Source organism: Apium graveolens, chromosome 8 (assembly GCF_009905375.1).
Source record: "Apium graveolens cultivar Ventura chromosome 8, ASM990537v1, whole genome shotgun sequence".
In the NCBI taxonomy this organism is placed as follows: Eukaryota; Viridiplantae; Streptophyta; class Magnoliopsida; order Apiales; family Apiaceae; genus Apium; species Apium graveolens.
The window spans coordinates 262507152-262579240 of NC_133654.1; the positions used below are offsets into that span (position 1 = coordinate 262507152).

The 72089-nt window shown below is 33.6% G+C and overlaps 5 protein-coding genes across 8 annotated transcripts; 4 read left to right on the forward strand and 1 right to left on the reverse strand.

Moving 5' to 3' along the window:
- The first annotated feature begins 11952 nt into the window (after positions 1 to 11952).
- On the forward strand, positions 11953 to 12585 carry LOC141680835 (uncharacterized). Its single transcript, XM_074486945.1, has one exon. The coding sequence runs from the start codon at positions 11953 to 11955 to the stop codon at positions 12583 to 12585; it is 633 nt and encodes a 210-aa protein (XP_074343046.1).
- Positions 12586 to 27564: 14979 nt separating this feature from the next.
- LOC141678562 (transcription factor BIM2) lies at positions 27565 to 33554 on the forward strand. 2 transcript variants are annotated; one of them, XM_074484907.1, is made up of 8 exons: positions 27565 to 27804; positions 27930 to 28042; positions 28176 to 28260; positions 29493 to 29562; positions 29655 to 29746; positions 30224 to 30631; positions 32339 to 32468; positions 33201 to 33554. In XM_074484907.1, exons 2-8 carry the CDS (start codon positions 27952 to 27954, stop codon positions 33297 to 33299), a joined length of 975 nt encoding a protein of 324 aa, XP_074341008.1. In that variant the 5' UTR covers positions 27565 to 27804; positions 27930 to 27951; the 3' UTR covers positions 33300 to 33554. The 2 variants fall into 2 exon arrangements, with proteins under 2 accessions (XP_074341008.1, XP_074341007.1); XM_074484906.1 differs by having other exon boundaries at positions 27567 to 27804; positions 29655 to 29750; positions 30216 to 30631.
- Positions 33555 to 35257: 1703 nt separating this feature from the next.
- On the reverse strand, positions 35258 to 36368 carry LOC141676810 (uncharacterized). Of its 2 annotated transcripts, none has more exons than XM_074482526.1 (4): positions 36279 to 36368; positions 36062 to 36153; positions 35873 to 35930; positions 35258 to 35709 (listed from the first exon to the last, which is right to left on the reverse strand). In XM_074482526.1, exons 1-4 carry the CDS (start codon positions 36355 to 36357, stop codon positions 35543 to 35545), a joined length of 396 nt encoding a protein of 131 aa, XP_074338627.1. In that variant the 5' UTR covers positions 36358 to 36368; the 3' UTR covers positions 35258 to 35542. The 2 variants fall into 2 exon arrangements, with proteins under 2 accessions (XP_074338627.1, XP_074338626.1); XM_074482525.1 differs by having other exon boundaries at positions 35258 to 35712.
- Positions 36369 to 39792: 3424 nt separating this feature from the next.
- On the forward strand, positions 39793 to 45001 carry LOC141679002 (sister chromatid cohesion protein PDS5 homolog C-like). 2 transcript variants are annotated; one of them, XM_074485476.1, is made up of 5 exons: positions 39793 to 39974; positions 40894 to 41020; positions 41477 to 41671; positions 43495 to 43687; positions 44820 to 45001. In XM_074485476.1, the coding sequence occupies exons 1-5, from the start codon at positions 39823 to 39825 to the stop codon at positions 44870 to 44872; spliced, it is 720 nt and encodes a 239-aa protein (XP_074341577.1). In that variant the 5' UTR covers positions 39793 to 39822; the 3' UTR covers positions 44873 to 45001. The 2 variants fall into 2 exon arrangements, with proteins under 2 accessions (XP_074341577.1, XP_074341576.1); XM_074485475.1 differs by having other exon boundaries at positions 43495 to 44923.
- A 672-nt stretch (positions 45002 to 45673) lies between these two features.
- Positions 45674 to 48472, forward strand: LOC141679001 (cytochrome P450 CYP749A22-like). Its single transcript, XM_074485474.1, has 5 exons — positions 45674 to 46451; positions 46678 to 46901; positions 47010 to 47242; positions 47375 to 47753; positions 47855 to 48472. Exons 1-5 carry the CDS (start codon positions 46172 to 46174, stop codon positions 48281 to 48283), a joined length of 1545 nt encoding a protein of 514 aa, XP_074341575.1. The 5' UTR covers positions 45674 to 46171; the 3' UTR covers positions 48284 to 48472.
- The last annotated feature ends 23617 nt before the right edge of the window (positions 48473 to 72089 follow it).

Sequence of the window (72089 nt, forward strand, 5' to 3'; positions counted from 1 at the left end):
CATATATAAAATATAGTCATTGGGTATTTGGTATTTTGTGGTATTGATGCTCAGCTTGTTAGGATATTGAAGAAAATTAATTACTATTAATTTAGATTAACGACGGTTGTTACCTAATTAATGTGTATAACATATTGTGTTTAACCGATCGGCAATATCCAATTTTCGATCCAATTTTCGAGTCCTTTAAATTTTATTAAATTTAATAAATTTTTTTCCAAGATGACAAATTATTTAATACGGATGCGTGATAGTATTTAATTTAGGACAATTTTTTAATTAATCTAACTCATTGCTCTAAATCCACATTTAAAAAGTAATATATATTCGAAAAATTAAACGCAGTGCTGGTCTCGCATGCCGAGGACTTGGACTCCAAATAAAATTTTGCTCAGGTAGTTTTTTTTTTTGCGTGGTTAAACTCATAGTTAAATGAGAAAGATAATTGAAGGAGATTTGCACATTCCCGACATCATATATATGGATGAAACTATATATATTGTAGAGGGTATTGAGCTCAAAGATATGAAAGGAAATTAATACTAGATTTACACTATAAAAAGTGGTATTTCAGAGCTGTCCAATTACATTTCTTGTCGATCTATTTATTTCTAATAAGTTATATTTGTGTTTTATTTTTCTAATAAGAGATAAATTAAGGTAGTGGCATTTTTTGAAAATTTAATTGACTTGTACATTTGTCATAAAATATATTATTATATCAATAATCTTTGATAAATCAATATTTTGGTTTTATAATTTATAACAAATGGTGGCATAGTAATATATTACTATATTATAATAATATATTACTATATTACATCGCTGGTGACATGGTCAAACTCATATGGTAACCACAATTAATTTAACCAATTTTTTTCGTATATAGCAACGTTCTTACATTTATAGCAACGAATAATAGCATTAGGCTCCTATGGCAACATTGTTTTGTAACCTTTTTTTGTGATAATTATTGAATTACATGCACTTATGCAACATATTTTAAGTTAATTGCAACATATTTTAGTTACAAATTTGAAGTATATGGCAACCATTTTACCCTCTACTGCAACACAAATTTTTTAAAAAATTGGGCATGACCTTTAGATTTCATTAACAGCCACCAAATTTAATTGGTATATCCATTACACAATCCAACTATTAATCCAGAAAAAGAAGTTTAGTACTATTGGTAATGTTAAAACATCAACATACAAACCGAGTCTAACAAAAATACAAAAATCTCATGCGAAAACAAAAAAGTTAAAATTTACACACGATCTTAAGTTAATTTTACATAGATCAAAATATTCTTAATTAATCATATTTAAACATCAGGTCTTGTAGCTTCTTCCTTTTCATATACGGCAGTCTTGTCTCCATTTACATCAACGTCATCACCTTTTTTTCTGCATCACCCTGGACAAACATCATAAATAGAATTTGTAAACATCAGTCTAAAGCTATTTGATAGACAAAATTTTAGCTTCAATATGAATAGAGATAAAGAATAAGATGGACATGGTATACCATGTGTGTATTAGACAATCATAAATAGTTTGAATTTTATAATTTAACAAGTTAATTGGCAATTAAAGAGGCATCACGTTTAATAAGTACTTGCGTGTGTATTGTCCGCTAGCCGCCGCCGCCTCCCCCCTCTCTCCCCTCTCATAGGGTTTGTTCATTTTGAAGTAAATCGAGGGGCTTTCACTGGTTTTCTCCAGTGGAAAGCCCCGATCCCTTCATTTTCTTTTATTCTGATTGATTTCTTTTCAATAAAACCCATTTTTTTTGGGTATTTGTGTGTCTCTACTCTTGGAGTGTGTGTTTGTCTCTCCTTTTGGAGTGTTTGTTATGTTTTTGTTTTGTCATACTTGGGTTAATCTGGTATTGGATCTGTTGAGGACGAAGTTGCTAATATTTTTGGTAATCTGTGAAACCTGTATCGAATCTGAGACGGTGATGATTATTGCAAGAGCTCACCTTTCACAAACAAAGATTGTTCATCTTTTACGGGTTTACACTTTCGGCATGTCTATAACTGGTATCCGGCATGTAGATAGCTGGGGTGCTTTCAGCATGTCTATAGCTGGTGTCCAGCATGTAGATAGCTGGGGTGCCGCTTCTCCAATCTCATTTTATGTGATTGCTGTTTCTGAACATTGGGCTAACCATAGTTTTTACGTGATATGGTCAATTACGATGTTGCTATCTTCAGAGATGCTGATGCAATTTGGATCGCTTGGGATGCCTTTGATTTCGTTTTTAGCTTCAAGAATTATTAAATTCTATGTGTTAAACGACCAGGAAACAAATCATCTAATTGATTTTAGTATGTTATTTGTTTTATCACCTGATTGTATCGACAGTTGGGGGTTTGTCCCGGCTGTATTATATTTAATTTAATGAAATTTTCTGCATTTGTCAAAAAAAAAGAAAGAGGCATCACGTTTACTAATTATGAACTTCAAATAAAAAATCATAAAATATAATTATTAATACCTAACAAAAACTAAAAAGGCACAATAGAACATTCTTTCTCCATAGCTATGTGTACAAATGCCCTTCCGGGCTTGAGGAAAACTACATATAATTGAGAAAAAAACACAAGTCAAATAATAGAAAAAATTAAAGAATACTGTATCGGTTCATATAAAAAAAAGATGTATGAAACAATAAATTAGAACTAGTGTTATATAAATAAAGATGAAACAAAATACAATCAAAATGCTTTAGTTCTTTTGAAGAAATTTTACTAGTCTGGACCGGACAGGATTTAGGTGAAACCTTCTTTTTAGAGGTAAAAACTAAAGATAAAGCAGCTATTGCGGCTGCTCTTTGTGATCCTCGACCTACTCATATTGATTTTAAACAAGCTTAATGTTTAGGCCCTGGAGAGTGACTAAATGCAAGGTTCAAAACACTCAAAGCTAAAACTCTTCAAGTTGATTATAAGAAACAAAGTAGACGGATATAAATAAAGAGAGATATGCAACTATTACGACAATACTCTTGTGAACACAAAGTTTTTATATATATAAATACATCCTAAATGATAAGATTTCGTCATACATCTTACAAATATACACACAGATATATATATATATAACACTAAATAATACTTCACAGAGAATATTTAAGTTTTTATTCTTATCAAAACCAAATGATAAAACTAAATGCCGTCCACTATAAATATAACTCCATGGGTTCAAATAAATTAAGGACCATATTAAAAATATAATACAATAAACACATAAAAAATCAAGCTATAAACACAAATCCCTAAAAATTAAAAAAAATCCTATATTAATTTGTTGTTTTAGAAAGCAGGAAAAATAATTATAAAGTCCCGTTCAAAAGTTTTCACCGGCCTGCCTAATTTTTGGGCACAAAGCTTTGATGTACGGCAAAGGACTGCTAATATATTGCAATAGCAAGCATTTTGCAACACCGTCCAAATTTTGTTGATTTAATTGGAATGTTTTTAAAATTTGTTGCACATGAACTCGGCTTTCAATAACAACATTTTTTAGAATTTTTTTAAAAATCTGGTTGCGAAAGTCAATCTATGGTATAGTGACATTACAAGAATTTATTTTTTATTTTGATGTTCGTTAAAATTTAATTTATTAAGTTAGAAAATTCATTTACAAGATATTGTTTGAATTCAATACTATAGATTGAGGATTAAATCGGTCAATATATAACTCACTCTAAACCTAAAAAAAGACGTGGTAAAAGAAAATAAATATGTCCATGACCAGTAGCTTCTCAAGAAAAAAAAGAGAGTACTTATATTCCTATTTGTAGGAGGAGGAATGAGATTTGGTGTGACTGTTCTGTCTACCGGTGCAAACTTCCTTGTTATATCATTTCTCAACCTATTTCTATAACAAGAATATTTTCCTGGAATTTAGTTACAAGAAATGCTCAAATTGGTAGGAGCTTTGGACTTTATTTAGTGTTCATTTGATAAATTTTAAAATAAATAATTTATGAATTAAAATGAATAAATAACTTATAATTTATAAGGATATCAATGCTTATAAATTATTCAAGTATTTGGATAATTTACTTGTAAGCCAAAATTTTCTTTTATTTAAATGAATTAAAATAAATAATTTTTAAATATAATAATCTTAACTCATAAATTTTAAGTTAGATTGACATTAAAAAATATATATATATATAAACGAAAGTTAATAAAAAAGAAAAAAATCAAAATAAGTTGATAAAAAATTATTCAACTTATGAATTAGGCAGACAAATCGTGAATAAATTATTACGGATTTATAAGTAATTAACTTGTGAAAGTTCTAAAAGTATAGGGAAACTCATGCTAATCCAATGAGCCATGAATTAGGCAATAAGCTATTCATGGCATGTAAAATGCCCTTTGTGAATCATGAATATCTCCTCCACATACATATATAAAAAATGTGGTTAGAGGGTATTTTGTGGTATTGAAACTCAGGCTACTAACTAGGATATCGAAGAAAATTAATTATTAATTTAGATCAAGTTGAAATCGATAATTACCTAATTATTGTTTATAACAGAGCAACAAGACAATTCTGAGTGGCTCATTTTTTATTAAATTTGGTAAATCATAAGAAGATGGCTTTTTATTGCCAATGATTTTATTAAATTCAATAAATTATACGAAGATAACTATTTATTCTATACACATAATATTTTTAATCTAAGATGAATGTTTATTTAATCTAACTCATTACTCGATAATCCATTTTCAATAACATGATATTGTATATTCAAGAAATTTAATGCAACGAAAAGTGTTGATATAAAAACGTGTGTAAGTGTATAGATATGTTTCTGAGAGAATGAAGTACTTCTCATTAATCAAAACAGTAACCAATACATACATAAAAATAAGGCATACACCGTAGAGGTGGTGGCATACACCGTAGAGGTGGTGCGAATAAAACAGGAACAAACTAACTGCTATCCTGGACTACTTCAAACACTACCCCTTATTCCACTACATCCTAAAAACTCTCATCACCTACGTGGACTCAGCCACATACTACAACTGCAACAAATTCTAATAAAAACATTTATTTAAAAACAGTTTAGATTAAACAAATAAATCCAACAATCTCTCCCTTGATCTAAACTGTTTTGCCAAGATTCTTCACACCCAGCAACCTACGCATTTCCTCGAACTTTGCAGATGACATTGGCTTTGTCAGAATATCAGCCTTCTGATCGTTTGTGTGTATGTACTTCATAACAATCTCTCCACATTCCACACAATCTCGTATGAAGTGATATTGCACATCTATGTGCTTGCTTCTGCCATGAAAGACCGGATTCTTCGTTAAATTTATTGCCGACCTGTTATCCACATATATAGTAACTGGCCCAGAGCACACATATGTTATCTGCCTCAACAAGTTCTTCAACCATATGCCCTGAAATGCAGCTGCCGTAGTTGCCATAAACTCAGCTTCACACGAGGATAACGCCACACATCTTTGCTTTTGAGACACCCAAGTTATGAGGTTCTCATTTAAGTAAAATGCCATTTCTCCAGTGCTATGTCTGTCATCCAAGCTACCAGCTAAGTCGCTATCTGCATAACCAGCTAATATGTAATTTCCCATGCCTTGTGCATATGTCAAACCATACTCGATTGTACCCCGCACATATCTTAAAATCCTTTTCACAGCATTAAAATGTAGGATAGTCGGTTTTTCCATATAAAGACTTACAACTCCAACCGAATACGCGAGATCTGGGCGAGTGTGCACCAGGTATCGAAAGCCTCCAATTATACTCCTGAACAATGTTGCATCCACAGGCGTACCAGTTTCATCCTTATGCAGCATGATTTTTGTTTCCATGGGATACCTAACTGACTTGCAGTCTCGCATACCAGCTTTTTCAAGCATCTTCTTGGCGTATGCAGTTTGCCTTAGATGAGTGAACTCCCTTCCTTGGTTTACCTCTATACCGAGATAGTAAGACAGCTTACCCAAGTCTGTCATCTCAAACTCGTTGTGCATCTGCTTCTTGAACCGGTTGATGCTTTCAATACTTGTCCCTGTTATAATTAAATCGTCCACATAGACCCCAATTATCAAGGACTCATCTCCTTCGCGTCTGGTATATACAGCATGCTCGTAAGGACATTTTGAAAAACCCAACTCCTTCAAATACCTGTTCAACCTTGTATACCAGGCCTGTGGCACCTAACGTAATCCATATAAAGCCTTTTTAAGTTTGTAAACCATTTTCTCCTTCTTTTTTTTCACAAAACCTTCTGGTTGAACTACATATACTTCCTTGAGTAGTTCTCCATTTAAAAATGCGGACTTTACGTCCATGTGGTGGACCTCCCAACCTTGTTTTGCTACTAAAGCCAATAACAACCGTACTGTTTCTAGCCTGGTGACTGGTGAAAAAACCTCCTCAAAATCAATACCTTTTTTCTGAACGTACCCTTTTGTAACTAATCGAGCCTTGTATTTTACTACGTTGCCTTCTGTGTCCTTTTTCAGCTTGTATACCCACTTCAGTTGTATTGCTTTCCTCCCTTCTGGTAATTCTGTTAGAATCCATGTCTTATTTTTTTCTATGGCGTCTACTTCAGCCTGCATTGCCGCTTTCCAAGATTCATCGTTCTCTGCCTGTTTATACGTAGCTGGTTCATCAACACCAGCGTACAGCAACTCATCCATCATATCTGTTTCATATGTTTCATTATATATATCTGCCAGAAGTTTGAACTTGCGTGGCTGACTACTCTCGCTCGATGCAGTGCCTGTTGTAGTCCCTGTTGCTACACTAGAGGTATAATCAGCCGTGGTTGACCCTGGAGTCCAGCTACCATCAGTTTCAGCGTCTATCGATGCATTTGTTTGCATGGGTGTCACCACACTGGATTCACCCATCTCTTCTTGGTTATACTGTGTAGCTTGAGCACCAACAACTACAAACGAGTTTTGTGTTTCGCCTTTTCCTCCCGTATTTGTCACCCAGTGCCAACCCCTGTTTTCTTCAAATTCTACATCTCTGCTTACATGAAGCTGTCCAGTTTTTGGATCGTACAGGCGATGCGCCTTTGTGCCGGGCTCCTTGCCTAGATAAACCACCATCTTGTTGCGATCATCAAGTTTTCGAGTATGCACCTTTGGGATCTTCATATGAGCAACACAGCCAAACACACGAATATGATCCAAGTGAGGTTTCTTTCATGTCCAGGCTTCATATGTAGTTTCGCCATCCAGTGCTCGTGTAGGTAGTCTATTCAAGATATAAACCGCATGTCTAACTGCCTCTCCCCAATATATTTGAGGTATCTCCTTGTCTTTCAACAGACTCCTTATCATTGCAACTATGGTGCGATTTCGCCTTTCTACGACACCATTTTGCTGTGGGCAATATGGTGCTGTTAGATGTCTCACTATACCTGCACTATTAAAAAAGTCCTCGAAATCTTTTGAGGTGAACTCACCACCCCGATCAGTTCTTAACACTTTAATAGTCTTGTTAGCCTCATTTTCAACAAGTGACTTAAACTTAGCAAATGCACACAAAGCCTCATCTTTGGATTTTAGTAAATAGACCCACATTGCTCTACTGTAATCATCAACCAGCAGGAAGAAATACCTGTTTCCAGCCGGTGTGGGTGGTGTGATTGGTCCACACAAGTCCGCGTGGATGAGCTCCAACCTCTCTTTTGCTGAAAAACTCGATTGAGAAGGGAATGGGTTCTGTGTCTGTTTAGATAACAGACATCCTTTACATGTCTCCTTTGGCTGCACCAGATTTGGCATCCCGTACGCCATCTCCTTGGTTGACAAAAGTTTCATTACTTGGAAATTTGCATGTCCAAGCTTAGAATGTCACTTCCACGTCTCTGCTTCTGCTTTAGACATCATACACATAGACGTCTTATCTTCTAGCATCACCTTATATAATCTGTTTGATGATCGTTTCACCTTCAAGAGTAACCTTCCGTCTGGCTCATAAACCCACAAATGCTCTCCTTGTAATATTACCTTATTCCCTGTTTCAGATAACTGTCCGAGACTTATTATATTATTATGCAAAGTGGGAATGAAATACACCTCATGCAACAACCTCTGTTCTCCATTCTTGCATTCAAAAGTAACCGACCCTTTTCCTTCTATATCCACTGTCGACCCATCTCCAAACTTCACCTTGTCAGTCATACTAGTGTCCAACTTTGTGAACTTTGAATGTTGGCCAGTCATGTGGTTACTGGCCCCGTTATCTAAGTACCACAACTTCGAACTTGGATTACCTTCACAATTTGACGTCATTGCCGCTATTACACTTTCTTCATTCAATAACACAATGTTGGACTGTTTACCTCCAGACTCTGAGAGCAGTAAAGTAGGTTCATCATCTATCGTCTGCGTCAAGTTTGATTCCTGTGGCTTTTCTTTATCACGCTCATTTTCACGTTTTGGTTTCCGGCACTCAGCTGCGTAATGGCCATACCCACTACAGTTGAAACACTTCACACGGCTCTTGTCTCGAGTCCCGCCACCTCTGGAATAATATTTTAAAAATTTTCATATTTGATAACCTTATCGAGCAAGTTTAATTATTTGACAGTTTCAACGCGATTTTTTTCCCGATAAAATGTGAAAGTGTTTAGGACCAACATATTTTATCAAACTCTACATTTTTTTTATTTTAATCGAAAATCCTAAATTTTAAATGTTTCTAAATAACATTCTTAAAATTCGACACACCTCTGATAGTAAACATTATTCCCGGTAATAATTTAAATGCTTATTTAATATCAATATTAATTTTAAATATAACTAAATAACATTTTTAAAGACGACACCCTCTTGTAATATAATGAAATAAAAAAAATATATAAATTTTTAATTAATTTATTCGAAAGGTCCATTATCTTTATTAGCATGGTATCTTTATGAAAATGGTAAATATCATGACTTTCTCATTTTCAACTAATTTTTTGTTTAAATGAATAAAAAATCAGTTCAAAAAAATTTTGAAAAAATAAAGTATCACACGGTAAAATTTGAAACTTCAAATATATCCAAATAGTTGGTTAATAAAAAAATTCAAGTATAATAAGTACGTGATTATTAGCCGACTCCTCTCTTTATGACGGTGAAATTTTTTTAGGTGTTTCTCAAAACAAAGATTAAATTTGTAAAATGTTAGGCTTTTCAAGTAAAAGTGACAATTCGTTCATAATCATTGATAAAATATTTTTTAAAATTTATGATCGTGTAACTCCTTGATCTTGAATTGATTACAAGATGATACACAATAAAGAAATTTACGTTATCAATTTACCTAAATATAATTTTTTATTTGATAATTAATATTTCTTATTAAAATAATAATTGTAATGCTAAAAAATGTTCACTTAACTTCCATATAAATAAATTAAAATAAGATTTAAAATATAATTAATAGGTGTAATTAGTGACCATAATTATGTTATTAAATCCTAGAAAAATATTTAATAACAAATTCAAAAAAATGAGAATTCAAGAAGAATAACTTGAAATATTTTGAAGACTCTCCACTCTTCTGCTATTATAATATATTAGCTTAAATCCCGTGCGATACACGGGTTCATTAATATTCAAATAATTTTAAATTTTGTTTATCCAACTATATAATAACTTTAATATATTTATATAAATATATAACAACTATAGATTTTGTAATAAAAATAATAAAAGAATTATGAAGAAACTGTAATCGTAATTTTGTAGAATAAGTTTGGATCGTAATTTAACAAGATAAGGAGAATATTTTAACAATTTAATAATTTAACATATATATTAATATTTATTTTTATTTTTAATAATTAAAATGGGAGATATTAGTTAAAGCAAAATTTAATTTATTCCGGTTATTATATATAGATACGTGAATAGTCAAGTAATAATTTATTTAGAAATAAATACAATTTTTACCCTCAAACAAAGTTGAAAAAACAATTTTGTACAAGAACTTTCGGAAATACAACTTGCACTCCTCAACTTCAACTTACTAATTCACTATGCACCTTTTTGCAGATTATAATTAAAATAATAAGGGGTAAAAAAGGAACTTTATTTTAAAATGTAAATAAATTTTAGTTGGAATTTCAAAAATAAGTTAAAATATTTATAAAAATGATTTCTTGTATATTAAATATTAATATTGATCAGAATATTTTCATTAAATGCACTTTAAAATCATAACGACGTCAAAGACTTTAAAATGAAATAATTACATTAAATTAAATATATATATAATATATATAAAAAAATTATTTTGAATTTAATTTTGGTAGAATTATATAATTTTTGGCATTAATAATATTACTAAAATTCAAAACTCAACTATATAATATTATTCAAAAAATTTAAAGATATTATTTTATAGCTATAATAATAAATTCAATTTTTAATATAATCTGAAAAATAAAAAAATTAGTTTAGTTAATATTTTACTGAAATTCCCATTCTACCCCTTACTTTTTTAATAATAACCGTCGAAGAGGTGCTTTCTGAATTGGCAGGTTGAAGTTGAGGGATGCAAACTGAGTTTCCAATATTATTAATACACATTTATTTTTGAAACAAAATAAGAGGGTGTAAAGTATAATTTTCTCATTTATTTAAAACAACCTAGAATACATAACTAGGGTAGCGGTCCATCACTAGGAGACCTACTATCAACCACGATCTTGCGCTTAATAACTTTTATAACAAAAGATCAATTACATTACCTTCGGCGGAATTAGAAAAATGTATAACACAGAAATAAGTAAATGGTAGAGCATGATATAAGGACGGCAGTTATGTACATTGAACTTACCTGTACGTGAACATGAATAAAATTACCTTAGCCACTTTCATCAAAAGTTTGACATCCTTTTCTTGTTATCCATATTTCTGTAACTACTTAGTTTTGATCGTCAAAATACAGTACATGTTGTTATTTTAAAATGTTTGCAGAATATAACAGCTTAATGTCATTGTCGTTTAAGTATCATGACAGCAAATTGTCATAAAACAGTGATCTATTTTAGCAAATTATGATCAAAATTTTCAGAATAACAGCAAGCTAAGATGCACAGTCCAGATTCAACAAGGAAGTCGAATTTCATGAAGATATTATAAGAACTTCTTATATATCAGTTATAAGGACTTCTCTAATAAATATACGTGCATCATATATATAGAGTTCAAGTATAATTCGTTTTAACCTATTCAAATTGATTTCCTAAATTATAGGAGTTTGTTTTTCTATCAAACTCTATCTTCTTCTATCTATTAAAACGTTTTGTACCCTACTATATAGAAGAGATGTTTTCTGATCGTTGAACATCTTTGTTTCTCTTCTATCTAACGTATACATGAACGTTGGAAACCATCCCAACGATTTTATACGGTAGAATTGGATTCTAGCCGTTGTAATTTGTTGAGGTTGTTTCAAACGTTAATATGTGTTTATATATGAGGTTTCTTGCAGTTTTTATGACTGACCAATGGCAAGTAAGAACACTCACAACTCCTGAACTTTATTTTTTCGAAAATACTCTCGAGCTCTTAATTATATACACGTATTTTATTTAAGAGAGTCTATAGTTTGAGTTATAATCACTTTATCATTTGATTTGTATTGTTCAAATTGTATTGATTAGTTGCAGGATAAGTTGGCTAAGGGAAACAAGGGTTTAGTGGTACTTACTAGAGGAGTTTGTACTACGGGGTAGTATAGTACTTAGAGAGCAGGTTCTTAAACATGGTTTCAGCAAGCCATTATCAGCAGCTGGGATAAAGGGAGATATATTGTTGTATCTTGTAGTTGTAACTTTCATTGATCAATAATATATTCTCTTACCAATCTTTCAGTTGGTATCAGAGCTTTGGTATACTAATCTTTCTGTAACAAGAATAGTATTCGATCAAAATGGCTGACAAATATCCCGAAGAAACCTCGGATTACCGAGCACCTCTTTTGCTTGGTACAGAAAACTATAATTGGTGGAAAGGTCGCATGGAAGTGTATCTATCCAGGGAGCCACTAGCTTTGAGAGTTGTTCAGAAGGGTCCATTTGAATTCAAGGACAAAGAAGGCAAAGTGAAAGTCATTGATGATCTCACGGAGGCTGAACTACTTAAATACAGTTTCAATGGAAAGGCTAGGAATTCTCTCATGAATGGATTATGTCCTAGTGAATGTGATAAAGTCTCTTCATGCAAATCAGCTAAAGAGATATGGGATACTCTCGAATTGTATCACGAAGGATCCAAGAGCTTAAAGAAGGTGAAATTGAGCAAACTAATGAATGAGTTCGGAAATTTCAAGCTTCGAGATGGAGAAACGATTCGAGAAAGTCAAGCTAGATTCCAGACAAATCTGAATGCCTTAAAGCAACTTGGAAAACATATCCCTCAAGAGGAAATTAACATAAAAATACTTAGTGTTGTGCCATTTATCTATGAACCAAAGGTAACCGCTTTGGAATCCTCTTCAACTATAAATACTATGGCTCAATTTGTTGTTTTTGCAGAATTAGAACAATTTGAAAGCAAAATTTAGGAAAGCCAATCAAGTTCTATGCAAGCTCCAGTTGCTCAAATGAAGCAGTTAGCTCTTCAGACTAATGACATCTTACTGGAATCTAAAGATGAATCAGATGAAGAACTAGCTTTAATATCCAGGAAGATCAGAAAGATGATTAAGAAGAAGAACAAGCTCAAAAGAGACAAAGGCAGATTTTCTAATAACAAAAAGGTCAATAAGGTAACTAAAGATCAGACATGCTTTGAATGTGGAAAGCCAGGCCATTATAAGCGGGACTGCTACAAATTGAAGTCAAAACAACAAAATGTCTTCAAGGATAAGAAGAAAGCTAAAGCTCTAATGACTTGGAGTGATGATGACTCAGTTTCTAGTGATGATTCAAGTGGAGACATGGTTAATCTTGCCCTAGTTGGACTTGATGATGATTCTGTTCGAGAAAATTCAGAAAGTGGCTACCTAGAAAGTAATTCAGAAGAAGATTAGAGTGAGGTAAACTCTTGTAAATATAATTTATCTTCTGAAAATATTATTTTGGAACCACTAACCATACAGGAATTTGAGAATGTATCTATGGGAGAATATTATTCTCTTAAAGCTGAAAATAACAAGCTAAAAGAGAAGAATAATTATCTCAAGTCCATGGTTTAATATTTGATGAGCAAGGTGGATACTTGGATTGACAAGAAGGTACCTACACAAGCTGACAAAGAGGCTGAAATCAAGGATCTTCAAGCTAAAGTCAGTCATGTGGAAAACATCAACAAAATTCTCCTCAAAAGAAACAAGACTCAATTAATGGAGATTACAGAGCTAAAGAAGGAGATTAAAGCAAGGGATGAATGTTTGGAGTTGTTCAAATTCAGAGAATCAATCAATGCAGAACCTACAAATCAAGCAGAAGAACCATCTCAGCAAGCTGAAATCATAAGTCAGCAAGCTGAAAAGATTGATCTGCTCACAAAGGAAGTTGAGGATCTGAAAAGGGGCATGAGATCTTTTGTTCAAGGAGAAGAAAGTCTCAAATCAATGATGAACAACACAAATATTCCATTGGTCAGAGAAGGAATTGGAATGAATGCCAACAAGAAGGACAAAGCTCTAAGATATGAAGGAAAACATAGCATACCCTATGATTATGCTATGCCTTGGACGATATGTAACAGATGTGGAAAGAAAGGACATCTTGAAAAACATTGCAGAGTTCAGAATGGACAGAAATCATATCATGGAGGAAACAAACAGAAAACAACTTATTATGGTGAAAATGGCAGAACAAAGACAACTTACTATCATCAGGCTGGCATAGTTAAATCACCTAGATTTATCCAAAAATGGATAAAAAAAATCTGATTTACATGTTTTATATGTTTTATCTGCTAACCATGTCGGACCCAACAAACTTTGGGTACCAAAAGGTTGAGTTGTTTTTATTTGTTTTGTAGATGTGTCTTGCCGCTCGAGTCAAATCAACTCAATGGATCTTAGATAGCGGATGTACTAGACATATGAGTGGAGACAAAACACAATTCTTGAGTCTCCAGATGAAAAAGGGTGGAAGAGTGACTATTGGTGATAGAAAAACTCTTCAAATCCTTGGAAAAGGTAAAATAGGTAATAAACACATTTCAATTGATAAAGTTCAATATGTTAAAGGCCTAAAATATAATCTGCTTAGTATAAATCAGTTATATGATGATGGTCATAAGGTTGATTTTGGTATTGAGAAGTGTATTATTACTATTGGTACTAACAAAGTCCCCCTAGTTGCTAGAAGGGAAGGTTTTGGACTTTGAGTTGCAGAAAACAACTTATTGTCTTGCTGCAATAGACACAGATCCTTATGTTTGGCATAGAAGATTGGGTCATGCTCACATGGACTTGCTTCACAAGCTTTCAAAGAAGAAGTTAGTGAGAGGTTTACCCAAAATCAAGTATGTCAAGACTGAGGTGTGTACGACATGCCAATTAGGTAAGCAAATTAGAAGTACTCACAAAACAAAGAAGATGGTATCTAATTCTAAACCCTTAGAACTTTTGCATTTAGACTTATTTGGTCCAGAAGCTTATAAAAGTATTGGAGGTAAGCAATATGGTTTTGTAATTGTTCATGATTATTCTCGTTTTATATGGGTATTATTTCTTAGAACTAAAGATGCTGCTTTTAATGAGTTTGAGAAACTAATTAAATTACTTGAGAATACGCTCAATACAAAGCTTGTAGGTATAAGGAGTGATCGAGGTGGTGAATTCCAAAAAGACTTTGTTACTTATTGTGAAGAAAGAGGAATATCACATGAATTCTCGGCTTCAAGGACTCCACAACAAAATAGTGTGGTGGAATGCAAGAATAGATCGTTGCAAGAGACATTAAGGACATTGTTGCAAGAAAGCAAGCTACCTAAAAGTTTTTGGGCAGAAGCAGTCAACACAGCATGCTATGTTCTGAAAAGAGTCTTGATAAGGCCTATTTTGGACAAGACTCCATATGAATTGCTCAAGAAAAAGAAGCCCAACATCAGTTACTTTCGAATCTTTGGCTCAAAGTGTTTTGTGCTCAAGATAATTGGTAATGATGGTTAATTCGATGCTAAATCTTATGAAGCTATTTTTTTTGTTATTCTATGAATAGTAAAACCTATAGAGTTTATAATTTGTCTAAGCATATTGTTGAAGAATCTATGGATGTTACTTTTCAAGAACCTAACAATGATCTTCCAAGAGACGAGGAAGATGATGCAGGTGAAGCTGGACAACAGCAAGCTGAAACAGAGAAGGCTACTCCAAAACAACAAGCTGAAACAGAAACTGATTCTGGAAAACATCAAGCTGAAATTGAAACTGCCTCTGGAAATCAGCAAGCAGAAACTTCTACTCCCGTTGATGGTGCAATTGTAAAGATGGCAAAGATGACTCTTGATGGTCCTAGAGGAAATAGAGCAAATGATAAAATGTCAATCTATGATGGTGAAGACTTAGCTTCTCCATCTAAGAAAAGGAAGACCTCACATGAAGATATTTCAAAGCATTCATTACCCAAAGCTACACGGACAGTGAATAATCACCCTCCAGAACAAGTTATTGGTGATATTTCTGATGGACTCAAGACAAGAAAAGGCACATCAAATTTTTGCGCTTATGCTGCATTTCTAGCACAAGAGGAACCCAAGAATGTCAAAGAAGCACTCGAAGATGAAAATTGGATCACGGCTATGCAAGAAGAACTCAATCAATTCGAACGATATGATGTTTGGGAACTTGTCAAGCCACCAAAGAATTCTTCAGTCATTGGTACAAAATGGATTTTCAAGAATAAAGTGGATGAATTTGGTACTGTTACTCGAAATAAAGCAAGGCTCGTGACACAAGGGTACAACCAACAAGAAGGCATTGACTTTGATCAAACTTATGCTCCAGTAGCTAGATTAGAATCCATTAGGATGCTTCTTGCTTATGCATGTTGGAAGAAGATCAAGCTACATCAAATGGACGTTAAAAGTCATTTTCTTTATGGATTTCTGGAAGAGGAAGTTTATATCAAGCAACCCCCTGGTTTTGAACATGAAAAACATCCGGACTATGTTACAAGCTCAAGAAGGCATTATATGGCTTAAAGCAAGCACCAAGGGCTTGGTACAAGAGGCTTAGTAAGTTTTTGATCAAAAATGGCTTCATTCGAGGTAAAATCGATCCTACTTTTTTTACTAGGCAAAATGGTAATGATATTTTGATTGTCCAGATATATGTAGATGATATAATTTTTGGATCCACTGATAATTCTATGTGTGAGTGGTTTTCTAAGTGTATGAGTAGTGAATTTGACATGAGCATGATGGGTGAGCTCAATTATTTCCTGGGATTCCAAATCAAGCAATCAAAGGATAGCATCTATGTTCATCAGTCAAAATTATGCAGGTTGTCAAACTGATAGAAAGAGCACAAGTGGTGTGTGTACATACTTAGGATAAAGTCTCGTATCTTGGCAAAATAAGAAACAAACTTCTGTTGCATTATCCATAACAGAAGGTGAGTATTTGGCAGTTGGTAGCTGTTGCTCTTAAATTTTGTGGATGATTCAGACTCTAGGAGATTTTGGAATCAAGTGTAGCAAAGTTCCAATCTATTGTGACAATACTAGCACCATCAACATATCAAAGAATCCGGTGAATCACTCAAGAACAAATCATATTGATGTTCGTCACCATTTCTTGAGAGATAATGCTGCCAAAGGTAAAATTGAATTAGTTTTTGTACCTACTGAATATCAAATGGAAGATATTTTTACAAAACTCCTTGGCGAAGCAAGATTTTCTACCATTCGAAGGGAACTGGGCATGTGCAGTGTATAATGACAAGTTATCATTAGAAATTTGGTAATATTGGCTTACTATCATTTTTCATGTTAGCTTACTATGACGGGTTATTAAAATGGCATTTTTGTGTTTAATTTAATTTTTTAATTATGATATGTCATTATCTGCTTTTGATGATATAAGGGGGAGAACTTAGGAGAATTTAGTTTCTTTAAGTTTCTAGTTTCTAGTTTCTGAACTTGACTTGTTTTTTGTTTAAGTATCTGTGGTTGCATCTAGTACTTGATTTTATGTTTATCTGTTTATGTGGTTTGGTTAAAACTTGTTGTTGATGCTATGAAATGCTATTGGTATTTGGAATCTGTTAAGTTATTTTTGCATTTTGCAGTTTATTATGCTGATTGTGATAACTTAAGTTTTAGTTTATATTTTGAGATATGCATAGATGTAGGGAGAGTTTTTTAATTCTCCTAAATGTGTGTAATCATAAAAAATGGGGAGATTGTAACTCCTTAGTTTTGATGATCACAACACAGCAAGCCAACATGTTATTTGAAAATATTTGCAGGATATAACAGCTTAATGCCATTGCTGTTTAAGTATCATGACAGCAAGCTGTCATAAGACAGTGATCTATTTCAGCAAGTTATGATCAAAATTTTCAGAATAATAGCAAGCTAAGATGCACAGTCCAGATTCAACAAGGAAGTCGAATTTCATGAAGATATTATAGGAACTTCTTATATATCAGTTATAAGGACTTTTCTAATAAATATACGTGCATCATATATATAGAGCTCAAGTATAATTCGTTTTAACTTATTCAAATTGATTTCCTAAATTATAGGAGTTTGTTTTTCTATCAAACTCTATCTTCTTCTATCTATTAAAACGTTTTATACTCTACTATATAGAAGGGATGTTTTCTGATCGTTGAACATCTTTGTTTCTCTTCTATCTAACGTATACATGAACATTGAAAACCATCCCAACGATTTTATACGGTAGAATTGGATTCTAGCCGCTGTAATTTATTGAGGTTGTTTCAAACGTTAATGTGTGTTTATATATGAGGTTTCTTGCAGTTTTTTTGACTGACGAATGGCAAGCAAGAACACTCACAACTTCTGGACTTTATTGTTTCAAAAATACTCTCGAGCTCTTAATTATACGTATTTTATTTACGAGAGTCTATGGTTTGAGTTGTAATCACTTTATCATTTGATTTGTATTGTTCAAATTGTATTGATTAGTTGTTGGATAAGTTGGTTAAGGGAAACAAGGGTTTAGTGTTACTTGCTAGAGGAGTTTGTACTACGAGGTAGTATAGTACTTAGAGAGCAGGTTTTTAAACAGGGTTTCAGCAAGCCATTATCAGCAGCTAGGATAAAGGGAGATATACTGTTATATCTTGTAGTTGTAACTTTCATTGATCAATAATATATTCTTTTATCAAGTTGGTAAGGGACCAGGACGTAGATCATAGGGGCTTAAGAGTCGAACCTGGCTAAAATTCTTGTGTGTTTTATTTATTTTTCTGCACATTAATTTCTGCATTGCATTTAGTCATCTCAGCTTACGATTATTGTCAAATTATAGTTCTGTTGGTAAAATCTCGGTAAGCTATAATCCTAATTAGTCATAATCACCTATTCACCCTCTAGGTGTATTTTCAATTTCAATCTTAAACTTTTATTTATAAATGAACTTCAAGAAATATTAATTTGCTGGAAGCCATGAATATCATCAATTTTGAATGACCAAATCAAGAGCGGTAAAAATAGATTGTAAGATGGATAGATGAAAGTAATAATCACTTCAAAAATTGAATGGTCATTAGTATAAAAACGGATATGTGATTATTTGTTGCTAATAAAAAATTAAATATTGAAATTCAATTGAGTTAAAATTAGGTATAATTGCTTTTAACCAGTTTTAGATATGGATAATCTATGAATATCTTGATTAATGTATTGAGATTAGTCCAATTTGCTAAACGGGTTGACCTATTGATTATTTTATAATAAGTGACATATGTGATTAATGTTCATTATTCATATATATATTGATAACTTCTTTTTCTTCGATTTCCGTTGACACATTTTTGACATTATAATTTCTTTTTCTTCGATGTTGATAATACAATATCTTTGATAGCTTACAAAACATTATTTAAGACTATCCACATTACCAAGTACTGTATGTTAAAAATTCACATTGTTTTAAAAAATTATTTAGATAATTGCAAAAAAAAATTGATTGCATTTGCCGGTAATTCACTCTTTCGAAATCATTAGAAACAATATGACCATTTAATAACATTTCTTCTCTGCTTATTTTAATTTTTGTTTTCCTTGATAATTTTGTTATGGGCAAACAATTTAGTAATACCTTTTTTACATATAATTAAAACCATGCTCCAATGAGCTCTTGCTATTTACTAGTCTTGTGTACTTGATGCATGTCCTATTTTAACACATCTCCGTACATTATTTCAATCCCGTAAGCATTTAAATTTAGATTTCAACCTACTTCTTAGGTTCTTCTTTGTAACATAGTTCATATATATGTTAGAGTATCTCCAATCATGATAACTAAAATGATTAATCAAATAAGAATTACCTAAAATTTTATTAAACATGTAAGGCTTTGCACTCCAGTGGTATTAGCTATAATCATTAGTTATATTCAAAAATATTATTTTATTCCTATTTTTCAGATTTATATGTATAAATATAAACTTTAAATAATAAAATAAATTTAGTTAATATTTAATTCAATACATGAAAAAATATATAATTATAAGTTAATAATTATTATAACTGAAAATATAATAACATATAAATATAACAAAAATATTTTTAATAAAAAGTTACTAATATATATTGTATTGTTTATTTATATTTATATATATATATATATGATTTGTTAAAAATAATTAAAAAATTTTGTTAATAAGAGAACAATATTTTCACACTTAATATTATATAAATAAAAAAATATTATATATAAAATAATAATTTTAATATTTATGTACTAAATATTATATAAATATATGTATGTATTAATGTGTATATGTATTTATTAATGTGTAGATTTAGGTTTAACATGTGATGTGATTTGGAGTGGTGTGTTTTTACCTAATATCTATATTGAGTGCCACATAAGATTTTAAGCTTACATGAGATGGTTGGAGATGCTCTTAACCTTTGACTTTTATATTTGAAGGAATCAAACTCTAAAAATTTTCATATAATATTTATGAGTTGATTTGATTTTTTTATCAAATTCCCTTTATATGCAAGATTACATAGAAGGGTGTTCTCAAGTCTTAATTTGTAATAATTTTATTCTTAAATAAATAAAAATGATAAATAGGATCATCAGCTAAATAATTAAAAAAAAAATCAAACTAAAGAAATAATCCACCATAAATTATGGATGCATGAAAAGTTAAAATTTGGTCGACTATATACATGTGTATAACACATGAGTAACACATCTATAACACATGAGTAACACTTAATTGTTCATACAAACACAAACCACTTTTAATGATTTTATTATTCATTTAAGTCATAAATATGAGTACTAACGGTTTACATGGTTAATTTTTATGACAGTGTGTGCTTTACATCATCTCAAACACATTATTGTAGTTTATAATTTATTTTTATTTGTGACAATCATTAGCTCTGCTAATATTCTTGTATATATATTTTTATTATATAAGTAATTAAGATATTGAAGGATATTAAAACTAAGTTTAAATTATACAGGTTAGAACTTTTTCCAAGAACCCAGTTGATCTCTAACTTGAAATGTGATTGTTCAGTAGGGTTTCCTTTTGACAACAAAAATTTTGTGCAATTTTGGGATTATCAATTCGAGGATGAGGATACTTAGAAAAACTATCCACATTAGATGTCTAGGAAAGATTTTAAATCTTATAATAAAGTTTTTTGTCCATGAAATTATTATCATATTTGTATAATTAATTGTTATAAACTCTTTGTATATAGTTCATTTTTTCTAGAAGAAAAATAAAGTAGATGGGAAACACAAACTTGTAGAGCAAACAAATCAATTTATTTGTCTCATTTAATACTTTAACTAATTCTTAACTCTAGGGTAACACACTTGCTGGATAATAAATATAAAGATGATATTTTTTCATCATAATTTTGTTAATAAGAGAACAATATTTTCACACTTAATATTATATAAATAAAAAAATATTATATATAAAATAATAATTTTAATATTTATGTATTAAATATTATATAAATATATGTATGTATTAATATGTATGTGTATTTATTAATGTGTAGATTTAGATTTAATATGTGATATGATTTAGTGTGGTGTGTTTTTACCTAATATCTATATCTGAGTGTCATATAAGATTTTTAGATTATAGGAGATAGTTGGAGATGCTCTTAGACTTTGACTTTTATATTTGAAGGAATCAAACTCTAAAAATTTTCATATAATATTTATGCGTTGATTTGATTTTTTTATCAAATTCCCTTTATATGCAAGATTACATAGAAGGGTGTTCTCAAGTCTTAATCTGTAATAATTTTATTTTTAAATAAATAAAAATGATAAATAGGATCATCAGCTAAATAATTAAAGAAACATCAAACTAAAGAAATAATCCACCATAAATTATGCATGCATGAAAAGTTAAAATTTCGTGGACTATATACATGTGTATAACACATGAGTAACACATGTATAACACATGAATAACACTTAATTGTTCGTACAAACACAAACCAGTTCTAATGATATTATTATTCATTTAAGTCATAAATATGAGTGCTAACGATTTACATGGTTAATTTTTATGACAGTGTGTGCTTTACATTATCTCAAATACATTATTGTAGTGTATAGTTTATTTTTATTTGTTCTTGTATATATTTTTATTATATAAGTAATTAAGATATTGAAGGATATTAAAATTAAGTTTATATTATACTGGTTAGATCTCAAACTTGAAATTTGATTGTTCAGTAGGATTCACTTTTGACAACATAAATTTTGTGGAATTTTGGGGATTATCAATTCGAGGATGAGGATGCCTAGAAAAACTATCATTTTAATTTTCAGAGATGTAGCTTTAGATTTTAAATCTTCTAATAAGGTTTTTTGTCGGTGAAATTATTATCAAATTTGTATAACTAATTGTTATAAACTCTTTGTATAACAATCTACTTAATGTAGTTCATTTTTTTTAGAAGAAAAATAAAATAGAATAGAAACACAAACTTGTAGAGCAAATAAATCAATTTATTTGTCTCAATACCTTAACTAATTCTTAACTCCAGGGTAACACACTTGCTGGATAACAAATATAAAGATGATATTTTTTCATCATAATAATAAAGATGATATTATTTTATAATTTTTGTACTGTTTAGGTTGCAGGTTTTGATTAACTTGATTCGTATTAATAATATTAGGTCCCTTATATTCAAAACATATTCACCGATTAAAATTAACCAACTTATAACATAATATTTCATTATTTTTTTGCTTGGAATACTAATTGATCGAAGAGCACTACATCTTAGTGTAATGTATCGGTCCATTTTGAAAAGTAAGAAAACAAACCAACTAAAAATGTAACTCCCTTCTCCATATTCAAACCAAGTTGCATTGTCCTTATTCAAGCCAACTTGCATTGCCAAAGGGTGTGCTCCATGTATACGACAATGGGTGTAATTTTTTTTAATCGTAGTGAACCTGCGGCTTCTACTCTTTGGGTGCGAACTGAATAAATCTCACGTGCTCATGTAATTAGAGTAGAGATGCACAAAAAACCCGGGCCCGAAAATCTGGCCCGGACCGATCCGGTCAAAACCCGGCCCGGGCTTCGGGCCCTGCATTTTTAGGCAAAGCCCGGCCCGGTTAAAAGCCCGGGCTTCGGCCCGGCCCGATTAAAAGCCCAAAAAAACCCGGTTATAATCTGATTATTCTAATATATTTTATTATATATTTATAAATTCACATTTACTATAAATATAAATAATACTTTAAACACATATATATTTACATATTTGTGATTAATAATATTATTTATATACTTCTTTGCATAAATAATGGAAGAAGATATAATAAGTACACTATATGTATTTGGATATCATTGTTATCATAACAATGATTAAACATATTATTTTATAAACATGTTTATTTTTTGCCGAACTTAAATGTTTTCAAAGAAGTAATGTTTTCTTAAAATATTCCATATAAACTAATACATTTTTACGATTATCTAGTTGCTAACATATGTATTCCTCGGAATCTTTAATAATACTCGATTCGATTTAAATTAGGAAAAAGCTAGGCCCGATCCGATCCGGCCCGAAAAAAATCCCGGTTAGGCCCGCCTCGAGGGCCCAAACGGGCTCTGAAAAGCCCGAAAAGCCCGAAAAGCCCGGTCCGGTCAAAGTCCGGGCTTTTTTAAGCCCGGTCAAAATCCGGCCCGGTGAACCTTTTGTGCATCTCTAAATTAGAGTCAAGTCGAGTTTGTATTTATTAAATTTGAATTTGAGTTTTTTTAATCGAGTCGAGATTATCCGTCCAAAATTATCCACTCTAAAATTGGTGTTCGAACTTGTGTCATTTACTATACGAGTTGAGTTCGAGCATTTATTGAGTTTTCAAAATTATCGAGTTTTAAACGAGTTTTCGAATTATATAACAAGTTTTCGAGCTTCCGTGTTTTTATTAAGTATTTAACTTTATCGGGTTATTAACGAGTTTTCGATTTTATTAGTTTCTTATAGAGTTCTCGAGGTTTGACTTCGATACTCAGCTTTTCCAATCAATTAAACCATTGTTTGACCTCATCTTTCAGACATATTTACATATTAAACTTTATCTTCTGTCACAAATTATAACAATGGCATAATTTATTTTTTCATCTTACTGATTTCTTCTCACTTTTCAAAATTTAATTTTCTTAATATAAACTTTACATGTATATTTTGAATTTTTCAATTTTTTAAATAAAAAGAGCTAATAATTGAAATAAAATAAAATTTATTTTTAAATTTTATACTAAATATAATTCAATTAATTGATCGTAAGAAAGCATAATTAATTATATCAAAATATCAAATTTTAACTAACTTAATTTAAAGATTTTATAAAATATATTAATATATGATACACATAATATATAACAAGCATATGAATATATTTTTAAAAAACTTAGAAAAAAGAGTCAAGTTTAATTAGGTCGAGTTCAAGTTTAATTATATTTACCGAATTGAGCCAAACTCTTTCCGAACTTGACTTTTCTACCTGAAAATATATATTTTAGAATTTGAGTTTGATAATGAGTTCGAGTCGGGTCAATTAAAATTACACCCCTATGAAATATTGGTTTAGTTTGTGAGATAACTTTCTTCGATAGTGAGTTTATACACTCACTCAAGATTCCATATAAGCGAAGGACCGACACTCGGAAGTGATTTGAAAACAACTTACTCGTGCGTGGCAACATATTTACCCTTTTACAGATTTATAGTTTGTGTTGTATATTCTACACGAGGACATAAACAAAAAATTGCATTTATCAACTTTGTTCTAGTATCACTTTAGCCACAGACACATGACTTGTTGGTTTCTACAATCGATTTGCAAATCTTATTCCTCTCTTAAGGAGGGATTGGAAAGAAGGAATTATATAGAATTTTTGTTTATTCCAGAGATCATAAGTGAGGCTCAAGAACTATCATCGGTAGTGAGAAGAAATCCAAAGTCATCATCAAATTTAACGTATAACTTGCGGACAATTATTGTGCACAACTGATGTTAAAAAGAACGTAGATTTCAGTACAAATGCTCTGTTTGAGATTGCTGTTAAAAATTGCTGTGCTATTAGAAAAAGTGCTGCTGAAAAAAGTGCTGTTGTAAAAATCAGATAACTGTTTGGTAATTTTTTTGATACGTATATGTGTTGATGCAAAAAATTAAAAATAATGATGTTTTTGGTAAGGTTTGATGGTAAAATCAGCATCTGCTTCCCGCAACAGCTGAAAAGGAGCTTTTTCTAAAAGCATGAGGGGACTTGCTTTCTCTAACAACAGCTTTTAGGCCAAAAACACTTTTCCGAAAAGCAGCTTTTAAATTTTACCAAACAGTTTTTTAACTGCTTTTCAGCAAAAAGCTGCTGTTGCTGTCTGCAACAGCAATACCAAATATACCCAAATATAAGTCTTATGAGAATAAAAGAGTTAATTGCACTTTGTAACCCCTACCTTTTATTGAATAACAAAACTATATACTTATTTTCAAAAATACAATTTGCAATCCCTAATTTTAGACATCAAATACAATATACATCCCTTTAACCATATTGTTAAAAATATTTATATTGTGGAGGGTAAAATTGAAATTCAGCAAAATATTTAAATAATAATTTTAATTTTTTTTAAATTAAACTAAAATTTAGAATTTCAAATTATAAAAATAATATTAATGTCAATTATTTTATTACTCAGTATAATTTTTAAAATTTTAAAATATAGATATATTTAGAAACTTTATGATTATATATATAAACATATATTTTACTTAATAAATATATTTTAAGTATTTAGCATTATGATTAATTTAGAGTATTAATAATTGAAAATAGCTATAATTTTTTTCATGTAAAAAATGCATTAAAATAAATATTTTAATTAAATTAATCATAATGCTAAATACTTAAAATATATTTATTAAGTAAAATATATGTTTATATATATAATCATAAAGTTTCTAAATATATCTATATTTTAAAATTTTAAAAATTATACTGAGTAATAAAATAATTGAAAATAACTATAATTTTTTTCATGTAAAAAATGCATTAAAATAAATATTTTAATTAATTTAAAATTTTAGTTATTAATATTAACAACTCAATTGCAATTTTATAACCGCAAGGGATCCATGTTGTAGTTGATATTGAAAATTAAAGGTTGCTAACTGCATTTTGCAAAATAGGTATACTATTTTGATTTTAAATAAAAGGTGGGGGTTGCAAAGTGCAATTAACTCGTGAATAAAATTATGGATCACAGTATTGTCTTGCTTATTTTGCAAATTATATGATCAAATATATGTTACTTAAGTTTTACGTATTTTTATGTAGTGTGCTCTTCCTTAGCTACAGCTACAGATGACTGATTAAACCACCCAACGCAATGTATCATTTACATTAAAGCAAAATTATAGTTTTGATAAGTTATAATTAATAGTATTTTCATCATTCTTTATTTTTTTTAATTTTTTTAAATATTTTATCTTTTATATATATATATATATATCAATCAATCAATCAACCATAATCATTATATATCGCTTAGAGTAGTATCTAGAAAGAGTAAAATATACGCAGATCATGCCTCTACTCCGAAGAACTAAGAGGCTGTTTACGTGAATACCCCCGGCTTAGTGCAATAAATATATAGTGTGGCATATAAATATATGCGTGTAAAAATGAAAAGCAATACACGAGCCCCTGATTGTATTCATATGAGACTTAACCACAAAAAATACCGGTCATCTCAACTCAAAATTCAGTATAAATGGTTAGACCCGCCAAGTTGACACACTGAGTCGCCACCGAGTTGCCACCATTTGGATGAGCTGATGCCCCGATGAGATTGTCCTTCATTTGTAGTTCGTGGAACCGCCATTCCGCGCCTAAAACCATTATCAGAGAGTTTGAATCGCCACCATTGAGTGGAGACTGCTGATTGGAGTTTCAAATCAAGGATTTGAAACTTGAAACCGAGAAAGAGATCAATAAAACAACACAATTCAACTATATATATATAAATAAATATATACACACTACTTCTTTATATATATTTTTTAAACAATAAAAAATAATTTTAAAATGTAACAAAGTTTTGGTGATTCTAGTCATGACATCAATGCAACTTTTTCAAGTAATAAAATAAATTATACTACTTTTTTGAATTTTTTAAATAATTTATATTAACAATTATTCTTATAAACAAAACATAATTATTAAAATAATAATATAACATATATGGTTTTATTAACTTTGATTAAAATTACATTATTTGTCAGTAATTAATCCATAATATTAATTTCAAATTTTAAAAAGAAATTATTAAGGATATGCCTCCGGCAATGTATCATTACGACATGAATGTCCCACAACGAAACAATGAAATAAGGGGGGCTGCAATGTTCATTGTGGGTTGTATATGATTAAACACATCACTTAACTATAACGCCTCACTCCTAAATTTTAAAAAGGAAGGAAAGCAAGTGGAGGATAAATAAAGTTGTTTCACTTCCCTCCGTAATCGTGCTCCCAAGTTTTTAAAAGAAGCGAAATCAAGTGTTATTGAATGCAAATTTAACAATATTTCACTCCAAAACTTTCACTTCAAAAATGGGATGGAAATACTTTAACTCCTAATCGCTTACTTTCTTCCCATTAAAAAACTCAGGAGCAAGCCGTAAGTAATTGTGAAAAAATAAGGGGTCGAAATATTGTCTCGAAATTACCACACGCAGCAATTTATACTGAACACATTTGGTTTAGTTAACCCTTTCATATGATTGGTTGAAAAATATTTAACAAATGAAATTTACAAAATACTAAAAATTAGAGATGAAGAAATAGAAAAGCATGAAGGCTCACGAGGATCACATGAGGATGCCCTCATCCAAACAGAGCCTTTACAACAAAATCGGAGAAAATAAAGTGCCCCAGTGAATACACTTCATGTATCAAATTCACGAGATGTTTTTCATCTTCTTTACCGTGACAGAGTAGCCCTCCATTCTTTACCTATACACACACAAACATATATCTATAAAATAATTAATTAAGCCACTGAAGAGAACAATTCATTTTTCTTATTCAAGAATCATAAAGGTACAATCTTTTTCATTGATTTGATTTATTAGTTGATGGATCTTGTTTATTATGATTATAATTCAAATGGGTATTTGTCTTTTTGATGAAATAATTGGTTTTGAATTTTTTGTGAATTTTTGAAGAATTGTGTGTAAATTGAAAAAGATGAAATCTGGGAAGAGTCATGAAGAGGAAGATGAGGCTTTTGATGATTTTGGGTCCAAGAAAGATGCTACCCCTTCTACTAATACTAAAGGTGTGTGTATAATTGTGTGTATTTGTGTGTGTAAATAGTGTGTGTTTATTGTTTTGGTTAGAGGTGAGAAGGTTTTGTTTTGATTGAGTGTAGTGGAAAAAGTTTTGATTTTTAATATTGGGTGTGGAAATAGATGGGAAGAATAGTGATAAAGCTAGTGCAACAAGGTCTAAGCATTCGGTTACTGAGCAACGGCGGAGGAGCAAGATTAATGAGAGGTATTCTGAATTCTTTGATCACTATGATTTTTGTAAAATGCGGTTTTTTAATTGTTTTGAGTGATGTCTTGTCGTTATGTTATTGGTTAAAGAATTAATAGTCTTTGTCAGGGTGACAAATGTTTTTGTTGGATGATTTTCTGAATTATGGTATCAGGGATATGATAATTGCGATAAATGTAATGATATATCGTCTATATATTTGTTGTACTAGATTGTTAGTTTTGATGTACTTGTAATGAATTCTAAGCATCTGCATGTGTGTCAATTAGCTAAAATTAGAGTAAAGAACTGGCATTGACTGTCCATAGATGCCCTAAAGTTCAAGTATTCTGTATGGATGACTTATAACATTATGTGCTCTAGTCTCTGAAATTGCACAGCTTTTTGAATGTCATAGTTTCCTCACATTTATGTCTAAAAAGTATTTTAGGAGTTTCTAATTGGATGGGTAACTTTTAAGTGCCCAATACCCGGCGTCTTACCTCAAATTTTCAAATAGAAATTTATTTCGGCCTTCTAAAAAAAATTAAGTGTAAAGTCTAGCTCATCCTCAACAATTGTATAAATTACAAATGTATTTTTTCCATCCCATTCCTGTTTTATTGACTCCTGTAATGTTCCTAAGAGGGTTGTCCTTTTAAGTCCGTTTCTCTGAAAAAGTTGTTTTCACAATTATGCAATGTTTTCTTATATGTTTTGTAATTCTGTTACTTTAACAAATAATTTAATAGGTAAATTTGCCTCCCAAACACGGGTTTGATACTATTTCCGTTATTTATGTTTCTATTCCCTTGTTGATCATTGGTTTATGTAGTGTAGCTTGTTTGTAACAATATAACATCTGAGTTCCCTTTTCTGACTGGCAGTGACTAGGTAGAGGAGATCAGATTATTTTATATAGTAGATAAAAACGGTTGATAATATATCACTGCATATCAGATACATTAATATTTATATATTCTTTAGACAGACCTTAGTTTCTCTTCATCTAACTCGTCCAAACAATACTGGTGCAGTTCCCTTCCTTTTCTATTAAACAAAAAATTACATTGTTTGTGAACCTGAAACTTCATTATTCAACGTGTTAACAGAATGACATCAAGCCTGTATGGGTTAATCTTAAAGAAATGGAAGTTTCATTGAGTAATTTTATGTTAGCCTATGGTGTATCTGCACTGATGATTGTTTTTGATATAGTCATTAACTGTTAAACTTTTCTATTCAACTAGATTTCAGATATTGAGAGAACTGATACCAAACAGTGATCAGAAGAGAGATACAGCATCATTCTTATTGGAGGTACAGTGCTTAAGGTCATAAGTTTACATTGGCTTTTTGGGAAAATCATTTCAGCATTCCCAGGTAGTTTAATTAATTACGTTTATCTGCAGGTGATTGATTATGTGCAGTATCTACAGGAAAAGATGCAAAAGTATGAGGGATCATACCAAGGTTGGAGCTCGGAGCCCACCAAGTTGATGCCGTGGGTAATTTCCCAATACATAGACTAAAGTACATTTAAGGATCAATTAGTTTAGACTGAAGTAAATTTATAATAATTCAGTTGAGCAGTTTCTTTATATGTGCCGGGATGCTGCTGTAAGATGCAGGATAACATCGTAGATGGATTTGATCCACAATAACACTAAATTGATTACAAACACCACTTGACCAGGGTCTGTTAACCCCAGAAAGTAGCTATTTAATAATTAATATATGTTCTTAGAAATGGTCCCTATTTACCTGGTCACATAATTGCGCTTGAAGCGATAAAGGAGCTATATATTTGATCTACCTTAAAAGATTAAGGGGAAAATCAGGTTGCTTGACCAAACTTGAATTTCATCTTGTCCAGATTGTCTGTGGCTACATAGAGGATCTTTAGTGAATTGAAGTACTCAATATTAATTGAATTATGGAAGTTGATTACTGATCAATTTGTTTTTGATTAGAGAAATAGTCACTGGCGTGTTCAGAGTTTAGTTGGCAATCCTCAAGCTGTAAAGAATGATGCTGTACCGGGTTCGACATATCCTGGAAGATTTGATGAGAATAATGTTACAATTTTGCCCTCCATGCACACAAACCAGCAGATTACAGTTGATTCTGACCTTAGCAGAGATTTATCCTGTAAATTGATGGAGCAGCAACCTGAACTAGCAAACAAGGGAATGGTCATGCCCATGCCTTTGCACTCAAATATGGGTGTCCCTATCCAAGGTGACGGTGTGTTTTCCCATCCTCTTCAGCGTCCAGTTTCTGATGCAAATATATCGGAGTGCACGATCAACGGTGATGCACCAAGTCAGCACGAGGATCTTACTATTGAAGGGGGTACGATTAGCATTTCAAGTGTCTATTCACAAGGGTGAGTTACAAAATTAGTCATTGCACCTTGACTTCTTTATTTGACTGCATTTATGCTAGCTTTTATTAACCAACTTTAGCTACAATGGTGTACTTTTATTGTACCATTGATATGTTTTGGTCTGGACACTATTTGACTATAAAATTATATCAGCCCGACTTTTTAGGTAAATACTCTCAGTGAAAATAAGGAGGCACAATTCTCAAAAGTCAAATAAAGCCAATAATGAAAAATAAGCAAATTAAAAGGCGATCTTTATAGCCCACGTCTAACGTGTTGTAAAGGAACTTAATTTATTGCCAACTTGAGAAGCCGAGATTGAGGGTTAGCCTAGGAAGTCCTTCATTACAATTTTTTTTTGATAAAGAATACATGTGACTTTATGTACACGTTTTAAACTCCAAAGTTGGCATAGCTGTTCACAAAACGTGGCATGTTCCCTTTAACCACTGACGCGACATCTACGATCTAGCAAGTAATTGTTGCCCTGTCCATGTGGTACTAAGTTCTATGGAAATGTATACGAAGGTGCACAACTTTAATGGTCTAAAGATGGCCTGCGTGAGTAAGGTATTAAATTAGCAGCTGAACTATACTGAACTATACACAAACCACTTACGGTTCAGTATAAGGCTTCAGGTTCCCAAATAAGTTTCAACATTCTTAGGAGGTTCAGTATCGATAACTAGTATAAATTGATGGATGCCTCAGTGGAAGCGTTCCAAATTTATTACTAAAGTATGCATGGGCAGATACGGAATTCCCAAAAGAATATACACAACATACTATTTAAATATGATAATCTTGTAAGACATGGACTAGCAAGTTCGGAAGTTAAATTGTGTCAGTTGTGATAACCACCAAATAAAGAACACAAATCAAACGAAAAAATATATTTAAAGCTATTTGTCAATGTCATGTTTTCTTGTACAAATTAGGTTCAAGTAATGTTGAAGACCTTCCTCTTTAGATACATGTTTAGCGTGTTGAACACACACCTTTCTGGTATGAAGGCATGGTGATGTAGGACAGGATAGAGATATAAACATATCTCCTCTCTGTAGAGTTACAAATAAATCCCGGATTAATCCAATAATGTGATTTCACGTTATTCATTATCTCTTTTCTTGTTGAATATTCAACTTGTATAGATATCTTAAAACTTGTAGAACAGGTAAATTCCTAAACAAAAGCAAAACCAATTCTTTTTATTATTTCTCTAGTATGATGTAGAATTCTTTATAGTTTACTTTCTTAATTTTACTAAAATACCTATTCAATTCATCCTTGAATAATATTATATATACAAATTTATTTATTAATTCTATTATCCGCAAAACATCAAGTTGTGTGATTTGGGTTTGTTGTCTACTTGTATATTCGGCAATTGCGGGTTTAAGCACTAGTTTGTTGGGCATAAATTTAATATCATACATTACAGTGTTTTATAGTCTGTAACTGGCTGTCATGCATGGTCAAGGTAAGAATTTTGGTGTTCATGTTGGTCGTTGAGCAGTGAATTTCTGATAGGCACTTAACTCTTAGATTATTTAAGTTCAGACTTAGAATATCTACTGCTTTATTTGCTTGGATTTTGTCCTAATTGATCTAGTGTATCATCTCTTCACATATTTTTGTACCAAATTATGTTTTGGAGGAAGTGTGAATATCCACTAATATCAAACTAAATTTTCTGCTGTCAATCAGGTTATTAAATACTCTGACGCAAGCACTGGAGAGTGCTGGAGTAGATCTGACTCAGGCTACCGTTTCAGTGCAGGTTGATCTTGGCAAGAGAGCAAATAGAGGATTGACGTCAGGCATATCTGTAGCGAAGGTTTGAACTTTTGCACCCTTGCAGTTTTCATAATCGATTTTTATCTGCAAGGCTGTTGGTTGTCGTGTAGAATAATACACTTAGTCTACCATTAACATTAAGTAGGGTTAGGTTTGTTGCCTTGATGGACTGCAATCTCGATTGCTAAATAATTAACCCAAGATCATGAAGACATTATAAAATAAATGTTTGGAAAGGACATATAACTTTCAAATATAGGTCCACATAACTTGTAACATGTTCCTTAAATTTATCACTGCTTTTAGATAATTAGATGGCATGTTAGGAGCCATAAACTAGCTGATAATGTAATTTTCTTGCAAACAAATATCGATTTTTTGGAAAGACAATGAGGAGTATATAAGTAGGGAGCTCACTAATAGCTCTCTCCAATTATAATTCAATGCAACATCTATGCAATAAACACTGTCATGCCCATTGTTACTCGGACACTCAGCTGGAAGTGTCTAACTTTGATACATGTTCAAGTGTCAGACTCAGCAACATCTTCAAATTTTTACATGTTTTGGCCTAAAATAATTGTCCAAATGTCTGTACCAATGTCCGATTATTGAGAGTCCCACACGGGTACTCCATTGCAAAATGAAGAGTCCGAGTAACAGAGGCCATGCCTTGACACTGGTTTGTGGGACCCCCTCATATATGTATTATTTTATACCACCAAAGCAATATATTTGTGAGAAATTCCCTGAATAATTATTTGCTCTTTAGGATCACGTCGATCCATCTGATGATCAGCAAGTTGGACATTATCAGGAGTCGAATGCTGGAGAGGTATCAGATCAGGTTCAAAAGAGGCAGAAGATATAAAGCTGTATGATTCTGAAGCCCCTATTCTTATTGAAATTGCGCTGTATTAGCGAGACCAGGTTCAAGAAGCAAGATAGAGTAACCATGATTGAGTATAGTGTTTCGCAATCCAGGTCGTCCTAATATTAAATTGGTGCATTTTATTGTTCACAAACTAGCGTGACTGTATATTCTGTCTTTGCTTATTGGTTGTGGTTACTAATGCTCAAATGTTCATATTGGTACATTTTTTATGCTTGGTGGGAGGCCTATTTACTTTGTTGATTACAAGATTATGTTTTAAGAAGTTATAAATAAGCTGGATTTAAACAAATAGCAACAATATATGAGCCTCGTGACAAGTGTACTCTAAGTCTATAACTAAAACACCTTGAATTGGAAAATTCTGGAATTTGAGCACGGTAATGTTGAACACCTTGAGCTCAGTTTCCGAGTCTGTTGGGAAGGAATGGAAACTTGGTGTTGGTTGGCAATGTTTTAAGCTCACGGCAAGGAAGGCCCTTGCCATTTGATTGGCTAAGAGGCTTATATGTTGATCAGGATCCGTTTTAAGCATTGTTGTCACGAAGACGACTAGTCAGCGACTAGTCGACACGAAGGTACTCAGGCGCCAAGAGTTTTCAAGCCCGACTTGTCGTCGATTAGTTGACGTGAAGGTCACCCAAGAGTCTCGTAGCCCGACTTGGGGGCTTCATAACCATAATTGTGATGTACCATGCTTATTTTGAACTAATTATTCTATTACTTTTGATCTAAATTATAAAATTAACGTGTTCAAATATATTATATATTAAATCTAGTAATTATACGTATAATGAACACTTTGTCGACTTTTTACGACTAGTCGGACGACTTGTCGACTAATCTTCACGAAGGTATTCAGGCTTCGAGGGTCGACTTGGCGCTGTGATAACCTTGGTTTTAAACTAATTAGCAGTCTATTAGAGTTTGATGATTTTGAGTAGTGACCTAATTATGATTTGCTAGCCTTATTGTGGTGTGCGAGTGTTAAAGCCAATATTTTAGGAACAAGGTGAAACATATAATTAATTAATTTGCACTCCTAACCTTAGTTAATTTAGTAGACATTGTACCTGGTGCATACACGTTCACTTGAAGTATCTGGTTATTCAGGTACTTTTTAGACCACTGAACACATAACAGCTCTGCCATAGACCGTACGGAACTATAATATTAAAGGCTGCAGGCCTGGCTGCGCTAAATTTGTAATTTGGCATGCTTGACATAGGCCACCCAAAATGTTTAGATGAGTAAACTCAGCTTCCGAGTTTTTAGTAGGAAATGAAATAAGTGATAAGTAGGTAAAGTACTTTCATTTTAAAAATGAGATGAAAGTTCTAAAATGAAAGTATGTAAAATTTACATTGATAACTACTTGATTTCGTTCATTTTAAATTTTCGGGAGCATAGTTAGGAATGAAAGCGCAACTATTTTATTTATCTTCCATTCTTTTTAAAACTCGGGAACAAGGGGTAAATGTATACGCACATACGCATGGGTGCGGATTGCATAGAAGACGAGTGTAACCCTTGTAATTGGTTTTTACATTGTACATGTCTTAAACTAGCGGATATGCATACAGATCTTAGAGTTCAAGAGCTTGTAAAAAGATGCACCGCCTCCGTACCTCCCAATTGTTATCGTTTCTAAGAGAGTGTCCTGCACGTACTTTAAGATTAATAAAAATTATAGCTCAATATAAAAAATTCTTTTTCTTAATAAAAATTTAAACATTATATTTATTATTCAAATAATTTTTTTTTTAAAATTATACTTTTTATTCACCTTAAGATGCGTGCCAACACTCATTAAGAAATAATAACAATTGGAAGGGACCGAGAGAGTAAGTGCCCCAGGTAAATGAAATGTTGTGTACCTAGTGGAAACGGAATACGAAACATTGGGGGTTGAGTTATATATATATTTGACCGCATTGATAAACAAAACATGTGTAGTGAATGTTACACAAAAGCATAAGTGGAGTATGATACTCCGGTACTTGCTACAAACTTAGGGTTTCGCTCGAACTGTCGGCCATTACATAGATAAAAAAGAAGACACGCCTTCGTGTTCCTCGACTCCCTTCCCTATATACGACCACCAACATGTGTTGTTCTTGCTCAAAATTGTGATTCTAACACGTGTGTTCAGAACTGTAAATCTATCCTTGGTCTAGTAGAAAACACGAAATTAACAGTAAGTAGTCTGGTGTATGCATGGTTCATGGAGCAACCGGGAGGGACTTGTTGTGTATAGGACGTCGTCTTCTCACACGAGAGTAATCCATGGTGAAGTACTGGGATGTATCACTTCCTTCAGCTTCCATCCATTCCCTCCATGTTTCTATTGAGGCCTGCCTCTTTTTTGCCCCGTTTTTGGGTTCTTTGCCTGCTGCAGATGATATATCTATCAGTTTAGTCTTCAGACAAGCTATATTTCTACATGTTCTGGGTTTTAAATAGGTAAGAGTTGGACATGTAACAATTGTGACATACTCTAACAAGCTTAGTATTTGCCTAACTAGCTATTCTTCGTATTCATAAGCGATTACCTGAAAACGCATCTTGTTTTGCCATATCCTGATGACCTCCATTGTAATCTTTGTTTATCTGTACGAGTACGTGAAATTAAAGAAAATCAGAGAAATGTGCAGAGGAGTTGTTGTAAGTAGTCTGATTTAAGAGATCCTCTTTACTCGGGTTTCGAAAAAATGAGTTCAGACAACCTAAAAAAAACATACAGATACTTCATGACCCTTTCTAGGCCTGAGTTTCCTTGGTAGCACTGCTGGATGAGTAAGATGGTGGCTATTATCAGAACCTGCATGTGTGCCTATGTACAAATTGCAGAGTTTAATGACACACAAATACGCAATCATACATGCTTAAGAACTAATGTAGTGACAGACTGAAAGATTAATTAGGGAGCTATGGAGAGAACTGTAAAAGATAAGTAACCTGATAGAGAATCACAGGGAGTGAAGAGAACTGAAGAAGCAATGCATATTATTACGGTGATAATGATGAAGTGCTCCATTGCTGCTAGTCTTGAAGTAGAACTGTGCTATTGAGCGGAGTTCAACTTGAAATTTATATATACTAGAAGTATACAAGGACACATATATTTTTTATTAGGGATTTTTTCAAAAATATCTATTTTTTTAAAAAAAATTGGCAATGCTGTCAGTTTTAAATTTATTTTCAATTTTTTTTTTAAGTTTTATTTTTAAAAATACGATTTGCAATCTCTGCAATCTATTATGCAACTTTTATTTTAAAAGTTTTTTAAAATTGCAGTTGCAGTGGTTGCAAACTTGAAACACAACAAATACAACCAGGACATCAATCTTTTCAAAATTTGATCAAAATTTTAAATTAAGTTGCATAACAGGTAGTAGAGGTTGCATAACATACTTTTGAAAATGAAACTTAAAAATTGTGTTTTTGAAAATAATTTTAAAATGTTTGTATATTTTGTAAATAAGTTTAAAACATAATATTTTCAATAAATTCCCTAATTTCTAGTGTCCAACTATACCCCTCTTAACAAATTGGACTGCATGCCAAAGACTACTTCAATGGGCCCATATCATTGTACATGGGCTTCAATGGGCTTCTTTCTTAAATTCCAGTTTGGCAAAAAACAAAACCCAAATGAGGCGAGTCTACATGATTCAAGCGGTGCACAAATAATCCTCTACGGATCAATCTCCAGTAAGTTTTATAAGTCTTTTTTTTTTGGTATTATAAGGGATGAATATTTATTCTAAAATACTAATATTAGCTGTTTAAATTGTAACATGAACAACTTAGAACTCTTTATATTAAAAATGTACGAAAATATAACTCCTTTTATTCACAAAATAAATTTTAAAATAATATTGATTTTAGCTATATAATCAAAATGCATAAAAATTTGTGCAAAAAAACAGAATGGGTAAGAGAGATAATTTTTTTTTCTAAAATTATTTATATATTTACTTCTTTATAAAGCATAGAAGGAATAAATTAACGGAAGCATAACTTTTTTTAGGAAAAAATAGAAATTGGTGTGCCTGTGTACAACTATAAAATATTATATAAAAATAGAAAAAAAGTCCATACATTACATTTAGTTGGTTAATTAACTTACGAACTCTTAATTATCTTATATGGCACTAATTTTAATCGATTACAAACTCCTAATCTGTATTTATATCTCTGTAGCTTTAAACTTGAACTTTGATTATTTATTATGCTCTCGTTCTTTTTATGCTTAATTTTAAACTGAAGTGTAAGACTTGGTTCTTGTTCATATCTTTTGTGTTTATAGATAATTATTATGCTTCTGAATTTTTGATCAAGTTTTTATAATTGTAACACCCAAACTGTTGCTTAGCACTCTTCAATTCCTAATCATTTTACACATTATGCTTGTGAACTTGATAATCACATGTTTTGTACTAGTAGACAAGTAGAGAGTTATGGCCATGGACGACGATTCGTGTAAAAAGCTTGAGGAGCAACTTATAGAAGTCAGGAATGAGCTTTTGCAGATTCCAACTGAAGTTGATGAACTTTTATCTCTTCTAGATGTGAGCCCTATATTATTTTTTTATTCCATAATATATGTTGCATGTTGTATAATTTTTTCATGCATGTTTCCATTGTGGGATTTTGATATTATTACTACCCAAACACCTTTTTGTTAGTTAATTTGTTTTGTAAGGTGTTGTTTATTAAGACAACTAACATGGTAAACCTTTGCTGGCTTTGTTCATAGCTTGCTTGTAGAAGTGAAGCTCTTCTTATGAATTACAGTATTAGTACTTTGAGTAAAATGCACACCCCTAGTTTCACGATTGTGCACTTTGTGTACCTGTGATTTCATATCTAGCAAACTGTATACCTGAAGTTACCGGATTCTTGCAAAGTGTGTACTTCCATTAGATTGAAGTTAACACCGTTAGTATGCAAAGGGCAGCACAGAATCCGGAAGTACACACTTCAGGTACACAGTTTGCTAACGGTTCATGTCTGTGGTGCCCTTTGCATACTAACGGTGTTAACTTCAATCTAAAGGAAGTACACACTTTGCAAGAATCCGGTAACTTTAGGTACACAGTTTGCTAGATATGAAATCACAGGTATACAAAGTGCACAATCGTGAAACTAGAGGTACACGGTGTGCATTTTACTCTAGTACTTTTTAAATATTTTTGATATTTATGTTAGGTTCGAAACGTTAAATGCCTTAAAATTGAGCTTTACCCACGTATCTTCGTGTCGGACACTCAGACAGGCGTATGTTTACCTTACCCCACGTATCCTATGTTGGATACTTAGACACGCGTATGCTTCTATTGGATGTAGGGATAACACAATCTCTAATTATGAAATTTCTATTCCAAAATATAACCCAAAATTGTTATCACTAGCTTTTTGCGAAAGCAAATTAGTATGGATGTTATTTTGCAAAATGAAAGTTTTGATGTAAATTTTTGTGTTTTAGATAATGAACTCATGCATATGTAATTTCGTGAGTAGATTATATTATTAATAATATCAGATATATAAATTTGATATGTTTTAGTGCTGTATCCTGCTACACCAGAGCCCCTATGTTATCATATCTGTCCGGTGTTTTCCCGTATCATGCACCCGCACTCTTGCACCCCTATCCTTGCATCTTAGCGTAGCATAAGCCTGTGGTGTTCTATTGTCTCAGTTTGTTGTGTCCTTAAAGGTGGTTGTTAATTTCTAACCGATTGACTTGATGAAATCCTTGAAGGAACTGCAGTGCTAGAACTAAATATATTATATCCAACACATCTAGTTTAATTCCTGCTGATTCACACTGATTAAGGTATATTCATACTTTAAATTTTGTGTTTTCTTACTGTTAAAATCCTCATCTCTTATCATACTATCTTGTGTGGTTCACGTTGTAATTAAATTTGAGTGCATTGTTTGAAGCTCTATGCAGTGTTGCTTTTTGTTGTCCGACTTTCAGTTCAGTCTATGCATACATAATTAAGCAGTTCACTGAAATTTGATTGAATTTAGCTGTAGCCATTATGATACTAGGAGTTATGGTAGCAATGACATATATTCTTTTTATGCTTTGAGATCGATCAAACCTTGACTTGTATATATTGGTAGTGCATTTGTGATACCTTTTACAAATTTGTTGTTCTCTTAGAAAGTTTGGAGTCTTCTAAGGGAGGTGGAGCAGGTGCAGGAGCCTATGGAATTGATAAAAAATGCATATTCTCAGTGTATGCTAGCGTTTCTGGCTGAACCACTCTTAAGGCACACAGATGTTGATGTTCAAGTTGCAGTTGCATCTTGCATTATCGAGTTGATGAGAATTTCAGCACCGGAAGCTCCATGCAGTGACAACCACTTGACAGTGTGTACATATATACATCTTTTATGTGATTCTATAATTTTTTACTCCCCTAATTGTTATGTGATTGTATTTCAGGAAGTATTTCAGCTGATTGTACCATTGTTTGCGAACATGTCTGAGTCTGACACATCCAGCGGATCATATCAGAAGAGTGTCTCTATTCTTGAAAATTTTGCCCGAGTCAGAGTAGGAATTATAATGCTAGATCTGGAATGTCATGGGTTAATTTATGAGATGTTCCAACACTTTCTAAGCTCGATTAGGTACTTGCATTTACTTTGACCCTGAATCTACAAAAGGTGCAGACACACACATCTTTATTTCTTAGATTATTGTCCAATTCATATTTTTATTTTCTGTTTGTGAGTGAAAAATTAAGCGGGTAGGAAAAGTCTTCAACATAAAAATTAAGCGTTGGGGAACGTGGTCCCCTTTCACTCACATCAATTGTCAGTGTCAAACGTAAGGTTACGGCCATCGAAGACCATTGACCAGGACCCATTTTAATATTGTTTGAAGTCCGTTTGGTAGATTCGAGAGTTACAATTTTATATTAGCAAACTTAGAGGCTTGGAGCTGTCTTTGCATACTAATATTGTGCCGGTCTTTTAGCCGCATCCATTTTTCAATAGCATACTTAAGCTCTGATATCAACCTTTTAACTCTGTTGATATATCTAGCTTTAGTTTCTGAAATAGTTCTATGCAATGTACAAATAAGTAATGTTGCACGAGACTTCTGAGCATTAGGTTGGATTCCAGATTGGATTTTACATGCATTAATATATTGTTTTCTACCAACATAAATAATATGTTTTATTACTTTAAATATATAATACTATATTTTATAATTTATACAATATGGACTTTGACATTGTCACATTGGTGGTCTGAAATAGCCCCTTGGTTTTTTATCATCTCCCTCGCCAGCGAACCCTGTCAAAGACAAAGACAATATATGTGTGCGATTGTCTTTAAATTGTAGAAAAAAAAAGTCGCGCAATTTTATAACGTATGTTGTCTGTGCTCTGGTGCTGACTCAAGCTAATCGAGCTCCTTAATGCCAATGTACATAGAACAAGGTGATTTCGTATGGTGAATAATTAGAAAATTATCTGGTGACGAGAGTTTACATTAATTTCTTCTTCAACAGCTTACAAATTGCTTTCACTGATATTTTCAGGGATTGTCATCCAGAAGACGTCTTTATTTATATGGAAACAATAATGACTTATTTACTAGAGGAAAGTGATGATGTTTCCATGGAGCTTCTAACTCCAATGCTAGCTAGTCAAGAAAGGAATAATGAGGTCAGCTACTATTTGATGTATGTTAAATCTTATAAGAAAAAATTGGAAAATTATCCTTTCCCAACCTTATAAACAATGTGCTTCATAATAGGTTTGACAATGCTACATCCCCTGTGCCTTTTAAATTTTGATATTTTCTTGAATATTTTTGCCTCATTAGGATAAGAGCTCATGTCGCAAAACCTTATATCAGTCTTGATCTAAATTATTTTGAGCAATTATCCCTAATAAATGAGTCAAAGATACGCTTAAATTTGGTAGCATACTGTGAATATAAGCTGAGTAGAGGTTAGGAATTTGAAAACACTCAACATTGATGGCTGAGGACATTGCTAACTGAAACATCACGTAGAATATTGTTGGTAGGCTGGTAGCAAATATGATGACAGTGTCTGTTGTATTGCTTTTTACCTATGCATTTCTCGTTGTCATTGCTAATTTATCCTTATTTCTTAGGAAATTACAACTAGTGCTCGAAAATTGGGGGAAAGTGTTTTTATGAATTGTGCAGACAAGCTTAAACCTTATATGAAGAAAGCTGTGAAATCACAGGATCTTCCATTAGATGGTTACAGTGAAGTTGTTGCTAAAATATGCAGTGAATCCAGTGACGAGGTTGAGCACAATAGTGAAAATACTCCTACACAAAAGGTAGTATTCATTTTCTGCAGTAAATTTTTGTTTTAAAATTAAAAATTTATGTACAGGGGCACTCCTTATTAATCATGAGTGTACAGTCGAGGTAAGTACCCTTATTGGAGGGTTTTAGTAGGCTTATTAGTATGTGTGCATGGGAGGGGGATCAGGATTACCTTGCCTTAGTGAATTCATTTCTTTGATCTTCTACCTTCAATGCCAAAAAAAAATACATGAGCTTGACAAGGTCTTTTAAAGTGGCCTTTGACAGATTTACTTGGTTTAAGATCATATCCATCAGCTAGAATATTATTAACATGCACTAAGATAGCTGCAAAAGCCCGCAAGAGTTGACTCAGTTGGTTAAAGAGAGGATAACTATCCTCTTGGTCACAGGTTCGAATCCCACGGGAGGAGAATTTATAAATATGCCTCCTGAGTCAGAGTCTGTCACTTAAATGCGATTTACCTTGGTTCACGTGGTTTGTAGGCTATTGCGTGAGCCCGTAGGGTTTACCCAGTGCACACCCAAAGGGTAGCGGCTACGGGTTACCTACGATAAAAAAAAAGATAGCTGCAAAAAGAATTCCGAGGCAATACTGAATTTATTAGTTTTCTCATATACATATCAGAATGAGCATGTTTGAGACATATACACAAAATAAGTTTTATAAAGAATGTATTAGATTCCTGCATATTTGGTAGTACGTTTTAGTTGCTTATTTAAAGTTACAGTTCTAGAAGTCCCCCAGAACAAGTAGATCATTTTTTTGGGTATTTGGTTAGCGATTGACTGGAATAATATCTTCGAATATAGTTATAGAGCTAGCTAGTTTAGAAAATTCCGTAATGCTGCTCTGAAGTCTTATGACATCTAACAACATCAATATTGCATTTTAGGTTATCAAACCAAGGAAATTCCCCAGATCCGTATTTTTTTTCTCTCTATGAACCTCTAAAACCAAGGCCTTAAAATTTTAAATCTTCCCAAACAATATTTCTAAACGTTACCTTCACAATCATTCCCTCGTCAACCCCGTAAGAAAACACACTGTTAAAGTAACTCTGAATGTCAGCTTGTAGCTCATCAAGATCTACTTAATAATTTGGCCATAATAATTAGTATCGCCACAACTTTGAGTTCTTAGATTCTTTTACTTTCTTTAAACGAATTCCTGGATGGGTGTGTGATTAAAAATGAAGCGATTAGCTACTTAATTAGTTTAAAGTTGTCCATTCTAGCTTCTATTTTATAAATCAAGATCACATTTTTTCCTTGCTACCTTAAATAAAGAATGAGAAATTGGCTAAATTAAACATAAATATAAAAAAAAAATTGAACAGAAGGTTCAGCAAATAATGCAATTGGCCTGATCGTGACCTGTCTCAATATAACCCCTAGTGGTGACTTTGATATTTAACCCTACAAGGTTGAGAAGTAGAAAACCAATAGCTTCTGAGTATCTTCTTATCTAGTCCAGGCTCTTTTCTATTCTATTGGCAAAATAATTGGTTAGCATGTAGCTCACCACTTGTCTATAACATATCTCTTGAGAAAAACATGTGGAGAATGTATCTTTGAAATGGCTAGTACAATATGGACTGTTCTAATTGTATTATGTACTCTGTTCTTGTGAAGCCGATTTTACTGGATTTGGAATCTTATTTAGATTTTGGTATATTTATGAATTGAGATACTCAATTCGTGAATTTTACAATCTTACTTCTACCAGTCTTCGATTGCTTATAAGACTATTTATTATTGCCACCTAAAATTCAGCACCGTGTTTAGCTTCTGCATTTTTAGAACCTGATCAGATTACTTATCTGTATCTTAGGAAAAACGAGAAGCTGCAGAATTGGTGAGCAAACCGTTTAGGCATGATGATGAGATTGTTTCCATAGATCAAAATGATCAAGATGCTGATGAAACTGCTATGCCTGCTACAAAGAGGAGACGGCATTTGACAACACAAGACATTCAAACTGAAATTGATGATAGTGCTTCTGGTGATAATGCTCCAGTGTCTGGTACGCAGTCTCAAAGCCAATCTCAAACTAATATCTCGGAGAGGACAAGTAATTTAACGAATGTCGATGAGCAGTCTTTAAAGTTAGGAGAGTCTTCTGGCAGTATAGTTGGAGCTTTTAAAAAGATATGGTCGATTCTGGGAAGCTTCAGATCACAGTAGATGAAATGTGGGGTTTAATAAATTAAATAATGTTGGATAAACGACGGAATTAAAAGCTTCAGTCGCAAAATTATTTACAAAGGTTTTTTTGCCAAAGTATTAACAAAGGTTTGCTAGTAAGATTTTATTAATTTTTTTCCGTGAATAGTTCAAAATTTACATTCTCGCCTTTTTACTTTGTGGCATACATCATGAACAATATGTAGTTCATCAAAAAGTTTGCTAAAACTGTCAGTGTGTATCCGAAAAATATACAACTGCATTGCGCACCTGTACTTTTAGAATTCTGTAAGTTATTGCGAAGAAAGTCTCAGGACGATGCTATGTATAAGTTATGTGGGAGTAGTCTCGGACAAATAGTGAAATGTACTGGTATTAGGGGCGTTCTAGCGGATGTAAGAGTAATGAAACTAATAACGGTCCCATAATGTTTGGAGGCATATTTTTATTTGTTAGTGAACGGGCTGCTAAATTAACTCATCACCTGACACTGACAGTGACAATTGAATGTGACATGGTAAAACAAAGACCCTTGCTTAATTATGTTAATGATTTTACGGAATATATGCTTCTTTCAAAAACCGTGATCATGGATCAAGTGACTATGAGGAGCTACGCGAGATGCTTATTGACAGGTCACAGTTTGCTGAATCATTTGAGTATATAGCACGAGCTGAAGCATATTTTTACGCGCTTATTTAATGTTAGAGTTCGAAAACGAAGAAGCTTCTGGTACTGGTGTGTTGCGGGAATGGTTTTTCCTAGTTTGCCAAGAAATTTATAATCCTCGAAATGTCCTCTTTTGTAGCTTGTCCAAATGTTAAGAGAAGGTTCTTTCCAAATCCAGCATCAAAAGTTCATTCATTGCACCTTGAATACTTTACCTTTAGTGGATGGGTTATTGCCCTCGCCCTGATGCATAAAGTACAAGTTGGCATATTCTTTGTCGCATATTTTTTCTGCAATTGCAGGGAATGAATGTGTCTCTGGAGGATATAAGAGATGCAGATCCATTTCTGTATAGTAGGTGCAAAAAGATTTTGGAGATGGATCCCGAGACTGTTGATCAAGATGCTCTTGGTCTGACATTGATTCGAGAAGTTGACGAGCTAAGATCAGTCAAAATTGTGGAACACGACCTTGGTGGGAAAAATATTTCTGTCAACAGTAAAAACAAAAGGAAGTATGTTCATTTACTCACACGACACTGTTATGTCACATCCATCTCAGAGCAGGTAACTCATTTTGCTCAAGGCTTCTCTGATATCATGCATTCTTCAAATTTTCACAAGTTTTTTCAAACCTTGGAGCTTGATGAATTTGATTTGATTCTGCATGGATGTGATTGTACAATATCTGTGGAGCAGTGGAAAGCTCATACTGAATGTTATGGATACAAAGAGAATGATCCTCAAATATTCTGTTCTGGAAGAGTATCGGGGAAATGTCAGCAGAACAAAGGAAAGTTCTCATTTATGCCACTTCAGTAAAGTATCTACCAGCAGGAGGTTTTAGTGGATTGTTATCAGGGGTTTACATCTTCAAGTCCACAGAGACCCACGACAGCTTAACTTCCTCTCACACATGCTTGTTTAGGCTGTGTCTTCCTCCTTATACATCATTAATGTCCTGCAAGATCGTCTTCGGTTATCACTCAGGAGCCTGTTGGCTGCAGCTTTGACCTTTCGGGGACTAGAAGTTACAAATTTTATTTACAGCTTAACACAACTTTATTTTTCATAGAGATTCAAACTTGTGCACATGATACCGAGCAGGTCAGAATTCTAACCGCGTGAAATATATGACACACTCACTGGCCATTGTTAACTATGCTGATTGATCCCAATTACGAGTATTTATCTCTGCGTCCTTATTGTAATTACAGAATTCCTGGATTATTATATAATTATATCATTCTTAATTTGGTTAGAGAACAGCATCAATGACCCAACTCAATGTGTGATACTGTTGTTAATGATATCCATGTAATAAGCTTTGCCTGTTTGTTTGATAATAATACAGCATCTGAGTCACCATGTCATACATTTTTCTATTCTTTACCAAGCAACTATAATTTACTAGGCCATTACTCTTTTGATGTGGTCCTAATCATCATTTAGATATTCTAATTAACAAAAGCTTAGCAGTTTATTTTGACAAACTAATCCCATCATTTTCTTGTCGAGTGGTCCTGAATATATAATACCTTAAACGTACAATGTTTCCCTATCCAACTATAAACTAATCTATGTTGGCCGGCCAGGGGGAAAGTAAATATATAACCATAAAGATTTCTTTGTAATTCAGTCATCTGAGCACATTCATGGCTGTAGGAATTTTGGCAATCTTATTCTCGAGCACACTCTGCTTGTTCTCTCTTTGGAAGCTCACTAAGTTGATTCATAAAGTATGGTGGAGTCCAAGACATATACAAAGACTGTTAAGTTCACAGGGAGTGAAAGGCCTTTCTTATAGCTTTCCTCATGGCAACACTAAAATAATCTCAGCAATGACAAGCCAATCCATGGGGTATCCCATGGGAATTTCACACGATATGTTCCCGAGGATTCAACCCCATGTGTACCTGTGGACAAAGATATACGGTAAGTCTACAAAATTCTATGATCCATGTTTTATTCATCTTCTTTAGAACTTAGATTTAGTGTTTGAGGTCAAGCACATCTAGAAGCTTAAGAATTATTAGTAATGGTTGGGTGCATCTGAGACTCTTTCAGAACTTGAGAAGAGGGAAAAATGTTAGATCATCAAGGTGGGAACCAACTGAATATTATAAATTTCTAGCTTACCCTTTCCCTGTCTCTGTTACAGGAAGAAACTTCATCAACTGGCATGGTCCAGAAGCTCAGTTGTTTGTTACAGAACCCGAGCTTATCAAAGAAATACTGAATAACAAAGAAGATGCTTATCCAAAAATGGAGATGGAAGGATATGCCAAGAAGTTGTTAGGGGACGCAATTATAACAAATGAAGGTGAAAAATGGGCAAAGATAAGAAAACTAGCCAACCATACTTTTCATGCGAATAGCTTGAAAGTAAGCATTTTTTAAGTACATTTACTTACATTAATGCTGTTTTAGTGTTTTCTGCATACATTTGACCTGTTTATCTGTTAAAATAAATGCATCTATCAATATATGTAGGGCATGATTCCAGAAATGAGTACTAGTGTAGAGACTATGCTACAGAGGTGGCGAGATAATGAAGGTAAAGAGATAGATGTGTACAAGGAATTTGGTGCATTAACAACTGAAGTCATTTCAAGAACAGCTTTTGGGAGCAGTTTTTCTGATGGGAAACACATATTTGAGATGGTAGCAAAACTCACAGATATAACTGTTAGAAACATTTACACAACTCGATTTCCAGGCCTCAGGTAGGCTGTCTTTTAAGCTGCTTCAGAAGTTTTCTCATGTTTTTTTTGTTAAATACTAGTCTGCCTGTGATCAGAGTTGTAAATTGTGATCAGAACTTCCTGTGTTAAATATATAATTTTCAAAAATTTCAGCCAAATTGTTAAGACCAGCGATGAGATCGAAGCTGAGAAACTTAAAGAAGGAATCAAGAATTCAATTCTAGACATCGTAAGTAAAAGAGAGCAGAAAGTGAAAACTGGAGAAGCTGATGACTATGGAAAGGATTATCTTGGACAACTTGTGAAAATCTCACATGATTCTGATGTGTACAAGAGGATTACTGTTGAACAAATGGTGGATGAGATTAGAGCATTGTATGGTGCTGGACATCTAACAACAACAAATTTACTTTCATGGACAGTTTTTCTTCTAGCAGTCCACACAGATTGGCAGGATAAAGCTCGGAAGGAGGTGTTTGAACACTTTGGACAGGAAAATCCATCCTCTGATGGCATTGCACGGCTTAAATCCGTAAGAATATCACAGACCATAATTAACACACACTCACACACATAAGTGAATGATTTGTAGATTTTAATCTCTGTCATGATTCCGTTTCCCTTTTCATGCAGATGAACATGATCATAAATGAGTCACTTAGACTATATCCACCTGTGCTTACTGTCACAAGAGCAGTTAAGAAAGAAGTTATATTGGGAAACCTCACTCTTCCTCCTAATCTAAGCATTTTTATTTCCATACTCGCTCTTCATCATGATCCTCGAATATGGGGCAAAGATGTTCTTCTTTTTAAACCTGAAAGATTTGCTGAAGGGGTGGCTAAAGCGACAAATAACAATGCTGCAGCCTTTATTCCTTTCGGTATGGGGCCTCGAACATGTGTAGGATTGAACTTCACAACAAATGAATCAAAGATTGCACTTTCAATGTTCCTGCAGAGGTACAAGTTCACATTGTCACCAAACAATGTTCACCATCCAGCCGATATTTTTATCCTTACCCCGAAACATGGAGTTAAAGTCATACTTCAGAAATTGTAACTCCAAGCAGAAGAAGCTACTTGTTCACCCCCAAGTTGTCTGTATCATAATATGTAAATAGGATTAAAGTTACCATCATAGATTACTGAAATTATGCAGTCAGAGTATGAAAGTGTGTTGTACATATCCAAGCAAGATTTTATATTCTAAGCAATGATGAATGTGAGATAAATAATGTCATTATTTCAATCCTATTTCAATCAACAATGTCATGGTACATCAACTGTGTTGTACCATTTCTGAGAACTTCAACTCTGATATGCTTGCACCATCTGTGAGAACTTAATTCTTTTTTATAGTTAAACTCAGACACACATCGTGAGGAGTCGATAACTTTCAGAGAAATCAAGAACTCGACCAGTGCACGTACCAAACGTTTGTCATTATACTAGTATCTGATTTCAGCATGAAAGATTATAATATATGATCTCTGTCATTATACTTTTCAACTCTATGTTTTGATATAGGATTATGGACCACTATGTTTGATTTAAGATTATGGACCACTAATTTCATGTAAGATGATAGCTACTTTAATACGCACTACCATGGTCCATGTAAGGTAAGTTGTTTAATATACAATGACTGTCTTCCAATTTAGATTTTCTAATTATTAAGGATTTGCCGGTAAACTGTCGAACTGTATTCGAAACAACACTTTAATCAGGTCCAACTTTTAATTTTAGTCCTTGGTCCTTTATCGTTCGGAAACCCCTTCTTCGGCACTTCAGCCTATGGTACATTCTTTAAGAAAAAAGTGTAATTTTATTTTCATGTCGGTACTTTTAAGAGTTTGAGCATTTTCGAAACTATAGTTCAAAAACCAACATTTGCAAGTTATATCCAACAAGCATACAATCTTTTAACAAAACATACATTCCTTCAACAAAACACACATATCGTAAAGATTATAAAAAATACTGCCACACTTTTACACATATTTAAAGATATTTACGTTTTGAGATCGTTACAAAATTGACCTTAAATATATCGATATCCTAGTGTGTATAAAAATGGAGAGACCATCTAGGAAGACATAAGCTTGGTGGTGGTGGTTATACATTGAATGAAATTTTTAATGTCGCGGTTAATAAAGGAGCACTAAATAATAAAGAAAATATTTAAATCCCTAACTTTTTAAGTACAAGATCCTTTTTTTTAATAATTAATCACATACATGCATACATGAGAACCTCTCCTAAAAAGGACTCGATCTCAAGCATTGCATTAACATTTTGGGTACAAGATTCGGCTGTATCAAAAATTACTCAATATAAAATAGTTAGATTGGTATCAATAATGTTATAAAAGTGATATTCTAGCATGCGCTACTAAAATAAGTGCTTTTTTCTACCAAAACCTTTTTATCTTTTTACCAACACATTTTCTAATCGATTTACCGATTTTTAAGTTAAAGGGCCATTTTTAATCGCCTTTTTCTACCGGTCACGAGCATGCGAGGAAAAACGCGTCTTCATACCGACAATGGTAGAAAATGGTTATCCAAAAAAATAATCATTTATCTAAAAAAGTTGAATTTTTTCACTTCATTTGAAATGATTTTATATTGTGAATATATTTTCACGCAAATAATAATTTATTAAAAATTAATAAATATTTAATTATCATAAATATAAATTGGAATTGCATTTTACGTACTAACAATTTTGATATGGATAGAAAATACATCCTAAAGACACATTAAATGTCACATTAATTACACTTGAACTTCTTGTCTAAGGTCCGACACATGCCTGTATGGTCCAAACTCGTAACAGACTCAAGACGGCCCTAGTCGTCAGGGCCCACCAACAGAGGTCGTCAAAGTCCACGAACATAAGCTGTTCATGGATTAGGCCCAATACGACTAGAAGAGCAGAGACTTGTTTCCAAAACGAACTCAAAATCCTACACAAAAGGTTCTAGAGTTCCTTCCCTTTTAGTACTCCTAATCACCATCTAAGTTGGAGACTTGTCCACCAAGTCTCCCAACACAAGTCTAACCTTAGACTCACCTCTATATAAAGGGCTCAACCCCTCAACCAAGAACTATGTTTTTGGCTTGATTCTCTACAACACAGAGATACGTAGGCATCTTGCAAGGACCGATAGTCCCGAACGTGAGAGCAACCATTAAAGCTCGAAGCTCACAAACCATAGCATTAATTACTAACGTACTCTAGTTTTTATTCCACAATATTTGGCGCCGTCTGTGGGAAGACTACAACAACCATGGTATACACACAGAGGAGAAACAATAGTGGAACATACATTCCTGTCTCGTCGCGAACAATCGATCAGTGGTAGAGGTACCACCACACTCAACCTATGCCTCCACCCAAGGAGGAACCCCGGTAGGGACAACCGAGGCTCAGCCACAAGGGACGAATCCCCCGGATTCTCAAGGGACGAATCCTCAATATCAGCAGTTACATGGATCTGTGAACCCTCTACCCGTTGGGGATGAGTACTCAACGATCGCGACCACTAACCCCCCTTACGAGATGCCTCTACACCCCGAGGTTGGAGGAAGTGGACACTATAATTGTAGTGAAGCACAAGGGCGGACGCTCCAATACATATGTGGCTTGGCTCCTATTCTAGAGGATCGAGAATTCTCTGGACCCTATTCTGATAGAGACTCCGAATCATCAGACGGCGAGGTCGCTCCAAGGAGGAGGCGTGTTGGTAATGAGCTGATGCCTAATACCAACCAGAGGCTCAGGAGAACTCAAGGGACGAATCCCCAAGATGTCCAAGAGAGGATCAGGGCTCATGAAGCTGAGATCCAAAGGATGAAGGGCGACCTGGAGACGCACCTGACTCAAGACCTCCGCTTGCTGCGAGGCAAAAAGATCTTCCCCCAATCATAGACCTGGATAGTCCAACACCAAGAAGGGTAGTTGTCCCAAGGACTGATCCAATTGATCTTATGCCCCTAGGAGATCCTGATGATCAAAACCACCATTCACTGAAGGGATAATGAATGCCCACATCTCAAAAATTTTAAGATGCCCGCCATCAAAGCATACGATGGTACTGTCGACCCTGCTAATCATGTCAGGACATTCTCTAACGCCCTGTTACTACAGGCCATGAACGACGCTATTAAGTGTCGGGCCTTTCCTCAAATTCTATCGGGTATGGCTCAAAGGTATAGTACAACCGTCTACCCCAAACTCTATTGGATCTTTCAAAGACTTGAGCCAAGCTTTCATCAAGCAATTTAATAGTGGCAGAGTACACAAAAAGGGTTCGGCTTCTCTCATGGGCATAGTCCAAGAAGCAAAAAAGTCCCTGAGAGACTAATTGAACCGATTCACAAAGGAGGCTTTGAAGGTCCTTGATATTGACGATAAGGAGCAAAGGAGTCCCTGAGAGACTACTTGAACCTATTGCAAAGGACTAGAGACGAGTTCTTTAAGATGTCCCTAGACAAACGCCCTCCCGAAAGCATGCTGCAGCTCCAGGATAGGGCTGGAAAGTATATCAATGTGGAGAAAAGTATGAAGAAGACAACTGTGAGTAATGAACCCGCTGAAACAAGAAGCAGAAGACGGATCAGGAATACGACGCCAAGGACAAGTATCCTCGAATTGGCAAAAGCTCTGACTCCTCTTCTAAGAAGAATAACTAAGGTTTACTGAATATGCAAGGTTGAACGCTCCAAGGAGCCAAATCCTTATGGAAATTGAGAAGGACAAAGAGTTCAAATGGCCGAAGCTACTAAGGGGAGACCCCGAGAAAAGAGACAAGAGTCGATACTGCAGGTACCACAAAGATATTGGTCATAATACTGATGATGGTAGGCAACTCAAGGATGAGATTGAGTATTTGATCCGAAGGGGAAAATTCGGACGTTTCAGAAGGGATGAAGAGGCTGGAGGCCAAAAAAGAGACAATGACCGAAGAAACGATGATCGAAGGGATAAAAACAGAGATCGCAACCCACAACCCCGAGGGCCAGTAATTAATATGATCTCAGGAGGTCCTACAACAGCTGGGACTACAAGGAACTCTCAAAAAACTTATGCGAGAGAGGTGATGAGCATAGTTGGAGAACCATATAAGCGTTCTAAGTCAGAGATGACGCTTGAATTTGGTGACCCAGACCTTGAAGGTTTGAAATTTCCTCAGGATGATCATCAGTTATCACTCCGATAATTGGAAATTGTCCTGTTATGAGAGTCCTAGTGGATAATGGAGCTTTTGTGGATATTCTTTTCCATGACACATTTATAAGGATGAGATACAATGATTCTCAATTAACTCCATCTGACACGCCCATCTATGGGTTTAGCCACGTAGAATGCAAAGTCGAAGGAGCAATACAACTTCCCGTAACTATCAAGAAAGATCCCAATGAGGCCACACATATGTTGGACTTTCAGGTTGTTAAGGTAGCCTCTACTTTCAATGTCATCATGGGTAGAACAGGGATCGATGCATTTAAGGCCGTTCCATTAACCTACCACATGGTACTGAAATTCCCAACTCGAAAATGTGTTGGAGAGGCAAAAGAATATCAGAAAATGGCCCACAGTTTCTATGTTGCAGCACTTAGGCCCAATGAAACTGGGGGGAAGGTCCTCCTAATAGAAGATATGGATGTCCATGAGAATGAAGAACTTCGAGGAAAGCCAGTAGAGGACTTGGTCCCAATTCCCTGGACTCCTTAGATCCGGAGAAGGTCACGTATATTGGAGCATCTTTGGACACGCCCCTGAAGGGTCAATTGACAACTTTCCTATAAAAGAACAGTGATGTGTTTGCTTAGACAACATCTGACATGCCTGGGATTGACCCAAACATTATAACTCATAGGCTAAACGTTGACCCAACTCATAAGGTTGTGAAGCAGAAGAAGAGAACTTATGCCCCTGATAGGCTGGAAGCCATTAAATAGGACGTCGAGAAGCTCCCAGAAGATGAATTCATTGAGAAAGTGTAATTCCCTGAGTGGTTGGCCAGCCCCTTAATGGTTAAGAAGGCCAATGGGAACTTTTCCTCCCGGCCGACCAGACCACCCTGAGAGTGGCCCCAAGGCCTACCAAGAGCAGGCCTGGCCGACCAGGCTACAAATGGAGCCTTAAGGCCAACCAGGGGCCTCTGCAGGAGAGTCTTGAGGCCTTCTGAAGTTGTTTCAAAAACCCTCCTGTGAAGTCTTTTGAAAATTTCTTGGAAAGGATAACTCTCGGCAGAAATAAGTTTTATGAAGACTAGAACGTCTATGAGAACGAGTTCTTTGAAGTATAGAACATCCCATAAAGCAAGTTTGAACAGGTTCAATGGAGTATAAGACTTTCTATTGGACAAGTTCAATAGAGCACAAAATATTCGATAGAATGAGTACAGAACGTTCACTGAAACAAGGATGGAAGAACCACGAGAGACTCTGTTAGGTTACACAACACTGTAGAAGGGGGTTGAATACAGTGTAGAATACAATCAAATCGATTTCGAACACAAGTAACAGTATACAGATATATTCGATATAATAAACTCTGTTATAATGGAACCGTTCTCTCTCAGTGATGAACAAATATCATGAGAGCTGCTAGATTACAATGTATGATCTTCTCGATAATGATAACACATATAATGTAAACCTATGTCTGTGTTTATATAGTACACGGTTACAAGATAACTTCTAATTGATATGGAATATAATTCTGTCTCCTAAAATATATCAATCAGATATCTTATACAATTCTTTAAGTCCTCTAACTCTTTCCATGCATATCTTCTTTTTGTATTAGTCCCGATCTTCTTTCCTGTAAATCAGCTTCCTTCCTTAACTGTTAGTCCTCCAGTACTTAAGTTCTGATATCCATCTTCTGATAATCTAAGTCCTGATATCCTTAAGTTCTGACTTCCAGTAAGTACTGATATTTCCTGTTTGTTAAGATTTGAAAACTAAACATGAAACATATTAGACATGACATCTCAAATATATCTAACAATCTCCCCCAACTTGTAAATTATGCGAAATATACAAGTTAATAGATTTGATAATGTCAAAAACATTTAAGTTCAAATGCAATAAGAGTTTAATAAGACTATTAACTACAACTCACAGTCCTTATAGCTTTACCAACTTCACTGGATCAATCTGAATCCATCATGATTATTAACAAAATCTCTTACCAGTTTGGCTTCAGCTTTTCTCATAATTTCAACTAACTGTGATTTGACCTGCATCAGTTCTTCATCTTTACAATCACCAATATGATAAATGACAGTTCCGAGAGCTTGAATTGATGTTCTTTCAAGTCCATCACCAAGTCTGATAACTCTAGGATGTGAAGAGTTTTCATTATAACATAAGCATTTTCCTTTCAGAATAACTTCCACCTTAGCAGAATTCTTGAGCATAGGAATTTCTCTTCTATCATCTTCAGTAATCATTGGTATATACTGAGAAGTCTTTGTACCAGAGATTTTGAATAGATCTCTTATAGCCTTCAAAATGTATTCTGACCATCTTCTTATAACATCAGATTTTACTTCCAGAAGATAATGAATATGTTAAAGTTCTCTGACATAATTCTTTAGCACATCAGTATCAGCTAGTCTGTAAGTTAATCCATCACAGAGAAATAAAATCAATTTCTCCTTTAGGTTTTCCTTATCATGAGCATCTATCACGATTTGAGCAGACAACACCTTGTCAAGGTGCTTTTGTTTGATTTATTCATATGGTTTGTCTGTCAACATGAAAGGATCTCTTACAGTAACTTCTACTCTTGTTTGTATTTTCTCTTCATCAGAACCTAATCCAGCTTTATCTCTAGGTTTCTTGGATCTCAATCCAAATGTTGCAAGTTGATTCATCAAGAGATTGGATTTTGGTTCAACTAGAATAACTTTCTTCCATAACAGCTTCTTCTTATCAGCAATTGTCATCTTTTCCAAATTAACTTGATCAGAATTTGCTGTTTCTTCTGTAGCTTGTTGTTCTTCATTCTGAACAACTTGAGCAGTGTCAGAGGTTGTTTTAGATTCTTCAATTACCTTTCTTTTCTTCAGAATTTGAACAGTTTCATTTTCTATCAAATCATCATCATGCATTATAGTTTGATAGACTGGAATGGAAGAACTTATCTTTTTCTCAATCTTTAAAGGTTCACCAACCTTTTCTTTTCCTTTTGATTTAGGATCAATCTCAGTTTGTGATCTAGTCTTGGACTTTGAAGTCTTAGAATTTGACTTTTCCCTGATCACAATGCCTTTTTCCCCAGGTCTTGGAGATTTCTTTGCATCAGAAGCTTTAGACTTAAGATTTGTCTTCTCAGCAGCAAATCTAGCTTCTTCCTCCTTGAGAGTTTCCAAATCCATTCCTGGATTTTATTTCAGAAATAATCTTCTTGCCATCTCCTCATCAAGTGTCTGGATTTTAGGATTTTTGTAATAAACAGTATTCTGCTTCCCCTTTAGCTTCAGAGTTTGTAAAAACTTCTGAGAGTCTTTAGATCCTGATTGAATCAGAATATCAGAACTTGACATCAGACTTTGTTTATCAGAACTTGACTTCAGTCTTTTAGCATTCACATCATCAGAACTTGACTTGTTCTGTGTAAAAGATTTTCCTTGAACTTTTCCTTGACCTCTGCTCTTATCAAAGTTTCCCTGGTCATCACTTTTATCATCCTTTTTCTTCAGTATTTCAGTAGGTGAGCATTTGGACTTAACTACCTTCTCCCCTTTTTTGGCATCATCAGGAAGTAAGAGAGAAAGAAGAAGTTCAACTGAAGATTGGATTTCTTCCAATTGAGCTTTCTGAGAAACTTGGTTAGCCAGGACCTCATCAATTTGGGCCTGTTGCTTCTCTTGAATCTTCTCAATGGCTTCAATTTTCTCAAGAGTAGGTCTGATATATCTGTTCTTGTCAAGCTTAAGCTGTAGATCTAGCTTATCAGCATGTTCCTTTAGTGTATCAACCTTCTCAAGAGTAGAAGAATGTAGACCTTGAAGATGTTTGGTGGATAGAGCAGTGATCTTGAGTTGTGTCTTTAAATCAGCATTTATGAGAAACTCATCAGCTTTAGCAATATGCTCTGTCAGAATGTTAGCACTTGGAATGAAATCAGTGTCATTCCACTTCTTGGTCCACTCCACAACTCTGTGAGTATCCTCCCAAGGAATAGGTGCTTCCTTTTCAATAAATTTCTTCACCAATTCTTCCTTTCCTAGTATAGGAACTGGAGTCTCAGCAGAATCACTGTCTTCAAAACTTGAGGAAGACTCATTATGTTCTGACAACACAACAGTGTGTGAAGCAACTGGAGATTCAGGAACAGTTTCATTTAAATTCTGAACATCAGAATTTATCTCCAGAGCTGATGTGGTTGATGTAGATGGAATCTCAGCATTTAAAATTGGGAAAATGAGTTTGTAATTGCTGAGCTTCTGTAGATGGAGCTTCCAGATAAAGAACATTTGGTATATTCAAATTATGAATATCTTTTTCATAATTTTCAGTGTGTTCTTCAGCATCATCTGTAGCTTTAATAGGTTAGACATGAGGGGTTACAACTGTATCAGTAGCAGTTTATTTGGCTTGAGCTGGAAGGGCTTCAATGATAATCGGTTCTTGTGAGATCAGAGATTCCTGATCCCCTTCCTCAGCTTCTTCAGTATCGTCTGATGGAGCCTTAGCCAAATACCTCCTAGCCTTCATTTTCTTCAATCTCCTTCCCAATGAAGGAGTTGCTTTAGCAGCTTCAGAACTTGCAGATTTCTTCTTCAAAGTATCAGGACTTTGAGCTGCAGTTTCTTTCAGAGAAGTAACATTCTCAGCTTCAACTATCACAGGTTTTGATGCATGAACCCGTGCTTCAATTGTTTCTTCAAATCAACAAAATTTATTATTGACCATAATTGTAATCAAAACATTCAGCAAAGGATAAAGTTAAAAATAGATGAAGTAAAGATTAACAAATTGCAATTAAACATACACAATCACATAATTTGAGAAATAAAGACTAAATCTTGCAATTAAAGAAAATTTCATTAATATATCAAACAAGTACATTTCATGAAATTTATCGATTACATGCAAAAATTACAAGATAGTCCTATTATAAGATTCTTAACATCAATAGCCTTAGTCCTAGTCTAAGAAGCCTGACAAAGCTGATGGTGAAGAGAAACAGATGGATGACAATTAATTCTTCTTCCTACTTTCAACAAAGAGAACAACAAGATGAATGATTTGCTCCTGCTGTTTAAGAATAGGAAGATGAACTTATAGGAACTGGAGTCTCAGCAGAATCACTGTCTTCAAAACTTGAGGAAGACTCATTATGTTCTGACAACACAACAGTGTGTGAAGCAACTGGAGATTCAGGAACAGTTTCATTTAAATTCTGAACATCAGAATTTATCTCCAGAGCCGATGTGGTTGATGTAGATGGAATCTCAGCATTTAAAATTGGGAAAATGAGTTTGTAATTGCTGAGCTTTTGTAGATGGAGCTTCCAGATAAAGAACATTTGTTATATTCAAATTATGAATATCTTTTTCATAATTTTCAGTGTGTTCTTCAGCATCATCTGTAGCTTTAATAGGTTAGACATGAGGGGTTACAACTGTATCAGTAGCAGTTTATTTGGCTTGAGCTGGAAGGGCTTCAATGATAATCGGTTCTTGTGAGATCAGAGATTCCTGATCCCCTTCCTCAGCTTCTTCAGTATCGTCTGATGGAGCCTTAGCCAAATACCTCCTAGCCTTCATTTTCTTCAATCTCCTTCCCAATGAAGGAGTTGCTTTAGCAGCTTCAGAACTTGCAGATTTCTTCTTCAAAGTATCAGGACTTTGAGCTGCAGTTTCTTTCAGAGAAGTAACATTCTCAGCTTCAACTATCACAGGTTTTGATGCATGAACCCGTGCTTCAATTGTTTCTTCAAATCAACAAAATTTATTATTGACCATAATTGTAATCAAAACATTCAGCAAAGGATAAAGTTAAAAATAGATGAAGTAAAGATTAACAAATTGCAATTAAACATACACAATCACATAATTTGAGAAACAAAGACTAAATCTTACAATTAAAGAAAATTTCATTAATATATCAAACGAGTACATTTCATGAAATTTATCGATTACATGCAAAAATTACAAGATAGTCCTATTATAAGATTCTTAACATCAATAGCCTTAGTCCTAGTCTAAGAAGCCTGACAAAGCTGATGGTGAAGAGAAACGGATGGATGACAATTAATTCTTCTTCCTACTTTCAACAAAGAGAACAACAAGATGAATGATTTGCTCCTGCTGTTTAAGAATAGGAAGATGAACTTCTCTTTAGAAAGACAACATATCATTTTTAATATTTTCTGGAAGTTGAATCCAGATGTCGAATGGAATGTTCTCTTTGGATGCGAGGACTGTTTAACGATTAATAATAAAAATAATGATGCCTCGTCTTCCTAGACCGATGTGTAATAATAACAGTCAGTAAAAAGTTAAAGCAAGAGTTAATGAGCACGTAAAATAAACAATAATTACTGTGCACATGCAGTTTTTCAAGACCAACACGTTTATCACTAACGCATAATGGTTATGACTGTTTTTATCTTACCCAAATATATTCTGATTTAAATATTACTATTTCAGATTTTACCATAAATAAGTCAAGTAAAGAAAAATGCTACGTAAGCATCAAGGATTCCATCAGGATTTAATATCAGAACTTAACTTAAATCAGATTTTACGAGTCATCAGAATATGGCTTCTGTACTCAAAAAGTGAATATCTTTTTCTGTGATTCTTCATACAAATACTGACTTGTTTTCTTCAGAGTTTAATCATCAGAACTTCCATCAGAATTTGTCCTCATAATTTATGCAAATAACACTTAACTGTTTGTTAAAAATAACTTGATCACCACGGTAATTTTCATCATTCATATGGAGTGAAAGTGTATGCATTTAGCAAAATATCAGATAAAGATTAAAGTTTGATAAACTTCAGTACATCTTGGAAATAAGGCATAACTCAGAAAAGTGCTTAAAATCTGTCATCAATCATGAAGTCTACTATAGAACAAATTTATGGAAGAGTCCACCTCAACTGTTTGTGCTCATTTTATGCATCTTTTGAAATTCCTTTTTACAGTGGCTTCTCAGTGTAAGTGAGTCACGACTGCTTATCAGAATTTATGCTGTTGTTAGAGTATTTCTCCAGTAATTAGAGAATGTGAAAAGTCACCAAGAAAATTTATTTGCTTTTCTAATGCATATTACTTAATACCAGCAATGCACTTGGGTCTTCCCTTCCACATATTTACTCTAGATCTCAAAGGAGTACCTGACTTTTCTTTTCTTTTCTTTTCTTTTCTTTTGATAAGTGAGGCTTATCAACATTTAGTTCATCCTTAAGATTTACTGACATCAGAATCTAACAGATAAGAAGCAATAATCTAGTTTATGACTTAGTAATAAGATACACAAAGTAGACTTGACTAAGCTCAGAATCAGAATTTGCTTGTGTTAATGAGTTTCCACATAAACAACTAATTCAAACATGAGATTTCTAGTATGTTAAAGACTACTAGGTCAGCATCTAGCACAGTTATCCTCATTGGATTGAATGGTCACAAAACATTCAAAACACTATCAGATTTTAAAGATCCACATCAGATAACAATCATCATTTAATGAATTTAAATTTTACGCACATATTATATGAAAATAAAATAATCTGTAAACACTGATCATAAAGTCTGATGTATGAGAACAAAAACTAAGCAGATTTAGAGAAAGAACCCGACACCATTCCAAGTTCATTTACCAGTCTTGTAAAGGTAGCTTCACATAGTGGTTTTATGAAGATATCTGCTAGTTGTTGATCTGTTGGAACAAAGTACAATTACACTGTACCTTCCATCACATGTTCCCTTATGAAATAGTACCTAATGCTGATGTGCTTTGTCATTGAGTGTTGAACTGGATTACCTGTCATAGCAATAACACTTTGATTATCACAGTAAATAGGGATTTTAGAAAATTCTAACCCATAATCCAGTAACTGATTCTTCATCCAAAGAATCTGTGCACAACAGCTTCATGCAGCAATATATTCTGCTTCTGCAGTTGATGTGGAAATTGACTTCTGTTTCTTGCTAAACCAAGAAACCAATCTGCCTCCAAGAAATTGGCAGCTTCTACTAGTGCTTTTCCTGTCTATTTTGCATCCTGTAAAATCTGCATTTGAGTAACCTATTAGCTTAAAATCCGATTCTCTAGGATACTACAATCCCAGATCAGCTGTACCCTTAAGGTACTTGAAAATTCTTTTCACAGCTATTAAGTGAGGTTCTCTTGGATCAGCCTGAAATCTTGCACAAAGACAGGTAGCATACATGATATCAGGTCTACTTGCAGTTAAATAGAGTAAAGAGCCAATCATACCTCTATAGTTAGTAATATCTACTGGTGAAGCAGTATCTTTATCTAACTTGGTTGCAGTGGCCATAGGAGTTGATGCTGTTGAACTATCTTGCATTCCAAACTTCTTCAGTAAGTTTCTGGTGTACTTGGATTGACAGATAAAAGTACCTTCTTTAGTTTGCTTGACTTTAAGGCCCAGAAAATAACTAAGTTCTCCCATCATACTCATTTGATATGTTGACTGCATTAGCTTTGCAAACCTCTCACAGAGTTTGGCATTTGTAGAGCCAAATATGATATCATCAACATATATCTGTACCAAAAGTAAGTCCTTTCCATGGTTGAGGTAGACCAGTGTTTTATCAATTGTACCTCTGTGAAATCCACTTTCCAGAAGAAATTGAGCTAAAGTCTCATACCATGCTCTAGGAGCTTGCTTAAGGCCATAAAGTGTTTTATCAAGCCTGTAGACATGATTTGGAAATTTTGAATCTACAAAGCCTAGAGGTTGTTCAACATAGACCTCTTCTTCCAATTCTCCATTAAGAAAAACACTTTTCACATCCATTTGAAAGACTTTAAACTTTTTGTGAGCAGCATAAGACAAAAAGATCCTTATGGCTTCTAATCTAGCAACTGGTGCAAATGTTTGATCATAATCAATACCCTCCTGTTGAGAGTAGCCTTTAGCAACCGACCTTGCTTTATTCCTTGTAATTATGCCATCACTATCAGTTTTGTTTCTGAACACCCATTTTGTGCCAATAACTGATCTATTCTTTGGTCTTGGCACTAGGATCCAGACTTTATTTCTTTCAAATTCATTTAACTCTTCCTGCATTGCTTGCAGCCAATCAACATCTTGAAGAGCTTCTTCCACTTTCTTTAGTTCAGTCTGAGATAGAAAGGAATGATAGAGACATTCATTTGATGTTGCAGTTCTAGTTCTGACACCTGCTTCAGGATCTCCAATAATTAAGTCAGGTGCATGTGATTTGGTCCACTTCCTTGCAGATTAAAGTTGACTTCTAGAACTGGATCTTCCCCCATGATCCATGCTATCTCCATCAGCATTTTCTGATGCTCCCCCTGTAGTTATGCTCTCTGAGACTTCAGAATTTGACTTGGATCCTTCAGGATTTGAAGTATCAGAGCTTCCAGAATTATCAGAATTTAACTCATCAGAACTAGATGAATTAGAGTTTGAAGAGCTAGTATCAGGTTCTGATGCTTCTTTAGAGTCTTTACAGAATCAGAATTTAAGTCTTCATTTTCAAATCTCAGCTGATCGTGATCATTGAAATCTTCAAGTCCAGTAATCTTCTTGTCATCAAAAGATACATTGATAGATTCCATGACAACTCTTGTTCTTAAATTGTAGACTCTGAAGGCTTTTGTGGAAAGTGAATATCCAACAAAAATTCCTTCATCAGCTTTTAGATCAAATTTTGATAGTTGTTTCGGATGAGTCTTAAGAACAAAACACTTACATCCAAATACATGCAAGTATTTCAGATTTGGCTTCTTTTTCTTCACCATCTCATATGGTGTTTTTCCATGCTTGTTTATTAGTGTTACATTTTGTGTAAAATAAGCAGTCTGCACAGCTTCAGCCCAAAAGTAGGTTGACAGCTTTGCTTCATCAAGCATAGTTCGTGCATCTTCAATGAGAGTCATGTTCTTTCTTTCTACAACTCCATTTTGCTGTGGAGTTCCAGGTGCAGAAAATTCCTGTTTGATTACATGCTCTTTGCAAAACTCTTCCATGATTGAATTCTTGAACTTTGTGCCATTATCACTTCTTATAATTTTAACAGAATCTTTGACCAACTTATCCAGCTGTCTGACATGATCAGTTAGAGTAAATGTAGTTTCATTCTTCTTGTGCAAGAAGTACACCCAGGTGTACCTTGTGAACTCATCCACTATAACCATAACATATTTCTTCTTTGCAATAGACATGACATTGACTGGACCAAATAGATCAACATTCAGTAGGTGATAAGGCTCAAGAATTGATGACTCAGTTTTGCTCTTGAAAGAAAATTTTCTTTGTTTTGCCTTTTGACATGAATCATAAAGGCCATCAAGAGCAACTACTGATTTTGGAAATACTCTCACAAGATCTTTCTTTACAAGCTCATTTATGTTGTTGAAGTTTAAATGAGAGAGTCTTTTATGTCAATTCCAGCTTTCTTCAATTGATGCTCTACTCAACAGACAGATTGCAGAACCATCAGTACTTGTTGAAAGTCTGGCTTCATAAATGTTACCATGCCTGTAACCTTTCATAATCACTTTGCCTGTAGAATTGCTTACAACTTCACAGTGTTCTTCAAAAAAATCCACATGATAACCTCTGTCACAGATTTGACTCACACTTAGCAGGTTGTGTTTAAATCCTGAGACAAGAGCTAATGTTTCAGTGATGACATTCCCAAGATTAATATTGGCATATCCCAGAGTTTTTCCCATGTTGCCATCTCCATAAGAAACTTCTGGGACAGCTTTCTCCACAAAGTCTGAGAGCAGGGCTTTATTTCCAGTCATATGTCCTGAACATCCACTATTCAGTACTAGGATGTTTCTCCTGTTGCCCTGCAATCACAAAGACCACTAATTGTTAGTTTTAAGGACCTAGACTTGCTTGGATCCTTTGGCCTTTTTATGTTTGTTAGCATTTGCAGCGGATTTAATATCAGAGTTTATGCTAACATGCTGTTTATCAGAACTTATATCAGACTTTGCATCAGATTTTACACTAGAAGGAATTAAAGCAACTTTCTTCATAGAAGGTTTTATTTGATAACAATCATAGTATAAACTATGATATTCCTTACAATTATAAATGGAATGCCATAAACTACCATAATGAAAACAAGGATTTTGTGGCTTAAACCTAACAGACTGACTCTTAACTCCTGACTTAGGAGGTAAAGAGTTTATATTCTTATTTTTCCTGCAAAAAGAAGCAAGATGGTTAGAGTTTCCACATTTATAACATTTCTTTCTAGGAGCATTAGGAACAAGCATTTAATTATTACTTTTATTCACACCTTCCTTTCCATTCCAATTTTTCCTAGCTGCCTTAACCTTGTTGACATTCCTTATTTCTTTCAGCTTATGCTTAAGCTGCTTCTTTTTCATTAAGCCTATGTTGACTTCAGCTGGTTTATCCTGTTCTAATTTGTCAGAAGTTGACTTCTTCTTAACTTCTGTCACAGACTCTTTCATCTTTTCAGAATCAGACTTTACAGTTTTTGCTACAAACTTAACAGGATTTACCTTTGGCTTAACAGTTTGTTTAACAATAATTGGCTCAATTTGTTCAGTTCCTTTTTCTCTTTTATCATCTCCATAACCTAAGCCCTCTTTCCAGTTTCCAATACTTAATAAATTCTGAATTGTTCTGCCAGAGTTAGTCCAAGTCCTGATAATCTCTTTTTCTTTTTCTAACTCAGTTTTGAGAGATTTATTCAAAATTAGCAATTCATCTCTAACATAAAAATCATCATCTCTCTCTTTCTGAGTTTGATGGAACATAACTAACTCCTTTTCTAAATAATCATTCCTTTTCTTAAAAGCAAGATTTTCAGAAGTTAATCTTTTACATGTTAAAGTTTGATCTCTGTAGCTAATAAACATGGTTTTAAGATACAATCTCAACTCAGTAATATCATCAGTATGAAAGGCATAAGTTGTTTGAGGTACCTTTAACTCAGCAGCTTCAGGACTGCTATCAGCTTTTGCCATCAAGGCATAGTTCTCCTCATCTTCAGAATCTGAAGTGTCTGTCCAGCTTTTCTTCTTTGTGACAAGTGCTTTGCCTTTGTCACTTTTTCCTTTCTTGCAGTTAGGAGATATGTGGCCTTTCTCACCATAATTGTAGAATTTGACATTTGAGTAATCTCCTCTATCGGACTTTCTTCCTCTGCCTTCAGATTTTCTGATCCCTTCTTATCAGTACTTCCACCTTTCTTGAAAAACTTCTTTCCCCTTCTAAATTTCCTGTAGGCTATCTTTGTGATACCCTTCACCATAAGAGCACACAATTTTATCATCTCTTCATCAGCATCTACTTTAGGTAAACTTTCAGTTTCTGAATCATCATCATCAGAACTTGATGATTCTGAATCAGACTTTATGATGCGAGCTTTTCCTTTGCCTTTCTTTGAGACATCCACTTTGGGGAATTCCTCCTTAACCTTAAGAGCAACTGTCCTTGACTTTCTCCCTTGTCTCTTGCTTCTTTGATCCATCTCAAGTTCATAAGTCTTGAGCATACCATAAATTTCATCAAGAGTAGTTTCATCAAGAGCATAGTTGTCTCTTATAATAGTAGCCTTAAAATCCCAACTTTCCGGAAGAGCTAAATGGAATTTTAGATTTGAATATTCAAGATCATATTCCTTGTCCACCAGTGACAGACCATTCAAGAGTTTGACAAACCTGTCGTATAAGTCAGATAATGACTCATCACTTTTTGAGTCAAAGTGCTCATACTCTTGAGTGAGTATAGTCTTCATATTCTTCTTGATTGCATCAGTTCCCTGACATCTTATCTCCAAAGCATCCCATATCTCCTTTGCAGTCTTGCAGTGAATTGCCCTGTTTGACATGATATTATCAATGGCACTATGCAGCAAATGCCTTACCTTTGCATCCTTGGTAATGGATGAGATATCTTCAGCTGTGTACTCACTTTTCTCATTTGGTATGGTCTTTGCTGGCTGATCTGCAACTACAACAGAGAGCTTGGTTGTCTTATGCGATCCTTCATTAATTTTGTCAAGGTATTCTGGATCTGTAGCTTCCAGAAATATAGCCATCTTCACTTTCCATATGGGGTACTCAAAAGAACTTAGTATGTGAACCCTTATAGTCTCATATCGACTGTGGATTTGAGTTTTTTGAGTTTCTTCAGTTTTGGCGGGCTTGGTTGGATTTCCTGCTTCTTCAAACATGATTGTTTTGGATCTTTACTGTATGTGTGTTAACAGATAGGCTCTGATACCACTTGTTAGGTCACACAACACTGTAGAAGGGGGTTGAATATAGTGTAGAATACAATCAAATCGATTTCGAACACAAGTAACAGTAAACAAATATATTCGGTATAATAAACACTATTACAATGGAACTGTTCTCTCTCAGTGATGAACATATATCACGAGAGCTGCTAGGTTACAATGTATGATCTTCTCGATAATGATAACACATATAGTGTAAACCTATGTCTGTGTTTATATAGTACACAGTTACAAGATAACTTCTAATTGATATGGAATATAATTCTGTCTCCTAAAATATATCAATCAGATATCTTATACAATTCTTTAAGTCCTCTAACTCTTTCCATGCATATCTTCTTTTTGTATTAGTCCTGGTCTTCTTTCCTGTAAATCAGTTTCCTTCCTTAACTGTTAGTCCTCCAGTACTTAAGTTCTGATATCCATCTTCTGATATTATCTTCTGATAATCTAAATCCTGATATCCTTAAGTTCTGACTTCCAGTAAGTACTGATTCTAGTAAGTACTGATATTTCCTGTTTGTTAAGATCTGAAAACTAAATATGAAATATATTAGACATGACATCTCAAATATATTTAACAGACTCTAAGACCACCATGAGATTAATTCCATGGATGGTCAAGAGCAAGAAAAGACTAGCAGAATAAACGAATGGCTTGAGTCCGGATAGAAGATTATGTAAAATTTTTTTTTTGGAGCAAACACCTATGGCCAGCAAGGGACAGGAGGTCCTGCCCCTAGCCGACCAGACTTGGCCGAGAAGGCTGCAAAAGGGACTTTTGGCCGAGCAGGACTTCCTACAGGTTGCCCTGCAGGAGGTCCTGCAAAGTCCTGACAACCCTCCTGCGATTGTTTTTGAAAATTTGTGCAAAAATGGGAAATCTAGAAAAAAATCGATTTTTTTTTTAAATTTTCAGGATTTTAAGATTAAGCCCCAATTAGGGTCGATTAGTGAAATTGAGGCCCGATTAGGGCCGATTAGTGTATATTACATGTAATTAACCCGAATTAGGGGGAATTAGTGACTCGTGTAATGAAATTAGCCACGATTAGGGTCGTTTGACCTATTCACTCACGTGATTAGTATGAATTTTGGATAATTAGTGTCTTATGCACACTAATTTGTCCCGATTAAGACAAGTTAGCCCCAATTAAGGCAGATTAGCCTCGATTAAGGCTATTTAGTGCATTCTAGCTTAAAATTAGGCTCTTTTAAGCCTAGTTAACAGCTTATACATGAAAATTAGCCCCGATTACGGCATATTAGCCCCGATTATGGCCTGTTAGAAGCTTTCACCCTGTAATTAACCTTGACGAAGGTTAAGGGGTGATAAATGCTTGCTTTATTATCCCGATTAGGACACTTTATTGCTAAAGACTATTCAATTAGCCTGTGCAATGGCTTTAAGTGTGTATACTCGTACTATATAAGTTATTGTAAACGTGTAGGTCGCTCCACACTTTACGATAAAACGGAGATACTCATGAAGGGCCGACACCCATGAAGGGCCGATACCCGAGAAGGGCCAAAAGTTCCCCGAGTCGTGAAAAGACCATTATAAATTGCACGAAAACTCGAACAGTATTCCCGGAAGTTGGGGGAAACTGATATGGATAGAAAATATATCCTAAAGACACATTAAATGTCATATTAATTACACTCGGGCTTCTTGTCCAAGGTCCAGCACAGGCCTGTCTAGTCCAAACTCGTAGCAGACTCAAGGCAGCCCAAGTCGTCAAGGCCCACCAGCAGAGGTCGTCAAAGTCCACTAACGTAAGCTGTTCACGAACTAGGCCTAATATGGCTGAAAGAGCAGAGATATGTGCCCAAAATGAACTTAAAGTCCTACACAGAAGGTTCTGGAGTTCCTTCCCTTATAGGACTCCTAATCACCATCTAAGTTGGAGACTTGTCCACCAAGTCTCTCAACAGAAATCTAACCCTAAACTCACCTCTATATAAAGGGTAGAAGCTCTACCCCTCAATCCAGAACTACGTTTTTGGCTTGATCTCTACAATATAGAGATACCAGACATCTTGCAAGTATCGATAGTACCGAATGCGAGAGCAGCTCGAAGCTCACTAACCCTAGCATTAATTACTAACACACTCTAGTTTTTATTCCACAACACATTTCACTAAACTCAAATAATTGATAAAATAAATTTTTAGAAGATACTTCCCTTAACAAAATTGAAAAGTAGATGGTGTGCATTTAAAGATTCAAATTTAGGGGTTGGATTAGAGTTTCAATAATTGTTTTAAAACAATCGACGTATAGATTAATACCATTATAAATTAGCATGCGTGCATTGGTTTTTAACATCATTTATAATGATTTTATGGATAAGATATTCCTAATAAATTAGAATATTGATATGATTTTTTTTGAAAAAAATCATGCATTCTTTAAAATACTAGAAAACAGTCAGTAACAAAACTCCGACCTGTAAAACAACCTGATTGAAAAATAAATAAATGAACTAAATAAATAGTCATCATATTTTGAGATATTCTATTTAAAATTAAAGGATTATAGTAGTTTTCCCACAAATCCAACTTATACGAACCCCGAAACTAACAATATCACAATTTACATTCACATAAATGCCATATATAGCCCAATATAATTTTTTTAGTTATATAAACTGAAATTTGGGGAACAAATACTCCTAAATATGAATAATTTTTTATTATGAAAAGTAAACTCTTGCTAAATTCATCACTGTCCTAGTTTCTCATCTTCCAAATAATCATATAAATCATTCCAAACTAAACAAACATAAAAACATGCCGGTATTTTAAACAAAATATAGTAACACCCAAAAAGATGGACAATATTGATAACAATTAACTAACAAAATCTCATCTAAAAAAATTACATCCGTTCCGGTCAAAAATAGAAAAGAAAGTGGAAGAGTTGAGGGGCTTAAACAATGAAAGAGGATTGTAGATCTGCAGAAAATGTGATTAGAACTGTAAATTTAAAAAATGAGGCTCTAATTAGAGGGATGAATATTGATATGGAATTTAGAACTAAACTTTACGAAGGAAACAACTTATTTTCTAATGCATCCAGTGTTGTAATATACATTCTCCATCCCAAATTTACTTGTACAGTTTGACTTTTGTACTTAATTTATGATACATTGATGACATATTAATTTTTCAAATTTTATTTTAGTTAATAAAAGTTTAATATTTTAATTTTTATTAAAAAAGAAAAATTTAAAAAATCATCAAAAAACGCATACGATCAAAATACCTTAAAATACGCCTAAAAGTCAAAGTGAAAAACTAATTTGAAATGAAGGAAGTAAATATGAAAATCTACGTCAATTCCTTCTATAAGTAAACTTATTTTTTTAATTATTTCAGTGACCAAAATGTTCAAATACTGATATCACTTCAAATATTCATGTATGCAAGAAAATTGAATTTTTATCTTCATTTGCAATATTGATTTTGTAATGGAATTATGTATTCATATAAATAATTAATTATGACAAAAAATTAAAAAATATTTAGATATCATATTTTGAATTTGAAATGTCATTTTAGGTACTAGCCGTTTCACTAAACTCAAAAAACTGATAAATTATTTTTTGTTCAAAAACTAAACTCTTTACAAAATTGAAAAATAGATGATGTACGTTTTACAATTAAAATATTTCGTACAAAATCGTAAAATATATTATTTTATCGAATCATTCTGAATCGATTTGGATCATATATTGCACCAATTTTTAATTCTATTCTACATGCTAAAGATGGTGATGAAGTTCAGCAATTAGTGCAAAATTCAGTTGCTATTGAAGAATCTAATGATGGTAAAGAAGTTAATATTTATAATGCTACTATAGATCCCGAGGATGATCTTTTCTTCCCTGAAAATATGCCTATGCATGTGAGACAATAGAAAATGAAAGAGTTAGATACTAAGAAGAAGCATGATTATTTTGATAATCTCTCGAATGCTCATTGGAAAGATGATACATATCCTATTGCCAGAACACAAGCTGTTGCACATTTGGAAACAACAGAACATAAGATTACAAATCCTGATATGCTGAATCATCTGAAAGTATAAACTTTAGTTATCATTTCCTTACACACATCTCAAGAAGCAACTACTACTCAATACAATCAGATCAAAGAATCATTGATTGCTTCAAAGCTGACTACTCATCAGGAAATTTAGAAATAAATTGCACCAATAGTTGTTAGGCAAACTGCAATTGAATCCAGTCAAGCCATATTGGAAGCTAAATAAAGCTCAAATGTCTGATCAACTTACAGAAGTACATAATTCAATGAAGCTAATTCTTTCTCTACTGTTTGGTGATGATGCCAAAAAGGGGGAGAAAATTGTTAAATCTAAATGCAAAAATCCGACATTGACAAATACTGATGATGAAAATCCTGATGGAGGTAATAAGGGGAGACATAAGGATAGTAAAAGGAGAAGAGGTGAAGAGCTAGTTGGAGTTAGTGGTTCATCAAAAGCAGTCACTAAATTTCAGTCTGGACAAGGTGGAGAGACTAAGAGGAATGAAATAAGAGTAGAAGATTTGACTGTGACTACAAAAATACAATAATCTTCACAAGTCACAACTGCTGCTGATGAAGACCAAGGTATTTTGGAGATAGAAGCTGGTGCTGAAGCAAGTCAATATCTTCAAACTCTGAAAGTAAAAGGAAAAAAGACAACTCTGTTCTACAAGGATCCAAAGATTCAATTATTTGACTCTGAGGTGAGTTGAAGAATGTTTGCAAGAGAAAATCCTGGTGTTGATCTTGAACATCTAAGGAAAATGGAGGAAGACTTAAAGAATTCCATGAAGACAACAAATGCTGATATTGTTGTTATTTCTCAAGTACTTTATGAAGATGATCCTTATAACAGACCAACCAGAGGTATAGTTATAAGGGAAATCAGTCATGCAGAAGATGAAAGATCTCTCAGATCACAAGTTATGATAATTGCTGATGAGAAGCTTAAAGGAAAAGGGAAGAGAGGAGAAAAGTCAAAGATTTCAAAGCCTAAAGCCAAAGATGCTGCAAAGAAGAAATTAGTATCTAAGAAACTAAATCTCAAATGCTGATAGATCCAATCTATACAGTAGTTCAAACTTATGATACTGAAGAAAAATGTGTAGAAGAAGAAATCAGCCAAGCTCACCAAAAAAGGAAGATTTATGGAGCTGACTGGGCTGATGAACTGAAATTAACCTTTGACATTGCTCAAGTTGCTCAAGTTAAAGAAGCAGTTCAGAATGAAGAGTAAAGTATGAAATTCACTGAAGGAAGATTGTATAGTGTATCTGTGCTCTATATAAAGCCCATATTAGGTTCATATTATATGTATTGCGATATTGTTATATATTTCGCATAACCTAGCAGCTCTCAAGCTTAATTGTTCATCCTGTCGAGAGAGTACATTTGAATAAGTTTTTATCTGTTAATATAAAAAATGTTAATTCTGTTGAAACTTTGTCAAATTAATTGTATTAACTGTATTCACCCCCCTCTACAGTTGATTAAGGGACTAACATTTTATAAGTAGGTTCGAAAGCAATATGTATCGTCGGAGATAACGTGGATTTTGAGACTTGAAGGCTTGTACTGTAAGTATATAATGTACTAATTCACTTTTGATGCTTTGATGATACTTTGAACTTTAAATAATGATTGATTTGATTTGACTGATGATTCACTGATAAAAAATGAGTATTCTTACACTGATACTTGATGAACTGATGATGATGCTTACTTGTCAGAAGTAAGCTAAACTAGTTGTTTTGCTGGTGGTGAACCTGATGAATTGATGAACATATCGTGCTTGAATACTCCATTTTAATCTTGTGAGAACTATTTTGATGAGTTTTTGATGAATGTGATATCTTGTGATGATTCATACATGACTAGTGATAAATTATTTATTTTTCTCAAAAATTTGGTAATTCTGATGAAGTGTAGCTCACCCCTACATTCTATTAAATTTTTCATGAAATTTCTACAATATGAAGTACTCCAGAATAAGTATTTTGGGTGTGAGTTGATAGCCAAATATTGGTTGATATTTTTACTAGGATTTGTAATATATTGAGATGTCAAAATTGAAGAAATAAAAGCAATTATAGATATTATTATATATATTAGTTCAATTTTTGTGAGTATAATTTTGAGGAAAAGTTTGGATTATTGAAACTTTTGGACTGGGGTGTCAGAGTTAAACTTAATAACATTTGTTTTGTCAAAATTAAAAAAAATTAGATAATTAGATGAGAGAGTCCAAAATTTATATTCAGGGATGAGATTAAAATTTGACTACTTTTTTCCATAGACAACATTCATTTAAAGTACACTATGATTTAA

What these genes read in the sequence shown, in the direction of transcription:
- LOC141680835 (XM_074486945.1), top strand. Translation starts at nt 11,953, where the DNA reads ATGGCTGACAAATATCCCGAAGAAACCTCGGATTACCGAGCACCTCTT.
- LOC141678562 (XM_074484906.1), top strand. Translation starts at nt 27,952, where the DNA reads ATGAAATCTGGGAAGAGTCATGAAGAGGAAGATGAGGCTTTTGATGAT. An exon ending in CAGCATCATTCTTATTGGAG is followed by an intron (nt 29,563 to 29,654) that starts GTACAGTGCTTA and finishes GTTTATCTGCAG; the next exon opens with GTGATTGATTATGTGCAGTA. An exon ending in CCACCAAGTTGATGCCGTGG is followed by an intron (nt 29,751 to 30,215) that starts GTAATTTCCCAA and finishes GTTTTTGATTAG; the next exon opens with AGAAATAGTCACTGGCGTGT.
- LOC141676810 (XM_074482525.1), bottom strand. Translation starts at nt 36,357, where the DNA reads ATGGAGCACTTCATCATTATCACCGTAATAATATGCATTGCTTCTTCA. An exon ending in TCCCTGTGATTCTCTATCAG is followed by an intron (nt 36,154 to 36,278) that starts GTTACTTATCTT and finishes ATTTGTACATAG; the next exon opens with GCACACATGCAGGTTCTGAT. An exon ending in GAAAGGGTCATGAAGTATCT is followed by an intron (nt 35,931 to 36,061) that starts GTATGTTTTTTT and finishes GTACTCGTACAG; the next exon opens with ATAAACAAAGATTACAATGG.
- LOC141679002 (XM_074485475.1), top strand. Translation starts at nt 39,823, where the DNA reads ATGTCTGAGTCTGACACATCCAGCGGATCATATCAGAAGAGTGTCTCT. An exon ending in CACTTTCTAAGCTCGATTAG is followed by an intron (nt 39,975 to 40,893) that starts GTACTTGCATTT and finishes TGATATTTTCAG; the next exon opens with GGATTGTCATCCAGAAGACG. An exon ending in GTCAAGAAAGGAATAATGAG is followed by an intron (nt 41,021 to 41,476) that starts GTCAGCTACTAT and finishes CTTATTTCTTAG; the next exon opens with GAAATTACAACTAGTGCTCG.
- LOC141679001 (XM_074485474.1), top strand. Translation starts at nt 46,172, where the DNA reads ATGGCTGTAGGAATTTTGGCAATCTTATTCTCGAGCACACTCTGCTTG. An exon ending in ACTCGATTTCCAGGCCTCAG is followed by an intron (nt 47,243 to 47,374) that starts GTAGGCTGTCTT and finishes CAAAAATTTCAG; the next exon opens with CCAAATTGTTAAGACCAGCG. An exon ending in GCATTGCACGGCTTAAATCC is followed by an intron (nt 47,754 to 47,854) that starts GTAAGAATATCA and finishes CTTTTCATGCAG; the next exon opens with ATGAACATGATCATAAATGA.